At 37.2% G+C, this 72089-nt stretch overlaps 2 protein-coding genes across 3 annotated transcripts; both read right to left on the bottom strand.

The window, feature by feature from the left end:
- Positions 1-42820: 42820 nt before the first annotated feature.
- LOC129278492 (uncharacterized) lies at positions 42821-54820 on the bottom strand. Of its 2 annotated transcripts, XM_064110865.1 has the most exons (11): positions 54466-54820; positions 52916-53063; positions 51605-51835; positions 50759-50806; positions 49818-50029; positions 49160-49249; positions 48416-48601; positions 47788-47941; positions 47178-47276; positions 46400-46597; positions 42821-44348 (listed from the first exon to the last, which is right to left on the bottom strand). In XM_064110865.1, exons 2-11 carry the CDS (start codon positions 53055-53057, stop codon positions 43984-43986), a joined length of 1725 nt encoding a protein of 574 aa, XP_063966935.1. In that variant the 5' UTR covers positions 53058-53063; positions 54466-54820; the 3' UTR covers positions 42821-43983. The 2 variants fall into 2 exon arrangements, with proteins under 2 accessions (XP_063966935.1, XP_054770615.2); XM_054914640.2 differs by lacking the exon at positions 50759-50806 and having other exon boundaries at positions 54466-54564.
- Positions 54821-55704: 884 nt separating this feature from the next.
- Positions 55705-60703, bottom strand: LOC135156938 (folylpolyglutamate synthase, mitochondrial-like). The gene is made up of 5 exons (XM_064110946.1): positions 60628-60703; positions 59202-59300; positions 58039-58265; positions 57358-57427; positions 55705-56744 (listed from the first exon to the last, which is right to left on the bottom strand). Exons 1-5 carry the CDS (start codon positions 60701-60703, stop codon positions 56398-56400), a joined length of 819 nt encoding a protein of 272 aa, XP_063967016.1. The 3' UTR covers positions 55705-56397.
- Positions 60704-72089: the final 11386 nt, after the last annotated feature.

Raw genomic sequence — 72089 nt, 5'->3', positions numbered from 1 at the left:
GCGCGCGCGTGGGGGTGTGTGTGGACGTGGGTGTTTGTACGAGGGAGTGGTAAATATCATCATTTCAAAAATTAATAGGCCAAATTCCTCATAAATTATTCTTGGCAATTTAAAACAAAAAGAGAGCGATTTATACAATTAAACAAGACAAATTCCACACCCCTCAGTTGAAAATGTTCCTTTCTATTGAGGGAAGCACATATGAAAAGGAGTTACTTCGAGCAAATTTGGCAAAAAAAAGGTGGCACGCTCATCCACTGTATCGCCTGGATTCGTACCTAGTGGTACCAATCTAGGTTTATTCTAGTAGTATCACACACCCCTCCCTTCTGTTATCACCCCTACTTCCACCACACTTTGTACCCCTCGCTCTTAACATCAGCTCTTCAGCAAATACCTGGGGCGGAGGGTTGGTGCAGATCAGCCGAAAGTTCTACATGCCAATTGCAGGGGTTAAGATGAAAGTCATGTTTGTACAGCAATAATGCAGTCTCATTTACGAATTAAATACTCCAAAATGCAGTGGGCGGTTCCGTAGGGGCTTAGCCATGGTTGAAACAATTGCGGTATTAATTTTCCGCGTTTTTATGGAGTTGAATGTCCACATATAGGGTTAGAAAGCAGGATTAAAAATGCAAATATTGTTTAAGGAATAGGGCTGAGTTTGCTTTGGTTTCCAGGTGTCGTTCTGCAAACGTTGTGTCAAATTTTTCAAAGGATATTCTACCCTGGATGGAATTGAAAGAATGAAAGAGTGTGAAAGCATCATGTGTTTTATTATACCTGAATAAAAGAATGTTTACAGTATGCACAGTCGACATACTCTCATTGTGTATCTGAATTCATTATGAACCATTAAAGTCATAAAAATTAAATGCGTGTGGATGTTTCGAACGATTTACAGTATATCATTCAGATGTGTAGTAAAGTTGTATCATTTCGTTAATTTCATTCATGAGAATAAAGACGTGACTTTTATATTATCTTGCTCCTTTTCGAAATTCACCGGCATCGCCCCCGATTATAGGGATGACCGTGGCGTTGTAAAACTTTGTAGGTTTAACGCGTTTTGCCCTAAAATAATGTGTCTGAAATCCCTCTATTGTGATGCAGCCATGGAAAGCAAGGGATAATCTTTAATAGGGAAACAGATATGACTAGGCTTACTGTGCTAACGGTCACTAATGATCAGAAAGGTATTAAAACAATAAGGCATGCTGCTACGTCCAGAAGCAACGCGTTCGTTTTCTTTCTATCAATTTTTAATGAATTTAGCATCTTTAATATCATTATGTACATTTGTATATAAGCATCCTAAATAACGGCTTTCATTTTGTGTTTCGTGAAAAGACATTTTTTATGGTTTCATTCGAAATTTATCATCGTAACAGCCAGGCACTCTGCTTCTCAGACTGTCAACATGAAGGAAAGTTGTCAGATTCAACAACTTGTTGGATGACGAAAAACTCTCCAGAAGCACAATCGGCATCGTCGTTGTCATTAATGTCATCGTTATCATCTTCACCTATTTCATCATATCATCAATATCATGTCATCAAAGCCATATCGATCGTATCAATCATCATCGTCATCATCGTCGTCATCATCATCATCATCATCAACATCATCACCACAACCATCACCATGATGTGGATTTTCGTCTTCATCATCATTAAAGGTTCTTTCTCTCTTTCTCCCCCTTTCCTCTCATCCATTACCCCGAACTCTTATCAATGCCCCAGCTCCCCCTCTCTCTTTAATTAAAATGTGTTGTTCTCCTCATCACCACCACGGTAATCATCACGACTCTGGTGTCCCTCATAGAGCCAAGGTCACACCAGGCAGTAGTGAATGGACTTTGTTTCAAACCTCGGTCAACGGACTCAAACGTGACCGCGGCACAATCACACCAAGGAAGCCGACTTCAAACCGACCGTTGGTAGGTCACCGGTAATGGCGCAATAACTTTTGTCCGTTTGACGGCGATGTGGCTGATGTGACTGTGTCATTAGAGGCAACAATTTGTGTATCTTGGCACAAAACTCTTTACTGCTGATAACAAGTTAAGTATAATTTTACACATTATTTTGTTGATTTCATGGTGTTAGTTAAACACCCAGTGGTATGATCATAACACTCTTTGGTAGTAAGATATTTGCCAACTCCGTGGTGTAACTTCAGCACCTGAAGGTGTGGCCATTTACTAACACTCACTCGAGTGTCTTTAACACCTTTTAACACCTGAATTTTATGATACACATCCACTGAGTATATTCATAGTGTTCGCTTTACGCAGAACCTCGTCTCCATTCCAAACGGAGGACATTCTTGAGATCTCGCAACTTAAATCGAGGCTAAGAGTTGGCCCAAACGAATACACGTTATCTGCATAAACATGCATAAGAGCTTTTTTTTTTAAACAAACAAACCGCAAATCAAGTTATGAAAATCAATGTTTTAGCACAGTAATGCATCGATATCATCAATCATAAACGTTAAATATCGTAGGCGAATGGATGCCAGCATTTTTTTCTCTGTGATGCGAGGATGCGGTCACGCCCAATACCAGTTTTGCATGGCACTCTATAACTGCGACATTTGGATATAGCACGTTAAGCCATTTTTGCCGGCAACCAAAGCCGTTCTTATAGGCCTATTCTGATATCATAATAATAGTTATTATAAAGCATATCAATCAATCATTTCACGGGGATCATGGTGATGACGTTTGGAACAACACATAAACCATTTTACGAATATGTATTTTTATAAGATTTATAGATGTTTTCGCTCTTGGCCTGAATCTCGGACGCTCTCCAAAATAAATGCATCAGTACTGCCATCTATCCCAGCATCGATTGAGGAGGTAATACTTACAGGAAGGTGGTCGACTCGTTATGTAATCCAACCGAATGTTTCATATCCGGAAGAGATTTATAATTTCCAAATGGATGAAAATATATGCCATCTAACTCCTAGATTAAGAATCCAGTCATAAGGATACGTTGGGAGTGGGCCCTGGTTGAGGCGCAAGTCAGGTCGAAAATATTGGCCATTTCTGGGATTACTCTGACTTTTCTGGGAGTTTCGGTGCCAAAACATCCTACCTAGTCGGGTTTCAACAGCGACTTTAGTGTTGGAACTACCTGACTTCATCGCTATATGCAATTCATTTTTCCCCAACCGCGACTCAATGGTATTGTGTTTGAGTTGTATAGAACGGGGAAAGGGTTGCTTTTCAATATTTAAAAACAATATAATTCCTAGTCCCAAGGATAGCCTTGCTAGCATTCTTTTCTTTCCATGTGTATTGTGTTTCATATAGATTTTCACTCTCTATACAAAAGACATGAATAGATTGTATACAGACCCCAATTCTGTTTCGCACAATGCCTTCTATATCCACTTCACTCTCCCCTCCAAACATTGTGAAAATATTTTTCAATGGGCCGACGTTGAAATTGAAGAGAAAGAAAGGGAAAGAGAGTTGGAAAGCAGAAACAGACAGACATAGAGAGAGGGAGGGGGAAGAGAGAGGAGAGAGTGAGAAAAAGAAAGAGTGGGAATAATAGGTACAATAGGTTTGCTTCAGAAACACCACGACGAAAGCTTTCATTCTTTTTAATATCAAAACAGCTGTCATCGACACAAAAACCTTAACATGTTTCCGAGGAAATTTTCTTTTTGGCGAGTTGAAAAGCAATGCTCACAAGAGACATCAAATCTCGTAACGGCAGGTAGACTATTCTTGGCTCCTCGTATTCAACGAGCTGTCGGGGTTTGTCGAGATAAAAGCGCGGGAATAAAGAGAATATAATAAGATATTCCTTTCCCTTTCATCCATCATACTCACCTTTCTCTCTCCCTCCTCTCTTCCTCCTTATCTCCATCTCTCTACCCCTCTCCCTCACTCTCTCTGTCTCTGCACCCCTTTCACTTTCTCTAACTTACCTACTCATTTCGCTCCGAACCAATCTTTACATCACTTTTCCATATTGCATCGAAGCGTTTTCCCATAGCGCGTTGCCATGGAAACAGAAAGGGAGAGTATCTTTAATTCGCGCCAAATTAGATTTTTGGACACAAAAGCGCCATTGTGCCCAGATTTAGGCATTCGATTCCCCAAACTTATTCCCCTCTTCCTTAAACTGAGTCACCATCGTTTCCCCCTCTTTCATGTCTTTCTCCATGAGTCTATCATATTATTTCACATATCATCATAATCATCTTACTTTTTAAACATTTCAGTCTTTCTTCTTTTTTGTTTTATCACTTTTCCTTTCCCTTCTTTGTCACCTGCCTTTCTTAGTATCATAATAATATTTTTTCTTCGTCAGATTGTTTCCATTCTCTTAATACCGCTCCATTTTAACTAATCTTCATTTGATGCCTAATTCAATTTCTATAGCGCAATTGATTTTTTTACCATCTAATATTTTTCTACTTCTTAGTCATCTTTTCTCTCTAGCTGCTATTCACTGGAGAATCTGCAAATCAAAGATTGCCCCGGTGATTTGAATTTAAATTTTAATTCAATTATTCCAATATTCAGTTGCCATTATTGATCTGTTAATTGTGGCATTTGTTATTTACTCAATAACTGTGCTATATACTGTTGGATTTAAACAAATAAAATAGCTTCTACAGATTATCGTTATATCTGTCTCATCACTAATTCCTTTTCAGTAAAAGTTACACATACATACGTCATCTTGTAACTTCGTACGTTTCATTTTAACTAATCTTTACCCTTTTTGATAATAATGATAATGATAATAACAATAGTAATTTATTTATTTATTTATTAATTCATTGCAACCATGACAGTTGGATTATTGACAATGCATAGAAGTACAATTAAATACACAATTACATATGAAATAAATATTTAAAAACTAGAGAGAAATATGTAACAATATACACTGTACATTAATACCAAAACAAACAGGAAATAATCAGCATAAGAAGAAGAACGGAATATGAAGAATAAGCAGGGAATTAAAACAAGAATATCTATTAAAATTTGACAAAATACTCACATAAAACAGGGGGGGGGGGGGTAAACAACCTGAACCGCATTTTTTAATAAATGGTCAAACCAGATCATTCAGAAAAAAATAAGATAGTTAATAGGTAATTCGAATGGGAAGGAGGAAGAGATGGGGGAGAAAGTAATAAGGATTATGAGATAGAAAGAAAGGAAAGGAGAAGAAGAAAATAAAGAAGAAAAAGAAGATGAATATGAAGGAGAAGCAGAAGAAGAAGAAAAAGAAGAAGAGAAAAAACAAGAAGTTGAAAAAGCTCATATTGTAGCAAGGCTTACGTTTAATTATATAAATTGTCCTCAAATTATATATTTTTCAACATGGACTAGTATTATATATATTTTTATTCATTATTTTGTTATGTTTTATTTATTTTATAATGCAGGGTGGGCCTGTTCAGTTTTGAAAAAAAAACTGCTTTACCAAGGCGCCCTGCAGTTATCTAAACATCATTTAACATAAAAATAAGCATCATAAGCTTTACAAACAAAATAACATCATGAACTTCATCAAACACTATGCACAACATGAAACAACAAAAACATCGAGCGTGGATGAATATAGAAAGTATATATACATTACATGGATAAGAAGTACTGTTAAATGATACGAAATTAATGAAAATAAAAAACAAAATTTGTAGTTTATCCCAGACAATTTTGCTCTATTGAATTTGCTTTCTTTCCCCTCTCCCTTTCTTTTCATTATAGCAATTTATTGGTCTTTGAAACTCGTTCTGTTCTAATCTTTTCTTTCCATTGAAAGATAATGTCTTAGACTTTGATATGATTATGAACACGTTTTGCATGCTGGACCAAGATTTTGACATTGGAGTAAGTTTTTTTCTTCTCAAATTTATTCCCAAACACATGCGCTTTCGGCGCAAATTGCTGTCTGTAGCCGGGCTGAAACTCATCCTCGGATTATTTCTGCAAATGGAAGGAGTAATCACATAATTGAGTGATGTTCACCGGAGAAATATGACGATTCGGGCTCTCCATTCGAATTATCACGGGCGACAGCAAAGAAGCGTGGTTGCAGATGCACAAATTCCTTCCCTCATGTCAAATTAGTTCACAAGTTTCTTTCAAGATTTTCACGCAACTTTAAATATCATTCACATATATATGCTGCAGTCTTATTGTTAATTAAAATGAGATATCGATTTATTTATTTTTTATTAACAAAACTGAGCATGTTGAATAACTGAAATCTATTAGTGTGTGCATAAACGAGGTACACACCCTTAAACTATATGTTTAAAAGCTAACAATAATTTTCTCGCAAATTAATGATCGAGCATCTCAAGGAAGACAATATCATTTGTATTTGTTATATATTGCAACGTAACGGATCGAATTTATGCCACTGAATAGGCTTCTTCAATCAATAAACAAAAGGGGTTGTGGAAAACTTCCCTGTGGAACTCCACAGTCAGTCGGTGGGATAGGAGGCATATTTTATATTACTATAATGATATTAAGAGCATATATAACTTCTTCCAGGTGTTGTTAAGAGAAGGACTTATGTTGATTAATTAAGACTAATCGTCTTGTTTTTTTATAAATGTGTTGCGCGTATGATACCGTAAGATGTAAACAGTAAAGACCGGTACTGTTTAGAACACCTAAAATGCATTCAAAAGCAGTTCTATTTGCATCTACATATTATACGATGTACTGTATATGTGATTACATAAACATGGTTGTTTGCAGAATTTCTAAACCCATCGGCACTTTCTTCTGCACCCTTCCCTTCCTCTTCCTCATACCTCTCAACCCCCCCCCCCCCTCCGTCACACAATTTCCTCCCGTCAAAAATTGATTGTCATGGACACGACCTAACAAGATGTAATCTTTTTCGAAGTAAATTTCATCAGACACTTGATCCGTGTAACACCCGAGCAATACGGGTCGGATTACCCCGTTGCAATCGCACTAATGCGCAGGGAGGTCCAAACCCGATCGCATCAGCGGCATTCACTTGTAGATATTCGTTACAACGTTCCAGATTAACGGATGCTGTAGTCAATGAGTGCGAGAGCGCGAGTCGAGTGACTATGGTATCTTTAAAGGAGTCCGTCTTGCTCTTCCTTTATTAATCTATGCATAGCACGAAATCGGCTATGCTAATTTTGCACGGGGGCCGGGGCAGTGGCGGCCGCCCTTGAGATCTTTTCATGGCACTACGCAGATTTTTTTATCCCCTGGAGAGGTGGGGGGGGGGGGGGGGCAAGACGCATAACAGCTTTTGAAGAAACTCGAAAGAGAGGGAGCGAAGTGACCGAGCTTGTCATGGGGGCGCTTTGAATTTACAAAGTGGACTTACAGGATCTAGTGCACATTTTTGTAGAATTTTGTGAAAATTTTCAGTCAAAATGTAAATTTTCAAAACTTCTGGTGGGGGGGGGGGAACAACTTACCCCTGTCTCTCCGCTCATCACTAGTGTACCTACGGGGGGGCAGTCTGCCCCCCCTGACGAGCCCCAACCCATGCAAAGTACGTATCCCTGCCCCCCCCTGACGAGCTTGAAAGACCATTTTTGCCCCCCCCCCCCCCGGACGAGCTTGAAGACCTTTATTGCCCCCTGACAAGCCTGAAGACCTTTTTTTTTTTTTTTTTTTTTTGCTTGTCAATTTTTTGGGCGGACGGTTCTGCCCCCCCTGTGGAAAATCCTAGGTACGCCACTGCCGCTCATTATGGCAATGGATCTTTAAATTGGTGTAAGAAAATTGGGAAATGAGACAATGGGGTCTGGGTTGTTTAACTCTATAATAGCCTTATATGAAAAGAAAATTACGTAATGTTTAGATCGTCTTGCCCCCCCATCAATATATCCTGGCACCGCTCTATTTCAGAATCAATATTTCCTACTAAAATCGTTCGTGATTTAATCCGAATTTCGTGGCATTATTATAATGTGATTTTTTACAGAAGTAATTAAATTTGCAAGGGAAAAGTATGACCACTGAGTAGGGGAAGGCGGGGTAAGTTGTGACACTTTTTGCATTTTGCATGATAGAATTTATATGACTAATAATATTGTAGAAATAAGTACCTTGCCTTTAAATATGATTCTTTGGAAATCTTTTTCACCTATACACAACGTTCTACCCCCACACTGAAAGTCGTTGTGACCTTTGAAAAAACGATGTCAAGTGGCACAACTTGCCCCATCTGTGGGGTAAGTTGTGCCACCTACTGGGGTAAGTTGAGCCACAAAAACTATGTACAAAATGTATGCGGGAAGAACCAGCGTGTCAATTTTTTATTTAAAGTCTTTTCACTGGCTAATTCTCTATAAATACTAACATTCTCTAAAAGTAAAAGAACTGTCATGTGAATTTGCTCTTTTCTGCCTGCATTTCGATGACTTTTTAAGGTTTGATTGTTTTTTATTTACATTACCATAAGAATTACCATGGCTAAACTTGCCCCATGTTGGCTGGCTCAACTTACCCTAGTCCGAACTTAATGCGATAATTTCGCATCCACACAGTTCTTATGCATCCATCATGTAAAAGATTTCACACCATTTTTTACTTTTTTGGCTGAATTGTTTTTTTCCCTCTAAAAAAGTACTTTTGTTTCAAAGTTGAAAACAATGTGGTGGGGTTAAGGGTTATGCAATGGGTCATCAATACATGACACCGCCATAATGTCTGACTGATTCATTATTGGCCTGGGGGTGGTGGCTCAACTTGCCCATATGCTCAACTTACCCCGCCTTCCCCTACTACAAGGACCAAAATAATGTACTGCCGGAGAATCACGTTGCAGTTTTGATCTCTTATGTTCCCTTGATCTGCTGTCCTGAATCTTTTCTGAATCGATATGACTTTTAATCATAAATTAATCGTAATCAAATTAAAGAATACAACAAGCTTCATTGTTTTCAATATTTCTTTATCATACACAAATTAAGGAGATAAAGGAGAAGATCAAGTTTGACGGAGTGATAAAGACTTGATCTTATACACAGTGGCGGATCCACCTTTGTGAAGCAAAATTAAAATTTGTATTGTAAAAATGCCATTAAAACAGAAGTGTGCCCCCCCCCCTTTTGAAAGTGATGACCTTTTTTTTCTTTTTTTTTGCTTGTCAAATTTTTCCTCGAAAAAAGGGCCCCCCTTCCCTTTGGGAAATCCTGGATCCGCCCCTGTTATACAAACGTTTTCAAACATAATCTCTTCATCAAAACTGAATTCTCATCTTTTCCCACAATAGGCCTATATAGTATTCAGAAACGGGGCATGATTGTAATGTTATCCAACATGAGATAAATCATTGATACATCATTTTGCTATTAAAATAGTACATATACAAGCCCAGTCAAAGTTGAGACTGAAACTTAAGCTAACCTTCCTGATATGGAACAATCTTCGCGAAGAACAGATGATAACGCGAAACAAATTGTACTTGAGAAGTAATAAACTACTAAATTTCAAGTATCAAAAATTCAAATGCATGTAGAGTTTCGGTTATTTTCTTCTTTCTCCAAACTTTTGGTTCCTGACAGTTAGAACTACACGAAATAGAAAAGAAAAAAAAGTGATCAACGTAAATATTCCACTAGACTCAACGACGTTGTGGAATGTAACATTTATTGACTTTATGGTGGACTCGAAAAAACACACCCAGTGTATATGTGCAGCTTTAAGCAGGATACGTTCCGTTATTCTAATTTAAAGCAAAAACGGACGTTAAGAAATTGGTGACGACGTTTTGAGTGCCTTGACGGTGATCAAGTGAAGGTTCGCGTTACTAAATGACAAGAAAGTGTTTAATAATTTGTGTTAAAACTCCATTGCCTCTGGCTATTTCGGATATCCCTCGGGCGCACGCGTAACGTAGGAGCTTCAAATCCCTTGTGTGTAATTTCACTCATTGGCTTGAGTGGTAGGGCGCACGCACCACGCGAGCACAGCCCGCACGGGGCAGCTATATCTTATATCAACTGTTGTACTATATAAACATACATAACTAATAACAACTCTTTCCTGTATCATTTCTACCTGATTAAAGTACCGGGTTTAATTCTTTAATTTATCTCGTATAATTTTCTACCATTTTTCATTAAAGGCCAAAATAAGAAAGTTATGAAATTTAAATCTTCACTCATTTTTCACAAAATAGCTAAATGCACAATCGAGTCACATGCAAATGAGAGATTTGATGATGTCCCTCACTCATTATTTCTTTTGTTTTTTATAGTTTAAATTATACAATATTTCAATACTTTTACAGATTTGACAATAAGGACCACCTTGACTGAAACGTAAAGTGTTAAACAATGTTAATTCCACATGTTCAGGGAGAAGTAAAACTTTGCTTCGCAGGACAATGAGGAGAAAATTAGAATATTTCATATAATGAAATACAAAATAAATAGTGAGTGAGTGATGTCATCAGTTCTCTCATTTGCATACTAACCGGCATTTGCACTTAACTATTTTGTGAAATTAAGCAAAACTTCAAAATGTCATAACTCTCTAATTTTACATCTGATTTTGATGAAATTGTCAGTGTTATGCTTGGATTTTCATCTTTTTATTCAAATCAATATTTTGTTGGGATGGACTTGTCCTTAATTTAAATAAGAAGAATGAGGTGGTAGTTGGAAGAGCTCAATTTTGTCTTCATTCTCCCTAAATCAGCTTCTGTTCTTTCATTTTGAGACTGGTTCCCCCTTTTTTTGTCATTTCAAATACACAAATAAATCATGACGCGCTATCTACTGAAGATGTGGAACTCGTATGTAATTTTTTGAACGCTGATCCCGTGACTTGATGCCAAATGACTTGATTACGTCATTCGTGAGAGCTATTACTGCCTATTAATATACTTTTTAGCTGTACAGCGTCTACTTGCTAACTCTTTTCAATGCCCACAATACATTTTCTTTCTAAACAAAATTTGAATTCCCTCGGATTTTAATAAACAGTACTAAACATAATTCAGAAATAGGCCAACTATTAAATTTTGCAAAATGAAGAGCGTCTGATCAAACAGCACCGGTTACACAACTTTTTTTTACATTTTGATTCAAAATTAGTCATTCTTTGCTATCTACTGAAGATGTGAACCTAGTAAATAATATTTTTGAAGGTTTGTCACGTGACGTAATATCAGGGGACTTAACAACTTCACGCATGCGATTTCTTTTGTTTATAAATATACTTTCTACTTTCTGTTGTTGCACACATTATCAATTGCCCAACTGAATTTGAATTACTCAAATTTTATAGATGAATATTGATCAGAAATATTAAACGAATTTGGCAAAATCTAATTAAACAGCAAAAGTAGGTAATGACCATAGCAAAATGATTGCAATTTAGGTTGAATAAGTTTATTCATACAAAATTTGTAATGTTTGCCCGACATTGCAAGAGGAAGCTTTGTATGATCAAAGCAAAGTTTTATTCATCCATTGAAAAAATATCACACTCCTTAATCCGGAAAATGAAAATCATCTTGTTTTATCAGTAAGTGTAATGTTTCAGTTATGTCATTAAATTTCATACAAACATCTTTACGAAAACATTTTCTGATGTGGTATGAATTAATGTTTGTGAAACGTAGAGTAAATAGGATAAGTCATTTTAATTGAGATAATAGCTGCCCTGTGCTTATCAGCACCACAGGTCGATAGGAACCCTGGTGGATAGAGTGGGAAGCTAGCGATTATCCCTCCCGCTGCGCCGGGCTCGCTACCCTCTCGAGCTGGAGGATGGGTTACGAGGACAGCCAGTGCTTTGTGATTTCCCATGTGGCGAGTTCGATATGGGCCGAGTCCGCAGGCAACAGGAGGGTGATGTGTGAGTGAGTTAGGATACGTGTAGTTATACACACTGACGAAACTGAGAGAGAAGTTTACTTCTATAAGTACTTATAGATTAATGAAATTTGATTTTAAAAATGATATTTACAAAAGACGGTTACCTGCTAAATGATAATAATATTATGTAACATTAACATTTTTTAAGGGCATCACTCTGATGCAGAACTTGTAATATAATAGGTTACGTTGAATTCCTTTTGAAATATAGAGGGAGAAGGGGAGGGAGGGAGAGAGGGGAAGGAGAGAGAAAGAGGGAGAGGGGTGGTGGACCTTTGAAAAAACAAAGTCATAAACACTTTGTAAGGGGAAAACAGTGTCATGGATAACGCTATAGGCTTACATAAGCCTAATTACAAAGGTGCAAAATATGTTCGAATATTGGACACATTTCAAAAGGCTTAAATATTTGGAAGGTTTGTTATGAATGAAATGATACACTGTCTATTTCTTCGACTTTGAAGAGGCCTATAAAGATTTCACATTCTTAAAATATTCTACTCAAATTGAGATAGATAGGCCCTACATATAAGAGGCACACTTTAATGATTTCTTTAAAAAGTATCATGTCGTTTAAATGAACAAAAAACTATTCATTTGACAACACTTTTCTTAAAAAAGGAAGCTAAAATATATAAGGTGATTTTAGGTATCTCTTAAAATTATTACTTTTATATTGAAGGCTGAAAATCTTGTTGATCGATACAATTCATTAAATTTTTAGTAAAATAAATGGAATAAAAGTTTAAGTACTTTCTGAAATTAGCGACTAAGGTTCAATGGTACTCTTTTCCCTTTGCCGCTGCCATAGAAACGGAGTACACACGCTCCTCCAAGTGGTTTTGGTGAGCAACATCGAACATTACCGAGGGATGTCCCGGGTGGACTGGGCGAGAAAACAACGCGGTGGGCGGGTAGACACCTGACAGCGGCGCATAGAAATGAACGATTCTTGATAGAAAAGCCAATGTGGTTTGGGAGGCTTTCAGTGGTAGGGGAAAGGGTTGTGAAGTGCATCGATTCGGGAGGGGAATAAAGAACCAGTTCCGAAGTAAAAGAGTTGATTGATGAAGACGAAGACGTGACATGCAGAGAGGAAAAGTTTTCCAGAAAGAAAAAGATGAGAATAGATGAAAGATAGAATAAGAATAAGGTCAGAGATGGATGAGAACATGTCAAATGATAAGAGAAACAAAACGAGAACAACGATTAGAGTGAGAGGGAGAGGGTGTGAAAGACTGACTAAGAGAGATGGTGAGATGGGGTGAATGATAGATATAGAGAGGGGGTGCGCGAGATTTGTCAGGCGCCATAATTATCCTTGCGACAATAAGAATTCTCCCACACTGTAAAAACTGTTGTGTTAAAACTGACACCAGTTGGTGTTAATAGAGAACAACCAATGGTGTTGTAATAACACCTATAGGTGTTTAACTAACATAGCCAATTTAACACCGGTGTAAAATAAATGGTGTGGGCCTCCATGTACACAGGTTAACACCACAGTTTTTGCTTTGCAGAAAAGAGAGAAAGAGATAACAAGAGTATATCGAAAAGGAAATATGAAAGAAAGTGAAAAAAAAAATGCACAATGCAATTAAGGCCGAATCTAAATAACAAACATGTAGTAATTCGGTGGGGATATAAAGTAATAAACGATTAAAATTTATATTATCAATGTATTGATATTCTTGCATATTCAAATGAAATAGGACTTTTATGATGAGAAATAAGAGTCATATTGACAACCCCACTAAGAAAAATAGAAATAAATATATAAATAAATCAATCAAACTGACAGAAGACAATGACTCGAGTTTTACTGTCAAGACTTTCATCCTAGAGGTACACAGGATATACACATTCTGGGCCAACAGGTCATGTTATTTACAATATCAAGGGCTTATGCAATATTTCCGAAAGACATTAAAATGCTAGGCAGCATACAACGACAACTTCATGAGGTAGTGATGGATGCAGTACAGCCCATCTCATTATGGTAATGTATGGATAATGCGATTATAAGTGAGTTTGTGAGATGTGCATAAGTAGATCAGGATATTTTTTGATGCGAAGTAGATTTGGCAAGACCGAGTCGTGTGCGATTTGAGAAATTTAAGAGAGTTTAAAGAAAATAAGAAAGGAAGGATGTTGAAGAAGGGTAGATTGGGAAAATAGATAGGGTACAGGAAAGAAAAAGAAAATAAATAGATAGATTAAATATAAAAAGAGAAAATTCCTTGAATAATGATATTAGAAGAAGTGTTTGAAGAGCGAAAAAAAAGAAGATTTTTAGATAATACGAGATCTATTGAATCGTCCATAATCAATTACAATCGATAAAAAAAAATATGTCATTTTTTGTAGATGTACAATTTATAACTATGATAACTCATCAATAGTAGTTAATTGGCAATTTCTAAAAAAGATTATCTTCACGATCGTACCCCCAAACCCAGGTCATTCAAAATTGTTACTTCATTAGGCTACTGAATGCTATAGTGTGAACAAAGAACCAATGGTGTACCGGACAACCCTCGCCAGGAAGGGCAAACAAGTTTTTTAAAGCAAAAAAGGGGCACTCTGCCCCCCCCCCGCCGTGGTACTCGAGTACGCTGGACAACAGTAAATATCATTAACGATGACAAGCGGTGAATGCATAAAAAAATATAGGAAGTATATTCATGTATAAAAAAGACTATATCATATTGAAAGTTATGTCGAAATCATTGGACATAGAACAAATAATTATGAGCCGATATTTTTCCAAGAACTGTTTTAATCCTGCTCACCTAAATTGTCTGAAAAAAAACACAATAAAATTATCTTATTATATGTTTTAGTTGACAAGTAGCTATGGGATAAAATAAGAAAGCAAAGTACCGGTATATAGAATACTGATTTTTATCTCGGTCATGAATACATAATTAGACCCAAGAGAGTTATAAAGGGGAAATATATACAAGAGTGAGAGAGAGAGAGAGAGAGGGAGACAGAGAGGGGGAGACACAGATAGAGGAAAAGAGGATAAATAAAAAAGGAAGATCCATATTTCGGTTTTGAATAATTTAATCGGATGAGCAAAAGGTTCCAACGTATACCGATGTATATAATCGTTAACGAGGAAGAACAAGAGAAATACCGAGCGAAAAGGGATAATCTCTTTCCATGGTCATAGCTGAAAAATGTAGAGCTAAAATTTTAATATAAAGGGGGACATCAAGTAGAGAAAGAGATAAGAGAAGAAGAAGCGAGAGAGAGAGAGAGAAGAAAAAACGAGACGAAGGGAGAGACGAGGAAGAAACGCAGCGAAGAAATCAGAAATCCTTCGAACGCAATATCATATCATAATGTGTGTTTTTTGTTATGAATATAATTAGCCATTCCCCCGACGCCGATATTCGTACGACATCAGAAACCATATAGCACTGCGTGTGTTTTTCCCAATCCGACCAGTATCGCTTATTTATAATTCATTGTTTTGGAGGGGTTTTAACGTCCTGGTAGTACAGTGGTGCCCATTAAGAGATTAGAGCGCAGTCAGTATAGGAGGCGAAAAGCAAAGATGAAAGAACAGAAAATGAGAAGGATTTTTTTGTATCCCGCGAGTTATGACCATGAAGACGAAGAGCGCTACTTCAGTACATCAATGGAGTGGATATTTTAACATGGAGTTTGTACATGTTGTACGCAAATAGATAGATAGATACATACATATGTATATATATATATATATATATATATATATATATATATATATATATATATATATATATATATATATATATATATATATATATATATATATACACACATAACGATATGTTTAACGTCGCAAATTTGGAATTCAAAATAAACTGTTGGAACTAAGTACAATGCATTACAACTTTTTGCCTCATTTATATATATACATATATATAAATATATATATGTGTGTAAGCAGTGTAAACGCAAACATTGTAATTATCCGGTGAATAAGACGGAGAAATGACAAAATTTTGACTTCAATAAATCATTATTGGCAGATACATGTAAATACAATTACAGTCACCACTATTTCATTAAACATTAATCTCTCTTTAGGATGAAAATCGTCATTGCCTGTCTTGTAGCAACAATGAAGGAAAACTTGTCATTGTTTTATATACATTAAAAATATCAAACAACAGTTTTGGTATACAAAAACAAAACAATATATGTGCGTATAGGACAAGGGAGAAAACTTTAGACTATTTGAGAACTAAAAGCCGTTTTTAATAATCAGACTATTTGAGAACTAAAAGCCGTTTTTAATAATCAAGTTATAAAAGAACGCCTGCCACCTCGAATCTTCCTTCTGTTTTATTTTCACTGATTCACTAAAAACAAAAATCATTCCTTTCCTTTTATTTCATCTTTCTCATTCTTATCTTGCTCGTACTTGTTTTCACAAAGGACTCCACTTCTTCAGGCCCTCCCTCTCCCTCACCTATTGCCTGTTCTTTATATCTCTTTTCTCTCACTCTGTTTAACTAATTCTTTCACCCCCTCCATTCACATCTTCCTTTTCTATTTTACCTCCCATTCCCTCTGTGTATCCTCCTTTCTTTTCCATCACTCTATCAAGTCTCGTCAAGGTCTTTCTTCTCTCTGAAATCCAGAAACCTTCCCCTGTCCATGCAGGACTGTGTCCTAATGAAACATACAAGCTGAATTGGTGCCCTTGTATTCCCACCGTTCTTGGGGCTCATCCTCCAAACTTTTTACAACATCCATCTCGTTGAATCTTGCCAAAGCACCGCATTTCCTCCTCTCTTCTCTTACACTCCTTCGTGCTGTTTGCCGCTGCCCCATTTTTTCCCCATTTCAACTTTATTATTGTGTTACTATCTTCCTTTCCGACACACGAGGAAACATCCACCCACACCCGCACTGTACATAGATCAACACGTCAAGCATTTCCATTCATACTTTACACATGAACACGCATATCAACGCTCATACCTTTTCACACGAGGAAACCCCTACTCACACCACACTGTACACGAACACACACACACACACGTACACACCTTCTTTCATGTGGAACATCCACACACACCTACCCACAATACACACACCCACAAAACATCTACACCCACATTTTACACATAAACACACGTATCAACACTGAGCCTCATACCTTTGCGCACGAGGAAACCCCTACTCACACCCACACTGTACACGAAAACACACACACCCACCTGTACACATTCTTTCATGCGGAACATCCACACTTTCGCACACATCTACGCACACTTCTTATTCCATTGGAAAACACCCACTCACACCTACACTACACATCTTCTGTCACGAGGACACACACACACACACATACCAACACTGCACGCACAAATCAACGCACACGTCTTCCTTTACGAGGAATTGCTTACTCACACCCACACTGTACACACGCACATCAACGCACACATCTTCCTTCACGAGGAATCACCCACTCACACCCATACTGTACACACGCACATCAATGCACACATCTACCTTCACGAGGGAGCACCCACCAACACTGTACACACATCTTTTTCTCAGCTTTTCAACTTCTTAAGCGATGCCTGACCCTTCTAACCTATCATTACGGAGAAGTAAAACGTATCTTCTTGCTCGGTATTTCCCCCCAACAGACCCCCGCCCTCTTCTATGCCTGCATTCGTTTTAACACAATACCTTCACCTCGGCCTATATATTTCATCCAAGAGCAGCAAAATAAAATATTAATATAATCCACATCTTAAAGGTTAATCCTACAGAAAATATGAACTCACAAATCAATACCACGAGTCAATGCACGAACGAGAAAAAGATGAAAAAAGGTCAGTTAAAAGCGTGCCTTCGTTTGTTGTGCTCTTTATATCTATTGCATTGCTCTCTTTATTCATGGTATAAATGCGCAATTCGGAGAGGCACAATTTCAAGAATGTATGAATAGCCGCATGTATGAATACAAGAATGTATGAATTTGCTGTTCTCCTGTTGTTGTCGATCTACATTCCCTAAGTCATGTATTTATGTTAAGTAAACTGAGTGATCAACAGCTTTGCAAATCAAGAAATTTATTACCTAAACAAAATTAGAATACAAAACAACGGCACATACATAACTTTGCCTGAATTGAATTCAAATTGGATCATTTTTAATAACAGTTTGAGGAATAAAATAATTGTGTCATTATAATAATAATATAAACTGGGAAGATAAGGACATTCTAAAAACAGTTTTGTATGCATTTTTAGTTCACGTTTTATCACTTTTGTTCATATTATCATATTTCATACACTCTCTAACCTTTAACCCTCCCCTAACATGTCAAGGAGAATATATGCATTTCTCCTTATATCTCATAAAGGAAATAATATTTATTTTCAATTTCTGACTTGAAGCAAAAGGAAAAGGAGAAAAGGAAACGTAATGAAAAGGAAAGGGTGAACTATGCTTTTATCTTTTAATATCAAGGTAAAATCGTTCATAAGTTTTTTCTTTCTATTTTTTAAAAGGTCAAATGATTTCCCCGCTCGCTTGATTCGCTCACAGCTTATTGAGAGATTTTGCCCCATACGCAATGTTTTGCCCCTAAAATTAGTTAGCCCATTATGCAACTGGCTATATGCTTCTCCTCATTCTCTAACATGTCTAAAACACCTTCTTTCCCTTTCTCCTCCTCCTCCTTCTTCTTCTTCTTCTTCCCCTTTTTTTCTTCCTCTCCTCCTCCTTCCTCTTCTTCTTCTTCGTCTTCTTTTTATTCTTCTTTTTCTTCTAGTTCAAGAAAATCAATCGTCCGATACCCTGTCTCCGCCCTTCCTTTCCTACCGACCTTTTCCCCAACCTTCAACTCCCTCATCTTCAATTCTGAGATGCTTTTCGTAATCCTTTCTTATTTCATATTCTAAACATTATTCATCTAGGCTTTCTATTCACCCATTCAACGATAAAGCGGGGATTGAAATTCATTAAAAGCAAACTCCCATGCAATACCACTTCACCTATTCTTGTTCTTCTTAGAAAAGCCTCCTCTCTTAGAAACATCAATTCAGCAACATTGAGATAATACTTAGAACCTTTTCATTATGCGAGATATAAGAATCATAATAGTTGCCGTATTAGTGCCCGCTCGTTGCATCTTAACCATACCCTCATACTATTCCTCCTCACTCCAAAAACCTACCTCGAATAGTAGCTAAATATCCTCGCTTCAGCTGTTTCATTAAGAAGCTAACGATTTCCCGACTAGTGCATGCCATGCTACCTGACGATTTCATTACAAAGAGAAGGAAAATTTCAGAAAATACTAAAGAAATATTGAAAAACATAGTTTCGCCTTCTCCACCAAGCTTGGGAAGGCATCTTTATTGCCGTTGCCATAGCAACCGAAGCGTGTACATCCTGTTGGTAATGGACGGAAAGGAGGCAGTGAAAGAAAAATCCAATAGGAAATAAAGAGATGAATAAAACTCAAACACGACTGCTGTCACAGATATCATAAAATATTATAGTTGACTAGAAGAGGGAAAACTGGCATCTCGGAGTGAATATTTTTCGAAGCATTTATCATAATACTGAGATCGATGACTTCTCTCATCCACCAGGGCCGAGGTCACATAAAAAACTGTGATTTTTTTGTTCGGAGTCGATGTGAAATAATGTTAAAAATGGAGAAAAGAAAATGTCGATAATCTTGAATTCTAGGAACGGAATGGATAGGCATTCTGAGAGTTCAAGTACCACAACTTAATTATTCTGTATTGTTATCTATTACAATGTAATAAACGGGTTAGTGTAGCGCAGAATGTAAACTAAATATGAAAGCATTTCTTTATGATTGTATTAGCCATCAATCAAATCACGGTTAAATACCAACTTTATTTAGAAACAAAATCAAATACTTCAAGTTTAGTGCAAGGAGAAGGTATAATTTGTTTCAAGGATTATTCCCACATATACTAGGAGTTTTCGATACGAATATAATAAATAGCGTATTTAATCCTAAAAGAGTGATTCACTTCCTTGTAGAGTGTTTTTCATTATTTTTAATTTGGATTTGATCTGGTGCATGACATTGTCCCATTTAAGATCATCGAAAGGTGATTTTGTTTCTAATGTAGGTATGTTCACACTTACGAGAAGGGATCCAAAATCACATTCTCCGAGTGTAACAATGGGATCTCCTTTTCTGGTGCAACTTTGCAGCCTAATACACTTTTGCATCTTTAATTAATGGTACAGTGTTGGCTGTCACTTGCACCCTTTTCTTAATGCAGAGAGTCGCATCTTTTTAGGATGAAAACTTGTATTTCTGGGTTAAACAGGAACAAAAACGTGCTTTTTGCGCCTTTATCAATCATTGTCAATCTTAGTGCGCAAGATTGTACCCTAAAACATGAAAAGATGCTTTCAATGTTACATTTAGGGTGCAAACTTGAAATTGTTTTCTTAGTGTGTTCGTTTAGTGTATAAATATATAATCTATCATTTTAAATTATGAAATATATTATCTCCCGATTTCTTGATAGCTAGGGGATCTAGCGAAGCCGCGAAACGCTAAGCGGTTAACCGCCCTCGTGCTGAAAAAGCACAGAGCGAGTGGCGCGAAAAACCACCATCTTCACCCGATAGCAAATTAACTGGTTCTATCAAGGGGATTGTATCGTCTGCAACTATTGAAATGTGAAGTTGGGGTTCTTTGGGGTTCTTTGAAAAAGACATATTGAAATATAAAATTAATCTGATAATGGAATTAAATGAATGTAAAAAGAAAATTTTAATGGTGACGTTTTAGCTCTATGAAGTTCATGTTGGAGTCCATTTTCTTTTTGGAACATCCTATCTCTATGGAAAATAAATATGCGTTATTAAAAAATTATGCTTTATTCATAGTGTTATACCGTCAAATATAAATGAATTTTTCAAATATTTAATTATTCATGAATTTATGGAAAAGCATGACAACCAATGTTTCTCGATGACGTGCTTACCCTATTTAGAAAAGTGCGTTATATTATTTTTTTTTAAAGTTTTACAAGTTGCAGTTTTATCAGAATTTCAAGTACAGTTATCGTCTATATTTTGACATTTTATCTATAAATATTACAAAAAATCGATGCAAGACCGTCAATCCTGTAGATAGCCTACCATGGACCTACCATTGGCCTAGCATTCCTGTTTTTTTTTCATTGAAAAATGTATTTTTTGTTTTATTGCCACTACCCCTTCAAACTCCCTCCCTTTTAATTATTTATATTTCAATTTGATAATTGTCTATATTGTAATGTCATAATATTATCAAATTTTGTATATACTTCAAATGTGATTATACGCCATTATGTCAGTTGTATCATGATTGTAAATATAAAATTGAAATTGAAAGTGGAAAATAAAACAATTGAATTAAATTGAAAAAAAAACCCTGCTGTACATATCATGCATATTGGCATTTCCACAAGAATGGCCAATAAACAAGCCAGAGATTTGATTGATTTTTAATGGTATTAGGGATATCATTGAACAGCAAGTATTTTTTCTTCTTTCCTCTTCTGTTTTACTATCATTTGACTAAAAATTGGAGGGGCAGTCTCTCCCCTTTAGCGTCACCCGACTTTCTTCACAATGATGTGTATGTGATAACTATAGTATAGCACTGTAATGAAATATTCATCAGTGCCTCTATATACTTGCAACTAAGTCACATTTACCGTGGTTGCCACAATACCTTTTTCTTTCTTCAAATTATTAATTTAACACTTCATTTCAATATTCATGTATTTAGGTCTATATTCACAATTCGTCAAACATTTTCTTACACTCATTTGATCATCGTTTTCTGACAGTTATGTCGTTGGGTGAAATGTAACATTACTGAATGCAATTACAGAACTAGTAACAATTTTCAGCTGTCGCTCACTGCTAATGTATTCCTATCATATTCATTATATAAAAAAAGAAATAGTGTTTGATATCAAATTAATTATAATTGACTGACATGTTTCTTCCTAACATGGATTCTTTAACATTTTGTCGGCGAGAGAAACATGAGAAATTATGGAAATAATTTTGTCGGCTCTGCATTGCTACTATCTTGTAAATACTTGCAATGTCATATACAAGGTATAAATATCATCATACATTGCGCTTCAGGATATCATTATCGCTAGCATTACTGTTATCTTTACCATCATTACCATCATCTTAATCATCTTCATCATCTTCATCATCTTCATCATCATCATCTTCATCATCATCATCATCTTCATCATCATCATCATCATCATCATCATCATCTTCATCACCATCATCATCATTGTCAGCATCATCACCATCATCATCACAATCATCCTCATCATTATCATCATCATCATCATCATCACCATCATCATCACCATCATCATCATAATCACCATCTTCATTATCGTCATCATAATCATCATCATCATCATCATCATCACCATCATCATCACCATCATCATCTTCATCATCATCACCATTATCATCATCATCATCACCACCATCATCATCACCATCATCATCATCATTATCATCATCATCATCACCATCATTATCATCATCATCATCATCATCATCATCATCACCATCATCATCATCATCATCACCATCTTCATTATCGTCATCATATAATCACCATCATCATCATCATCATCATCACCACCTTTATCATCACCATAATCACCATCAGTTACATCTAAAAACACTTTGTTGATGACGGGAGGGTAAAATGAGTACAAGCTCTGAAGTTTACGTGAATTCATCCACGCGGTGCAGCACAAGCAAAATCCTAATAAATAGGAAAGAATAACGTAGTTAGGCCGTCCATGGTTTTGGAAACATAAGTGGTAAATGACATTAACAGGGGAAAAAATACTTCATCTCATCTCCCGACCCTGCACCGAAAACATAATGGAAGACCTCGATTCGTCTCTCTTCTTATATATCTTATTATCTTGTCCTTCAATTCTTTTAATTATGTTTATGGGGGAAATCGGTGCAGGGTGTGAAAATGGCGGATCTTCCGACCGGCAAAGTTGGGTTGCGGCAATGAGCGGTAGCTAAGGGAGGTGATAACGGGTCGCCGGCCGGGTGGCGGTCAGGTGTTGATGCGGAGTGACTTGCAGGTGGATTGCGCGTTAAAACGAGCAATTTTTTGGCTTGTCGCTTTCGCCCGGTGAAGAAAAATGCTTTGATCCCACCATTTTGCCGTTGTTGTTCACAGTTATTGTTGTTTTTGTGTTCATAGTTATTCACATTTTATTGGGGACAACCTTGAAACATTAACATCGTACGATATAAGTCATATTCAACTTACGTTGTTCATGACATGTTTTTCTCCAACACGTTCCATTTTATTCATGTTTTTTTAACGTTATTAGTATGGTCGGTGTACATGCGTTGCTAAAGCCCCTTTCACAATTGACGTGCGACCTGTTTACGACCGCCTGCAACAGTTTTTTCTTGTTGTTGCACGATCGATCTCTTGGTGTCTTGCGAGCACTCTCAGTGGTTGTAGACGAACGCACGAATTTGAGGTGGTCGGAGGTGGTCGTGACTGGTCGCATCTGAATTTGAACATGTTCAAAATCCAAACGCGATCAAATACGATTGATTTACTCGCATCAGGTCGTACCATCGGTCGGGCGATCATCGTGTGAGTGTTGTTCAACGTTGTACGACTTGGTGCGAGAGGTGACACAACTACGTATAGTCGCATTTAGTCGACTGGAGGTCGTACAACACTTGCACATGCGCTAGATACCTACAGAGACCAGTCTTGCGACTGGTTGCGATAATATAAGACTGTTGCAAGACCGATCGAAATTACGGCTTACAACATTCCACTACCGTTGCATTCGCATGTATGCGACCGTACAGCCCCTTTCACAATTGACATCCGACCAGTTTACGACCGCCTGCAACAGTTTTTTCCTGCTGTTGCACGATCGATCTCTTGGTGACTTGCGAGCACTCGCAGTCGTTGTAGACGGTCGCACGAACTCAAGGTGGTCGTGACTGGTCACATCTGAACTTTGAACATGTTCAAAATCCGAACGCGATCAAATACGACCGATTCACTCGCATCAGCTCGTATCCGGGGTCGTACCATCGGTCGGGCGATCATCGTGGGAGTGTTGTTCAACGTTGCACGACTTGGTGCGATATGTGGCACAACTAAGTAGTCGCATTTACTCGACTGGAGGTCGTACAACACTTGCACATATGCTAGCGACCTACATGTACAGAGACCTGTCTTGCGACTGGGTGCGATAATATGATGGGCCATAAGACTGTTGCAAGACCGATCGCAACGGCTTACAACATTGCACTACCGTTGTGTGCGACCGTTCCCCTCGCAATCCCTCGTGCAACACTCGCATGTGATCGCACGAGCACAATAGGATCATAAGCGACTTACTCGTGCAACGGGTTTTACTGGTTGTTTTTGTTGTACGACAGCTGTTGCAACTGTGAAAGCCTCTGTGCGATATTATGAGATGACTGGCGATTGATGCCTGTTGCAGCCTGTCGCACGACCAAAAGGTCGCAAGTGGTCGTACGTCAATTGTGAAAGGGGCTTTAGTAAGTCGAAGGTCGTCCAACTTCCTTCATTTAGACCTCAGAATAAAATCCGTATAAAAATGAAAAAAGTTTTCGCAGAGAAAGATGCCAACAAGAAGTACGGCTATATTCCGCCTTGAATAGGCCTATTGATGTTCAAGTTCAAGTTTCAAGTTCAAGTTTGGTTATTTCACTTCCACTCAACTCAATTAAACAACATAGGATATGATTACACAAAATATAAAATGATAACCACTTACAAATCAACACAAATGAATATACAACGTGAGCAATATGACCATTCAAAAGAAATTTAAAAAATGTTTACGGTAAACACTAAATAATATGATAATCAACTGCATTTATGACATTTTCGATTTTTTTTTGCAAGGTTACTTTTATTTATCCTTTTTTTTTAATATATGAAATAGGAGTTGATGAAACCACTAAAAACATGGCTTGTTGAGTGTGGATCCTTCAAATTCACGTTCTAGGTAAATAAAATAAAAAGGGCATTTCAAATAATACGATGGCACCTGCCCGTTGCTTCTGATTGTGTGTTTACAATATTTTGATATTGTATGTGTCTTCACAAAAGTTGTTGTGTATTTTTTAGTCTTTAATTAATCGGGTATAGGTATATTGTCAATAAATAATACCCAGAATTTCATTCGCCAAGGTCATTATGTTCATCAGGTTCATTGATTTATATTTATCATTGATTCAAAGTGATAATCAATACATCTTCACTGTTCTGTTTACATGTTTCTCTTTGTTTTGTTTACTTTGAGACGACGGGTACTTCTTATTCTGACACAGCTTTGCCATTATGATAATCAGCATCGAATCAGGTTCATGATACGAATAGTAATATTTGCCCTCAAACATTCCCTCAACTGGTCCCGAAATCATCTGCACTTTGTGCTCAGGAAACGTGTAAAACAAGACCACAAATCTCAGAGAGATTTGTCACTTATCATTATGAGGTTTCAACTTCCAAACCAACCGAATGCCTGACTTTTATTCTCCAATTAATGTTATTATCCATTTTCAATCACAACGGGCTAACATTAGCATGAAGCCGGAGCGACCCTTCTCAAAATAATTACATTATGTATGGTATTCCTCAACAAATAAAGCGGAAAAGAAAAACTCTAATCCATACGTTAGGGCCCCCACTCCAGCCATTACCGTAATTAACAACAATAGTACATCTCGCATTGGAAAGATGTACATTTCATGAGTAGCGGAAAAGTATTAATCGCTCGTGCATGGATGGGAATCCAAGTGACATTCATTTGGAATGCAGAAAAATTCATTGCAGAATTCGAGGATCATTACATACCGGCGCGCGCTCTCGCGATAATTTTCTTTTTCATTTGAGCACGACGCGAAGCTCGACTTTCAATCGAATAAATGTGCTCGGTTCGGGAGAGTGAGGTGGCCTAAGAGTGGTTCTTACATGTCTTAGGATAAGCTGATTGTTGCGCATGAAAGCATTTAATGTGAGTGTAGTTCATGTTCTTGGGAAGGATTTTATGGATTAGGAAGGGTGGTGGTCGTGATGGTGGTGGTAGCGGTTGTTTGGGGACCGGTTGCGCGCCGCATGGGGTTCAGCAGGCCACCCTTAGTCCGGGCGACAGGGTGGGATGAAAGTACGAGGAACGTCAATCTAACAAAATGTATTAAACATTAGGAAGAACAACATCAACAGCAACAATAACATTTCAATGAATTTTATTTTACTGAATATAAATATTCAGTAAAAACGAGTATAATAGGCCTACCAAAGCATTCGTCCTTTCATAACAATTTTAGTATCAATCAAGAGAGATTATCAATTCATGTTAATCTGAGGGCGTTTCCTCCTATATCACCAAATTTTGTCATTGTAATGGGAAACCATGGAAAAAAATCATTACAATTATCACCCATAATATTTTATGTGTTCATACAAATATTTCATTTCGAATAACCTATTCAGACATGTCAGATGTAACTATAGACCGTCGCGCGACTGACAGAACACTCTTAAAAATGTTGGGTAACATACCTGTCCACACTTGTACAATTGGTTAAAACTTTATCGAATTCTGAGTAGTTTTAAACCAATAATGTGTGCTTTGGGTGAAAACTACATAGTATTGGCTAAAAACTACCCAGAGCTGGCTAGATATTTTTTAAAACAAATTGTTGTGTAGACAGTATGTGTTGCCCAACATAAGAGTGAAGGGCGTTAAAGTGCGCAAGCCCTGGAAGAAGTTTTTCAGTAAATCGTCTCAAAGCGAATGCTTGTGCCCTTTTACAACGCATGATTGTGTCATTATTACGTCATTGTAGGCAATACAGTTATACCAAACGAAAGAGCTATCTAAACTCTATCATACAGCACTGAAAAAAAATATCGGTAGAAAATCGTGCTAACGCCCTTCTGCCAGCCTTCGAGCTAACGCACTTCTGCAGTTCTGCCAGCCGTGCGACGTTTAGCTACTACATACAAGTCATGAGTGATGAGATAGTGACAAAATACATTTTATGAAAAGCAAAATGAGCGAAAACAAAAGTTGTATCTACGCGAGAATGACATAGCAAATCTTTTTTAAGACCAAATTTACAGGAATGGGCCTGCAATTTCTGATTTTCATAGACTTTGGTAAGTGAACACGTGAGTGGAATGCACCCAGATGCATTTAGATTTTGGACTCTAAAACCATTTAACCGAGCTGTTCCACTGATTGCGTGCAGAAAACGCAAGATAGAAGTTACTGCGAAAACCAACTCCACCACTCTTTTCAAACTTCTTTGCCCGCCTGCTTCTCACTCCTTCGCTCGACTTTTATTTACACATCGTGACATGCCAAATCGATATCGGGAATTTTCTCGAGAAATATACCACGTTTTTCAAAGCCTCCATCGCCGAGTTCCCACTCTGTCGATAGAAACATGACTTAATTATCATTAAACGATGTCAAATTAAAGTAAAATAGCCCAGTTTTCAACGTCAAGGTTATCCAGCCCAACTCTGAAAGGAGGCGGCACGTGCAGCTCCAATCGGCTGCACGATTCTTGCTTAATATATTAAAATACGCGGCAAAATCACGAACTAAAATTAAAAGGGCGGGACGTCATTCATTTCTCCTGTGAAAATGTGAAGAGACAAGAAAGAAATACAAGTATGTCTATACATAAATATATATTGCTCTTCCTCATCCATCTTTTCTTCTCGTGTTTTTAATCAGATTTGGCCTCGAATTTCTAGCATTTTTTGTCGGAAATTGCGGTTTCCCGTAAACATGAGCCAGTATCGCAAGCAAAACTTGGTCGCTATATCGTCTGCGAGGCACCAAGCGCGGTCCGGAGCGAGCTTCGTTCTCCTAACTTTCCTCCCATTTGCTCCCTGACTTTTTCCCTCTTCTCAATTTTGAAGACGACGGCGAAGCAAAATGAGAGAGGAAGACGAAAATTGGAGAAGAATAAGATGCTCTATTTGATGTACATGTCGCTGGGAGTTAAATTAGTTGTTGAGATTGAATATGAGGTATTGTGTGGCTGACTATAATTGCAGTTTGCACGTCGCATCGACGAGGTAGCCCCGTACGAAACCCTTCTTGCAATTTGCACGACATGGTAATTATACGCGGCAACCTCGCTATGGATGAAATAAGGGTGTGATGGCAAAAAGGGGGAAGGAAAAGAGGGGAAGGGGTAAATTGGTTGGCGTCTTTTCATGAGAATCTTCCCCACCAGTTCTGATCAAAACGGTTCTCGTTCATTTAAAATTCCTTTATTGCATTAAATCATAGCAGGGCACAGGTACCAATGTAAATTACATTGATTTCTTTAAAGAGAGAGAATGTATTTATAAAATGTATTGGAGGGCTGTTTCAAAATGAGTCAAATGATTTCATATTCAATTAATATAATGGAGAATTTATTCTTTTACACGACCAAGATGTAAAGTTGAACAACAATTTATGTTTTCTTGTTAACGTATTATGTCTTTATAAAGGATGAATGGAAAATTAAAAAAGACAGATGCAAATAAATGAATTAAGAAAGAAAGAAACAAACAAACAAAAAAGAAGAAAGGAAAAATTAAAGAGGAAAATAAAGCCATAAAGACAGAGCTAGATATTTAAAGCAAAACAACAAAGTAACATTACAAATAAATAAAGAAATAGAGAAAAAAGATAAAAAGAGAACAAAAAAGAAACAAGCAAATACGGAAGGAGGAAAGAGAAAGAAAAGAAGACCAAATGATAACACCAACACTTAACAATAACAATTATTACTACTGTTTCCTCAGGTGAGAGCTCGACACAGTGAACTCCAAACAAGGGTCAAAATGTTGTCAACTTTGCGTCAATATTGCGGCAACATCGCAACATCATGAACATTGCACACATTATTAATGTGCTAAAATATACCCACTTTTATTGGTCATACAGTCATATCCAAAATAGCTAAAATACAGAGTTTATTCTACCTTTTCATTGTTTAAGAGTCACATTTGAGTTCACTTTGTCTAGTTTGGGATTGAAATGCGCTCTCATTTCAGTTCATCGGTTTTTCTGTCTGAGTTAGCTGCATAATAGTCAATTCACTCCCATTTAAAATCACTCGCCATGCTCGTTGTCGAAGTTTGACTCAGACTGACACGAATCGTAGTTGGTTCCTCGCCATGCTTAATCAAATTGATCCGGTAATCAGAGTCACCTTAACCACGCTAAATGAACAGATTTGACTCCGGGCTAATGCAAACATATTTGGCAAATCTGCACACAAAATAAGATTGTGGGTTTATTTCAAAGTAACGTGTCCTCATGAAAATGATGTCTTTTCGAGCAAGAGCGAACTGAGCAACTGCTAATTGGAGTCTTTCATTGAATGTGTGTGAAAAATAGATAGTCTTGGAATATACCCTTGGAGATAACTATATTAATGATACAGATCTTAAATAAGCCTATCCCAGCATGTAAAGGAAAACTAAAATGTTTTGAAGGGAAAAGTACTTGTTTAGCTTCGTGGTAACATGCTCATTTTCGTGTGAATATATTGAGTATAGTATATCAGTGTGTTATTCAATTGGGCCTATATTACAAGACTACGCTGCTCAGAATGTTGCATTATGGGTCAAGAACCTGCATCGTAGTTGACCACTTGAGGGTGTACTTTGCAAGGTTGCTGGTTCGTATTGGCTTTAAGTTCTAGACGAGTCACGTTGCCATGACCCTTTAAAGAATGCAAAGTAAATTGGTGGAATAATATTTCAATAAAAACGATTTGATCAGATCTCCCGAACTCCCGGATACACACCCTATAGTCATTTTTAAGAGATCCGTTATAGGACCCGAAGAGCTAGTCAAATTACTCCACTAGTCATTTTGATAAGAACATTGAAAGTAATATAATGTATTGATGATAATTATAATTTGAATAATAATGATATAGGTTTTCTTCTTGTGATCTCGAATTCTCAACGTTATGACTAGTATATGTCCGATGCTTCTCAGACTTAGTAATGTTGTTTAGTGTTTACATAATTATGGATAAACGGACATCCAACCATATCCAATCATTCATGCACAGTAAATTAATCAAAATCTTAATGATGAACATCTTCTCCGACATAATATCACGCCATATACCATTCGTTATTATGTTGCTTTTGAAGGGGAAAAAATATTCAAAATACAATAACAACAGCGAAGAAACATATTTCGACATTGAAAAAAAAAATCACCTTTCTGATTGAGATGAATCCATTTATATATCCCTTCTTTTCATTTTAGTTGTTTCGATTGACAGAGTGTGTGGTTCTTCAAGTAGCCTTATAAAACAGTGTGAAATAAATTACCGTGTCATTTCTTGAGTTTCTTTATCGTATTTTAGCAGTTATAGGAAAGATCGATTTTGTAGCTATTGATTAAAATTACGAAAAGCGAAAAGTATAAAACGATAAACGAATAAACGTCAAAGCTGACTAATATATCGAATATACTGTTATACTGGTATTGCTGTGTGAAAAGTGTGCGGGGTATATTATTAATGTCGATAGAGGGGGCTATTCTGGGCGTTGTGGCGTGCGCCTGTAATCCAAGCTGTGGGGAAGTTACAAATTGATGCAGAACACAAAATACTCCTGACCAGAGTTTCCTTGAAAATGTATTTAATCAATTTTTTTTTCAGTGAATAGGTGAATTATCTTGATATTTTGCGTGAAATTACAAGTTGAAAAGTCAGATGAATGTCCTTAAAAAGATATTCGTCTATCAACAAGAGATGGCGATATTGAAAATCAATGGCCTTAGTGCCTTAAATAAATACAACACAGAGAGAAAATTCCCACTAAAATCATAATAATGCATAAATTAAAATTCATTGGATATTTTAGACCGTCACAGAGTAGGTAATTGCTTTCTGCACATGAGCAGGTAATTTTTAGTTGAGATAAACCTTCTTGTTGGTTTTCTTGGTCAAAGACATAAGCGTTTTTGATTGGATGATTATTCATACAAATTCCTCTTCAAACTATCTTTTCATCAAATCCTGTGATGAGCAACAAAGTGTTCAAAATACAAGTAGTTGGTATTTGACAGTAGCTAATATTTTAGCATGATCTTTGCCTTGTCTTTCTTGTGGACAATGCAATAGATGATTTCCAAACTTGATCCTGAGGTATATTTTCTGCTCACCAATTCTAAACCTTGTATTTCTTTCGTTTTTGAATACCACAGAGTGCTATGTCGGGATACCTTACGTAACATCTATATTTGAAAAGTGTTAGTACTTATCCTCATGAAAAAAAATATGGGAAAGGCAATCTGAGAAAAGTAATATTGAGCTAATTACGAATGGGCTTATTTTCATTTTACTTCTTTATCATTATTCCATAAGATGATTACCGTGGCTTGTCTTCAGAGACCTGGGTGTGGTATTTCCACGATCCTTGTCCTATCGCCTTACTCATCTTGTCTACCCAAGTTTCATTATCAAATATCTGTTTGGTACATTTTCGTCATCTCTTTAATCTCTGCTTGAAACCTTTAAAGCAAAATTACATGTACTTAATCGAAATTTAACTCTATTTCTTGACTAAGCTCTGTGTAAAGATGGCTAAAAAAGAGACAATTATCCTAATGATAATATTTCAATTTAAACAAGATAAAAAAATACCATTAGAGAGCACTATTCTAATTTTCTGTCTTCACATCGACGTGAAAACATGGTCATTTAATTTCTAGTATTACGTATCAATAAATCTATAGTAAAACTAGGGTGATCATTCGTCCTCCCAAAAATAAATCTAGATAATGAATATAATAGAATATAATAAAATAGAAATAATTTAGAAAGAAAGAAAAAGAGAAAGAAAGGAAGGAAGGAAGGAAGGAAGGAAGGAAGGAAGGAAAAAGAAAGAAGAAAGAAATAAGAAGAAAGAAAGAAAGAAAGAAAAAAGGAAGGAAGGAAGGAAGGAAGGAAGGAAGGAAGGAAGGAAGGAAGGAAGGAAGGAAGGAAGGAAGGGAAAATAAAGAAGAAAGAAATAAGACAGGAAGGAAGAAAGAAAGAAAGTAAGAAAGAAAGAAAGAAAAAAAGAAAAAAAAATAGAAAAAAGGAAGGAAGGAAGGTAGGAAGAAGAAAGAAACAAACAAAAAAAGAAAGGAAGAATTAAAGAAAGAAAGAAAGAAAGAAAAAATAAAAAAGAAAGGAAGGGAGGGAGGAAGCAAGGAAGCAAGCAAGAAGCAAGAAAGAAACAAAAAAAAGAAAGAAAGAAAGAATTAAAGAAAGAAAGAAATAAAGGTTTGGAGCAGGGTTCTATATTCTGTTTGATCATAATTTATTCACCTATCTATTGATGCATTCAATCAATTTGTTAATCAGTTAGTATATCTTTATATATTTTGTATTTTAAGTTAAGATGAAACTAATCAAAATAATTAACGAGAGTTTCTAGGATATTGTTCAGACCCACTCAGGAATAAGAAATGAACCAACAAAGATAAATACAATAATTTCACATTTGTATGTTCTTAGAAAGTGAGTCCAATCAATATCAAGAAGAATTTCTGGCTCCAGGCAGCTATTAAAATACTGATGCTCTGACCGAGACCTCGCATTTCGTACAAGAAGAAAAAAGATTTGTTGGAATCATTGGGCGCTATCATCTGTCTCAGTGTGGAAAAATTAATGTACTCTTTTGAACTATCTAAAAGAGCGCCATCTCAGGCAAGTAATTTATCTCCTACCCTCGTCATTTTGCTTTATATTTTCTCACCAGCTCGCGTCTCCCTCTTTCATGTCTTTGGGTGGTGATACACATACGTCGAAAGTGGACTGAGGACGGCGTCGGAGGCGGCTCGATTTATGTGTCACACCCCCCTTTGACTGACGCCGGCTCGGACTGAGTCCACCTCTGGATATGGTTTGAGGCCGGCCTCACTCTTGCTTCCGTCCTTCAATTGGCATGTGTAACACCCCAAGTGGACTCATGCTGGTTTGACCACTAAACTAGAAATGACACCTATAATGAATCGTGCATGAACAATAAAAATGTTTATATGAAAAGCCAGGTGACTCGTATCACGTGAAGGGCGACGTGAAACCGGCTTAAGCGCATACACACAATAACTGCAGGCCTCGGACCACGTGTATCAGTGGGCACAATGATCTCGAGGCGGTTTCAAATTGCAGGCGTAAAGGCGGCTCTAAAGCCGGCGTCGGGACCGGCTTCAAACCAGACGCATGTGTATCAGGGGCCTTTGTCACGATTTTGTTGCGTTTTCTTAGAAATCTAAAGAATATAACAATTATCTCAATGTTAAAGGAAGCAGGCTGAACGAATGAAGTCAGAGGGTGAACAAGTTTAAATACAACTTGTAAGAAAAGGTAATTAATTAATATTATCAATATTATGTCATTATTCTACGCTTAAATCTGCTTCATAAATGATCTTGTTTACGAGGGTCAGTCCGTCATGATGGCGAGAAAGAAAGAATGTACCCCCTCCCACTCCCCTCCACCAGCGATGCGCGCAAGTAAATGTGATCTTTTATCTAATTTCAAGTAAAATAAAATTAAGAGTAAATGCCCCACCCCTCCGCTTTCACTGGATATGGCAAGAATGGTATTGAGATAATGTCATGATAATATTGCCCCCTTCACATCACACTTCCCTCATAAGAGCACTGGCGTATAGATGGGGGCTTGGGGGCCTTGCTCCCATCCTCATAATTTCCAAGACAAAAAAAAAAGAAAAGGAGGAAAGGGACAAATAAAAGAAAATAGGACAAAATATAATATTGTTTGCTCAAAATCATGTCAAAATCTTTCACAAAATTAGATTTTCATTTGTAAAAAAGCCGAAATTTTTCTCGCAGGCTTCGGTCACCGTCCGAGTAAAAACATCAAAATTTATCAATACTCTAGTATTTTTCTGTTTACTGCCTATCTCACTTGCACTATTCATATTATGGTGGCCCTGAAGGGACATCGCAAATAGACCAAATCGCGAATATTCACGACGAAATTCACGACGTCGCAAATTTCGTCGTCAATTTGAATATTCATGACGTCGTGAATTTGTTTTGCTTGCCTGGGCGGTATGCGGATTGAAACCAATTCGACGGTCTGCTGCTAATTCCTCCACTCACAACAGGGTCTACATTCATTTAGTCTAATGCAATTCTGGTCATTAACTTTTCGCCTAACAACCATATGGTCCAATAACCATTTGGTCAAGTCATCACTTCGTCTAATCACCAGTTCGTCTATGACCATTTCGTCTCATAACTCGTTGGTCTAATATCAATTTTATTTTCCTTAATTTCGCCCAATTAACACTTAGTTCAATTAGACCAAATGGCATATGGAATAAATGGCAATTGGACCAACTTGGTTATTAGACAAAATGGCAGTTAGACCATGTGCATAGTGGACGAACTGATTGTAGACCAAAATGATAGCAGACGAGTTGGCATTAGACCAATTGAAAATAAACCATTGAAACGACAGAACGATGTCCACTGCTATCCATATGCATAGGCGGATCCAGGGGGGAGGGGGGCCGAGGGGCCCGCCCCCCCCCCCCTATTGGCGGAGCAAAAAAAAGGAAAAAAGGGAAGAAATAAAAAAAGGAGGGAAAAGAGAGGAGAAAAAAAAAATAAAAGGAGGAAGACGAGTTAAAAAAATAAGATGAGGGGAAGACATGGAAATAAAAAGAATCTTTCATGTCACTATATACAATTTTCGCTCGAGTTTCGCGCTCGCATTGCCTGTTCCAGGGGCGGATCCAGCCTTCGCCAATAGGGGGGGGGGGCCGGAATTATTTTTCAGCCATATTTTCCCCGATCGGCCGCTCGAAGATGATTTTTGGTTTCTGTGAAGGGGTAGTCTTCTTAGCTTTATTCTTATAAATCAACATAAATATATAATATCATAATCCTTATTTATAAAATGTGAGCGCGAAGTGCGAGCTAAATTTTTTGGAAATCTTATGTATTTTTTCCTAAAATTTGAACATTCTGGGCAATGTTTGTTTTCCTAAAAAAGATGTGTATGCAAATAAATAATTACTACGAACGCGAAGTGAAGTGCGAGCAGAAATAAACTGGTGGAAAAGGTACCTGTTAAAGACTGCATGCAGTTAGTCATGAAGACGTTATATATTTTATAAATCAAATAATGCGGGCGCGATGCGCGAGCTCAATTTTTTGACATTTTTACCTAAAAATTGAAATTCTAAGGACTTTTTGTAACTTAAAAAGAATAGTTATATAATAAACAATTGATGCGAGCGCGGAGCGCAAGCTGAAAAATTTTGACATTTCTACATAAAGAATGGACAATTTGAATCAATTTTTGTAATCGTGAACAGGATAGCTATATAACTAAAGAATTGATGCGAGGGCGAAGCGCGAGCCGAAAAAATCGAGATTTAGCCCTAAATACGGGACAGTCTATTCGTGTTTTGTAAATTTTGAAAAGAATGAGTAATTCCTACATTAATGATGCGAGCACAAAGCGCGAGCAGAAAATTGTTTATATTGTGATCTGAAACTGGATAATGATTTAAATAGAGAACAAGTTGAATATCTGAATAAACATGCGCGCGCGTGTTTCATATTTAGACCTAGAATCTAGGCATTCTAAATACATCTTTTATCATGAAAATCAAAGCGAGCGCCAAGCGCGAGCTTATTCCGATCTGAAAAAAGAGTCAATTTCAGCTCTATATTTCAAGCACTTTGTAAGAAAATTGTAAGGTGGATATGGATCGCACAGAGCTGATTTTTTTCATTATAATTATTTTGAGTTTTGACATAGGACCGGTACATCCTTAAGACATGTAGGACATGTCATCAAATGAAAATGATGACTGTCTTCCTATTCCTCTTGCTAAGCGCGAGATGAAACAAAAGGGACAATTCAATTATTAAATTAATATCTTATTCATTAATGCCTAATGAGGGCGCGAAGTCTGATGATATAATGGTCTGAAAACTGGACATTTCAAGCATTTTTGTAATTATAAATAGGATGCATCAGTTAATATATTTTAACAATTAATGCGAGCGCAAATTGCGAGCCTAAATCTTTGTATACATTGTCATGAAAAGGGGATTGTATAATCAATATTGAGACATACAATCAAAATGCGAGCGTGCAGCGCTAGCTGATACGTTTTGACAATTAGACCTGAAAAGGGATATTTTGAAAACTTTATGGAATACACAAAAATAAAAGGTACCTGATAAATCGAAATTTGCGAGCGCGCAGCGCGAGCGGAAAATGTTAATATTTAGACCATAAAACTGTCATATTTACAGAGCACTTTTTAAAAATCAATTTGTAAATCACGCAAAATAATGAAAGTTTGATTTTCGAGATGAAATATGTTTTGTATACTGACTTCCAAACTTGATATTTAAACTCCATATTGAACAAGATATGAAAATCACCTAACAGGCAATGTGAGTGCGAAGCGCGAGCGAAAATTTTATATAGTGACATGAAATATTATTTTTATTTCCATGTCCTCCCCTCATCTTACTTTATTCACTCGTCTTCTCCTCTTTTTTTTTCTACTCTCTATTCCCTCCTTTTTTTTCTTTCTTTCCTTTTTTCCTTTTTTTTGTTGCTCCGCCAATGGGGGGGGGGGGGGGGGGGGTGGGCCCCTCGGCCCCCCTCCCCCCTGGATCCACCTATGCATATGGATAGCAGTTGACATCGTTCTGTCGTATCAATGGTTTATTTTCAATTGGTCTAATGCCAACTCGTCTGCTATCATTTGGTCTACCATCAGTTCGTCCACTATCCACATGGTCTAACTGCCATTTCGTCTAATAACCAAGTTGGTCCAATTGCCATTTATTCCATATGCCATTTGGTCTAATTGAACTAAGTGTTAATTGGGCGAAAGTAAGAAAAATAAAATTGATATTAGACCAACTAGTTATGAGACGAACTGGTGATTATAGACGAAGTGATGACTGGACCAAATGGTTATTGGACCATATGGTTGTTAGGCGAAAAGTTAATGGACAGAATTGCATTAGACTAAATGACTGTAGACCCTGTTGCGAGTGGAGGAATTAGCAGCAGACGAATTGGTTTCAACCCACATACCGCCCATGCAAGCAAAACAAATTCACAACGAAATTGGCGACGAAATTCACGATGTCGTGAATTTCGTCGTAAATATTTAAATTGGCGACGTCGTGAATTTCGTAGTGAATAATTGGCGACGATATTCACGATGTCGTGAATTTCGTCGCCAATTTTGTCGTGAATATTCAAATTGACGACGAAATTGGCGACGTCGTGAATTTCGTTGCCAATTTCGTCGTTGATATTCGCGATTTGGTCTATTTGCGATGTCCCTTCAGGGCCACCATACTATTTCAATACAGGTTTCTAACAATACATGCTCCCCAGTATCAGAGCTTTAAAATGTTTAGGTGGCCTAGTCTTTCGCATGAATTCTTTCTACATCTCTATCCCTCTCTTTCAACTTCCCGCTATCTTATCTTCATCTGGCGCATTCTCCCTCACTCACCCCCCCCTCTCTCTCTCTCTCTCCCGGCCCCATTTCTTTTTCTAGGGTGGTATTTTCTCCATGTCCTTATATATTTTCTAAATCGACAGAAACAAACCTTTCACATTATCTGATGTTATCTTCCAACTATACTCTTGTCATACCCCTTAAATATTCACCCCAATCCGCCCCCCCCCCTCGTCTGGGGAACTACTGAATATGTATGTAGGCAGCGTGTTATACATGAAATAATACACTTTTTATTGGTGAATGTAGAGAGAACCGAATATCATGTGCCTTTTATTCTCCCGGAAATTAAGCCTGGAGAGTGATATTTTCAGGTGCAGAAGGAACAATAGTCCCATTAATAATGATTTGTGTACCGAACGCCACGCGACACAATAGCCACCGTGAGAGAGCATTATTCACCCACCACCAAAGCAGTAGCATACAACCGACTGCAAAGCCAATGAAATATTCAACGCTTTGAGACACTTAATATAGTTCACGCCACAATAAATGAAACTGTAATAAACACAGAATAATGCAAGATTTATACTAGGTATGATGCTAATGGTTAGGTAAATGTACTGATCGCCGATTCGGCATAAAATTCAGGAAATCCCCAGGCAATGATGATATTAACATAAAATTGGAACAAAACAACCCCAAAACATAGGGGTTCTGCTTCATGCCGACCCTCGTCGAATAAAAGAAGAAATATTTATTTCGGAGAACAGAAAATTAGTATGATAGGGAAAAAATTTACAGGAAAAAAATTATGTACAAGGCCGATCCCCAAATTATCCCCATTGCTATAAGAATACGAACATGACGAAAGGATTTGACAAGGCAGCGAACAATAAAAACTATAAGTTGAATGTCAACAAAAAAATGCCTCTTTCCCAACCATCACGTTTCGAATGAAATTAGAAATTATGATCAAATCAATTCGCTAAGATCACATCACATTAGGGAGCATAGGGAATAGCTTAATGTTATTTTTATCTTAAGCAGTCACGGTCATAATCCCAGAATTGGGGGCGCCCCCTTCCCGGAATAAAAAAAGAAAAAAATATTTTCCTTTTTTATTTGGAAATTGCACAACAACGTATAATTCTACATCCCAGTTGCTAGTACCCGAAGGGTGGGTAGTGTTGCGTCGGAACCCCAAAATTCCTCCAAGGTCACCCCCCCCCCCCCCCCCGTTTTGCCGTAAGGGTGCGTTGGGACTTTTTCACACGTAATATTGAAGTTGAAAAAAAACATTTTTGAAATTCGTCATTCTGATTAGTTTCACCGAGTTTTAAATTGATATTTAATCTCAAAACGCCCATATTAAAGTCGCTATCGTCAGGATCGGTTTATTACCACTTGGTCTACTGCCTTTTGGTCCAATAGACAATTGGTCTAACAATATCAGTCGGTCTCATAACCAGTTGGTCTAGTCATCATTTCGTTCATTTACTATTTTGTCAAATTGTTACTTTGGTTTAATTACTATTTGGTCTCGTCTTAAGCCTTTAGGTCTGTTATTATTTGGTCTAATGCCCATTTTGTCTACTATCATTTGGTCTAGTTGCCATTTCGTCTACTCATCAAATACTGCTTTGGTCTATCATCAGTGATGGTCTTACTGCCATTTTGTCTAATAAAATGGTGAGAAATATTTTCTAAATACCAATGTGGTGTATACATATCATTAGGTGTTTGGTCTATTTCCCAGTTTGTTAAACCTCAGTTGGCGTATAATTATGTCGTCTTCAACCATTAAGTATAATAACCACTTGGTCTAATAATCACCATGGCCTGTAGTAACGTGAAGAGATAGGCCTTCAATCAATTTTGACGATCAATTGTAATTCTTTAGTACATGGTTTATCATAGATATACGATTGATATTAATCGTTAAACTGGCTGTATTTTTGTATGAGAGGCCGCTGGTCTTATAACCATTTGGTCTCATCGTTGTTTTTTCTACACTAACAAACTGCGCTCCTTTTGTGTTTGCCTCTTTCCTACGACAACTGACTGCCCTCTGACCACTGTATTGAGCGAGAAACAGATTCTCATAAACGTGATTGTAGGATGCGGGTAAAGTTTAGGGTCCCTCGCCCCCCCCCCCCATGTCCTGTCTTTACGTTTAACAATAGAACAAATGGATATTAGACTAAATAAATATTATAGCAAATGAACGTTAGACCAAACGGTTATTTAGACAACCTGAGAATTAGCCCAAATGATTATCCCAGAAGGCATTCATGTTATCTAGAAATTGATTAGGAATTCATGAAAAGGATACGTATCGGCGTAATGCGAGTACGAAGCGCGAGATGATTTTTTATATACTGTATATATCCTCACCTAAAAAGGGATATTTTAATGATTGTTTTAACAAAAATTAATGAAGAGGATTTGTATTTCTCTTATCAAATCAGCCCGTGATGAAAGCTTTGACAATTAAACCAGAAATATATGAAGACCTATTTCAGAACTGTTGGTAAGAATTAATGAATTGTAACTTTGAAAAATGCAAACCCGCAAGTAGAGATGGAAAGGTATGACTTGCGTTTGAAAATAAAATATTTAAGGACTGTTTGTTAGAATTCTTGAAGAGAATAAGTATATCGCTAATCAAAAGTTGGCACAAATTTAAGATTTCATTTTCTAAAAGTGTTGGAAACTCTCATGGTAATGGTATTAATCACCTTCAGTGGTATTCCCTTTCTGCGCCTATATTCCTTTGACTTTTCTCTTATTTGTTTTGCACCCCTGAAAGTGGCGCCCGGGGCACGTGCCCCCTTGCCCCACCCGCCCCCATGCAGATACGCCACTGCTTTAAAGCATATCCAGTGAAGTGGTGGTGGTAATTTTTTTACCTGATTGCTAAGAAAGCATGAATGCTTGTAAGCAAGCAATCAGAGGACCGACGGCTTAAGGTCCTCTCCGAAGGACCTGGTACTGAGGATTAATGCTTTGGGCCATTCTGGGAAAAGCGCAGTATATAAATAATAATAATAATAATAATAATAATGATAATGCCTTACCAAAGGGCACTAGCGCACCAAGTGGGAATCGAACCCAGGTCACCGGAATACGAATCCCCGCTCTACCGACTGAGCCTTCTTAGCTAAAAACTCACACACAATTCATTTACGTTTGACCCCATTGAGTTCAACTCTCATCTTTCGCACACAGACACCAGCAATCATCTTCGATTCATGCTCCCCCTCCCGCCCCTGACCCAGTTCTGCCAAGGGTGACAAGGATGCACCCATACTACTCCCTTCGTGACCGCACCCATGATTTGACAGGCATCCACTTACCTCCTAAACTTTAAGCGGGTGCAATACCAGGGTACTTCATCAGCGAGCATGATCCGAAATATATATGATCCACGGAGCACGGAGCTGGCAATGTTTTTTTTTTCATTTTCATCTGAAGACCAAACGATTTCAGACCCGCATCACCACGGAAAGTTAACATCATTTACGATGCTTGTGAAAAAAAAAATTATGTTTCCAATTCCAATGTTTTCAGCAAAAAAAGAGATATTGCCAAAGAGTTAAGTTAAGATACCTCGAAAGGCTGGGGAGTGGAGTTTTTCACGTTCGTCACAGTTTGCACGGTTCGTGTAGAGAAACGCCGCACCGAAGGGTGGCAAATAGAATGACTAGCATTGCTATCATTGCATTGCTCTACGCGAGCCGCTGCGTGTATGCACAGACCTCTCCTAATAATGATATGCCTTCGTTTTCACTCCGAAGTAAAGAATCAAGCAAACAAATATTTATTATCATGGCAAGCGCCAGCGTTTTTGTTCGTCAAAAGGCCAATTCAACATAACGTTATTATCACCAGGCCTGATAAAACATCAGAGCGATAGAAAGAATAGAAAAGAAACGAAAGGGGAGGATATGAGAGAGAAAAAATAAGAGAAAGGCCGACCAGCTTTGACTAGCAGGGACTTTCAATAGATCCCGTGGAAATAAAAGATTGATTCGTTTTGCATACAGAGTTGGACAATGTCATATTCATTGCCAATGGAAACTGAAAGACAGTGTAAAGAAGAATAGGGTATTCGTAAATTCATGAAGGAGATGATATTGCAGAGGGCACATGATTTTAGTTAGGAAAGAAGAGAGAGAAATAGGAGGAAGAGAGACAGAAAAAGAGAGGTGGAGAAAGAAAAAAAGGAGGGGCCGAATCAGGAGAACAAAACAAAAAAGAAAGAAAGAGAAGTAGAATAATAAAAAAATAAAAATATAGAAATCGCAGACAGAGATTTAAAGATAAAGAGAAAAAGTGAGAGAGAGAGGAGTAAAAATAAAATAATAAATACATTGAATAAAAAAAAAGAAACAAATGATTGGGTGATATACACAGACGAACATCAAACGAGAGAACGAGACAGATTATGGAAGCAAGGTGTTTACCTTTTTGCGTAAATAAATTATATAAAAAAAGGAGAATGAAAAGTGCATAGAACCACTTTTGGAATAAAAGTGCATTCGGAAATAAGTCACCAGTTACAGAGAGGGACGAGGAAACGCCATTGAAAGAGGTAGGAGGAAGGGGGGGGGGGTATCATAAAAGAAAAATGAAATAGAGTCCGTTACTCATTTGTTCACTATTGTTACTCAACAGATGTTTCTCCCAGTCTCATGAAAAGCGACTGAGTTTCCTTTCTGATATATTTTCATTTCAAAAGGCTGAATATCGATGAATAGCGCGCATGTCGAAAGCAGAGGAATGAAAGTATCAATTCATTGGGACACGATGAAAAGAAGGCTACGCGTTTACTTCCTCCACCATAGTATGTGGCTTTTTTACCACATACGGAAGCATAAAGCGCATTATATTATTCAAGAGGCATCAGAAACATGTATCATCGCTTTTGTGTGTGAAATTGAATAGAGTGACTGTGACTAAACCACTTTTACCCGGGAGACGACCTTTAACATGTTTAATGTAGGCTACTGTTTTTATTAAGCAATATATCTTTTTATTTTGTTGCGACTTTTTCAATATCTAATGTAAGAATTTGTAAATCGATACTTGATCCACAGCAGAATCAGAAATCAATTTATTACTCAATAATCTGAATATACTGTAAAAAAAAAAAAAAAGCAAGGATTCTGTCCTTTCATATGCCTACCGATTTCGAGTAATAATTGCAAATTGTCCCAAACATGCGCACACAATTGAGCACCAACTTGCAATGAATTGCCTCGTACAAAACAAAACGAAAAAGGAAGGAAAGTTACATTGAAAGAAATATACCCAAAACAACAAACAGGCCCGATGAGATGAAGTGCATTTTTTAATTTAATGACTGGATACAGAAAGATAAGTTGTGATACACCTTTACCAACAGTGGCGTACCGTGGGTCACGGCATTTGGGGGGCTGAATTTTTTTTTAATTTAGACCTAAAAGAGGACATTATAAGCAAAGTTTTGTAATCATGATACGTAGGCCTACCTCTCTCACAAAACAAACAATGCGAGAGCGAAGCGCGAGCTGACATTTATTGTATAGACTTACCCCCCAAAAAATACATTTTAAGGACAATTTTTTAGGAATTCATGAAGAGCGTACATAATATCTCACCATGGTCATCTAATGCAAGGCGCTTGCTGATTTTGTTAGAATTACGCCTAACCCATGAAACACTTTTTGTAGTCATTTTAATCATGAACATGATACATATCTGACTCATCAAATATTGAGAAAGCAAAGCGCGAGCTGACAATTTTTTTAATTCAGACCTTAAGAAGGCTTTATTTGTAGGAATTCATTAAGACCATAGTTACGTATTTCACTAACCAAATGATGCGATCATGATACACATCTCACTAATCAAATATTGAATATTGATATAATAAACAATAATTTCTTCTTCCCCCACTACGTTTCTCTTTCTTTTCTCCCCCCTTTTTTGCCAGCCGATTGGGGGAGGGGGGGGGGGTTACGTAGTTACGCCACTGTTTATCAATATTGCACATCTAATTATGTATGATCCTGTTGATGGTTTTGCGTTAACATTAGTTCATATTGATATTCGATCAATTTCTTAAAACCCCTTAATTTTCGCTCCAGCATGACGCATGACAGATTTAAGAACATAGCAAATTGTCAAATGCCCCTCATAACAAATAAAAACAACGAAGACTTTGTCGAAAAGTGGTAAATCAAAACAGCAGTTTCGTTCTGGACTCCTTGCAAACGACATAATTCGCAATTTTTCGTCAGCTCCCAAACGAAGGACGAAACTGCTGTTCCGGTTCACCAATTTTCGACAAAGACCTACCAGCGGTTCTTTGTCATTTTACGGGCATTGTTAATACATTTACAGTGTTCCTGAATCAATCCCGTTGCGGTTGCGTAAACTTTCTATTGTAGGCCCATGGTCACCATGTTGTCTCCCAAGCCAATGGTGCACTCCCATAGTCCGATGTCAATACTTCCGTGTTAGTCCATCTCACCGGTGTAGTAGTAGCAGTAGTGTATCTTATGATCGCTGTCCTCACCGGTGTTATAAGGTGTACTTCCACCAACGTAGTCCCTAAGCACCACGCGATCGTCCTCGCCGTCCCACCGGAAGAACTCCTCGTTAACACTCATCCCAAACACCTGTTGGCAAGTCGAAGCTTTCTGGTAAAGGAAGAAGTTGTCGTCGGTCGGGAGGAAGACTTCGGTCGAGGCTGAACCGTCTTCACGACAGCAGAAGTACATCAGGGTGTCGCGATCGTACTCGCCCTCGGGGAGCTCACCTGTAGCTCGGTTGGAATTGAGGACGTCGCTGTCATCCCAGAGGACCCAGCCTTCGTCAAATCCTGTCGAATAAAAGTTACTGAATGCCAAGGTACTGAGATCGAATTTTCACATTTTTAAATGAAAAGTTAAGTTTCTAACCGAGCCTACCAGCATTACATACGCCATAATTCTTCAAAAGCTGCATGACCTAGTCCTTATTCTCTAAGAAGATAATGCTCTTTTCTTAGCGTAATACTAGTACTAGCACTGTCGTAAATCCGTGTTGATGGGTGGGGGGGATGACTGAAATATTTTGGAATTTTTTTGCAATCATGTTTTTAGATATGAAAGGAATTGTCATTGATATGTCCACAGTGGCGTACCGTGGGTCGCGGCATTGAGGGGGCACCAGCAAAATTTTTAAATCACTGAGTGAGTGCGCTAGTGAGCGCGCGAAGCGCGCTCAGTTGCCAGTTATACTAACCTAATAGAGACATTTTAAGGACAATGTCATTAAACGGATATGTATCTCACTGATCAAATAATGCGAGCGCGAAGCGCGAGTTGAAATTTGTTTATATTCACACCTAAAAAGGGACATTATAATCAAATTTGTGTAATTATGATAGGTACATGTCTCGCTAAACAATGCGGGCGCGAAGCGCGAGCTGAAAATTTTTGATATTCAGATCAGAAGGGACATTTTAAGGACTGATTTGGGGAATTCATGAAGAGCAGACATATCTCACCAATCCACTAATGCGAACGTAATCACGGACAGGAAATGTTTCATATATACGAAGACCTTAACATGGGGCAATCACTTTTTGAGACATGAAAAAGAAGCATATATGTCACGACATAAAACAATGATAACTCAAGTGCTAGGAAATATATTTGGTTTGTATTGACTCGAAAACGGGATGTTTTAGTACAACATGATTATATATCTCGTTAAACAGACAGTGCGAGCACCAGGAACAATGAAGACGTAGGCCCTGGGCAAATCATAAAGTTATGATAAAAATGTTTCTTATGTAATGTAACATAACATAATTATAATATAATATTATAATGCATAATATTTTCTTCTTTCACTGTGTTTCACTTCCTTTCTCCCTCTTTTCTCCTTTTTCCCGTTTTTTTTTTGGTCAGCCGATGGGGGGGGGGGGGGTGCTCCCCATGTCCCCCGTAGTTACGCCACTGTATGTCCATATGGCAAATACCCCTCCAATATTATTATCTTTTTTACCCCATGATGGTTTAATGGTTTTATTAGAGATTACATTCATATTTTTTTGACATTCCATCTTAATCCCTTCCAAAGACCCTAACATTGATGAATTGGAAGAAACGGGGGTTTCTCTTCAATGTTATAATAAGGACATAAGTATTTCGTTTGGAAATGGTGAACTGGCTCTTTATTTGCATTTTATGATTCAATAATATTGTTTTATTTGTTAAGCGGTATTTTAGGAAGAATTTTCACCAATAAAACAATTATCTCTTGTGATTTTTTTCATTTCTTTCGTAAAAAGTGGGGGGGGGGATGTTTGTACAGGCCATCCCCCCCTCCTCGAAAAGTGGGGGGATATATCCCCCCTATCCCCCCCGGGATTTACGCCAGTGAGTACTAGTTATATACAAATCCAAGAGAACTGAAGTCCCTCCTGCGAGAACACATTGGCTATCCTCCTCCAATAACCACGCCTACTTAGCCAAACCACCTTTCCATTCAAATGAACAGTTTATGTAACAGGTCAAGCTTGCCTGTCATGTGTCATCAAACTGTGTGACAATTTTTCAAGCCATACTTCTCCAACACCTTCTCCGTAAGAACTTGAAAATAAGCCAACTCTTTTCAAGTGAGTAAGCAACCATGGCAAGAGCTTTCACCGGAGGGCCCTCGGCACTCTTCTTCAGTCTTCAGGATGCAGCATTATTCCAGAGGCCTCTCCCAAACATGAAGAACCCCAAGGTAAAAAAAAACCTCTTACCTGAGAGGCACCCGGCACTTTTCTCCGGGACGCAATATCCATGGTACCCCGCCCTGCTGATGCCACTCTCAAATACACACAACCCCATTCTAAATTCCCATTAAGCTAATCATGATCATGGAAAGTACTCTCACCTGAGGGACACTCGGTGCCCTTCTTCAGGATGCAGTATTCTCCCTGAGGCCACTCCCAGTCGTAGTCATCCTCTGCAGGTACGGTCTTGGAACAGAAGTTCTGCTCGACGTTGTAGAAGTGGTAAGGACCCTGCAGATGGCATGGGTCGGACCAGTAGTTGTTGGGTAAGTACTTCTCGGTGTCCTGGAAGCGTGAGCCTGTAACCAAGGTCATATCAAAGGGAACCACGGACAGAGGCATTCAGCTTAAAACGTTGATAGGCATAGCTACGACTGATATAAATTCTATTAGTTGTTGTTTCATCGTTCTCCTGATTTGCAAACTGGTTCCGGAATATTCTGGCAAAACTTAGCCTTTCGGATTGTGCATTAACAGTTGTTTGATTAATAGTTCACCTAGTTCCCGGAGAGGTTTTCAGCAACCGTTAAAGGCCATATAGGAAAAACAATGATGAATCATTTTTTATCAAGATCTGATAACAAAATAAGTCAAAGATTACAGGATTGTTATTTGATCTCGATTCTCAAGGAATAAATAGCAGTCGTAATTGGTCATTGTATTTATTGAGAAGATCCCGTAATTTGGGACCCCGTTCTACACAGGTTTGCGATGGACTGCAAATATCAATGGTTCCTGGTTAGTATCTTGAACAAAATTTTAATCTCTATGCAAAAATGATCTTGATTAGACATTGCTATATTTCAATACCTGCAAACTTTATGATTCGGACTCCGAATGCGACGAAGATCAAATATATTTTAAGATAAGTATCATTACCTGTTCTCCAGTAGAAATGTGCGACGGGGCATCCAACCTTAGGCATGGGAAGGGTGTAGGTACCATAGGGCCACGTCAGGGGAACCTGTATCACAGGGTCTGAAATATTGAAGGATGTTTTAGTACTATGTCATTGGCAATGGTATTAGATTTAGAGATTAACTCTCTAACCACTGAATTATGTATTCCCCTATATCAAGACCACCCTGTTCCAGTGGGCAAAGGGTTAACCCGTTGATTACCTAATTCAGGTGGCGCCAAATTCGTTTTGTCTGCAGGCGCAATCATTGATCGATTAAGCTCTGATAAAAAGTGGGTCCTCACACAAGACTAGCACAATTACAACGTGCTGTTTCAGGGCATTCAATACAAAGTCTTTGTAGGCTGCGCATTCGCACCCCTTTATCACGTTTATAACCCGAGTAAAGGGTTTGCACAGCAGACTAAGCTTTGTTGGTGTGACTATTGAATTTGATAATCTGACACGATGAAATAATTTGACAATGAAGCTGATTGTAAAAGTTATGTTTATCTAACGATACCTACTGTAAAAATTATACATTACTATGACAGAGATAGTAAATTGTAATAGAATTGATGAATTTATCACCCTTTGCCATTTGAGCGTTGTTCCAACCGGCGAACTGTTCCAGTGCACGTCTGATGTTATTGCGTACCCCCGTCATCCGGGTTTTGAAAGTGACGTCACAAAGTCCATCTGTTACGTATTCATCCAACAGCTGCCAAAAGACATCTGTAAAGATCTGTGAGGATAGTAAAAAAAAAGTATGGCAACCGGGTGCATTGATTTCCAAACGTCAAGTTCTGCATTAAGCATGTTACCAACTGTGATGGCAACCTTTTCAATCCTTTGCATATTCAATTGTCAAAATAATTGTCCTGAAAATCATTTGAAAGAAGCCATCTCATACCCCAACCATTCCGACAGGATTATAAGCCATTTGAAGCTAGCATCTCGTAAATCATTTATATATGAAAATGGGAATTAATTGATATCAGAGGAGTTTTATTGTATTTGAACCCTATCCCCAGTAAAATCTATACCAGCCAAAAGAGAGAGAATAAATAAATAAAATAGATAACCAAAAGTCCAAATAATAAGAAATAAATAAATGAATATATGAAAATGAACATTGAGTAGATTATGAATAATTTTTAAAACCTAGATTTGAAATCTTATCCGTCGAATTTGAAATATTTTAAAGTCAAAATCTTACCTCTTGAATGCCTATGACCTTGACACGGATTGGTTCCAGTCGGTCATGTCCTCCGATGTGGAGCGTCTCCGAGTGCTCTCCGAAGAAATCCGAGCTATCGAACTTTGACGAGATGGCATCTATGTCTACAACCACAGAACTGGAATATCCCTCGTAACCACCGCCAGACTTTAGCGCTTCCGGATACTACGTGTAGAAATTTATTCATATTCAATCATACATACAGTGCGTCCCAGAATAAAGAAAATTACATTATAATTACATTACCACAAAATTAAGATTTCGTATTTATTTTTATATTTTGCTGTGCTATGAAAGTATGAAATTATCAATGTTTAGGGAATAGTTAAGGGGATGTTTTCCGTGCTCAATCGTTCCTGAAAAAAAGAAAGACGCGGATCTGTTCAAGTCGGTTCCATGACATTTTGTTCCGGCGACAATTGCTCCGCTCTTAATTCCACACACTAATTGAAAGACAAACTTTAACCCTGGGTTTAACACTATACCCTACCCTAAAGCTAACCCTGAACCTAACATAAAACCATATCGCAACCCTAACCTTACATCTCAGACGAAATTAAGCCCGGAGAAATTGTCACAGGAGCAAAAGTCGTGTCGCCGTTCGGATCACGCAAGGGTTTTAGAAGAAAAAAAACGCTCCGGAACAGAATGATAGGTGTTCACAAATATCCAAGACTAACTGATTGAGGCTTAGCCAAATTTTATCTACAAATCATTGTTTACCTTTTTACTAATGTGCTTTACAAAGTCGGCGTCAGATGACCTGAATCGCTTAATAAACTTCGTACCGACCTCAACTTCAACGACCACACCCTGTAATGAACAAAAGAACAAAAACAAAACATACATAATCGATAAAGACACGGGGGCCACTTCGTCATCAATTATTGTCCGACAAGTTGGCATATCTGACAGCTATCCTTGATTTCGATTGGCTGAGAAGCACTGTTACTATGGTAACTGTCCTTTCATGAAATGCAACCCTGTAATTCAAAGGTAAACTTTATAAAACGATGTGACAAGAGACAACAGACACGTGTAAGGCGCAACACATTTTTGCAGTCTCCGCGGAACTGGCGGGGGCTGGGCTTCAGCCCCTTCTCACCTTTTTTCATCACCGTGTACAAAAGCGTAACAAATTACCATTTCCGCGGCCCCTGGACCTTGGGTACCTGGGATGATTATTTCCAGCAAACTCCAAAAGTGCAGTAAACATGTGACATGACCAAAAAAAAAAAACACACACACACACACACACACAAAACATGCCTTGACTCGGCCAATTAAGTCCCGATCGACTTTTGGCTCTAAATTCGATTGTTGACCTAACAATCACATAACTCCTTATTCAGAAAAAAGAATGTGAGAATGATTGACTCACAGTTCCCCATTTATCCAAGAATGACCTGTAATCCGCCATTTTGGAATAGGCTGGTAGTGCGCACGCGTCGATGACAAACGATCTTGAAAGAGGAAATCTGTCAGCTTCAGCCAGCTCGTTCTTGTATCGTGCCTCGCCAAGGCTGCAAACGGATTCTTCTCCGTAGTAAACGAAGTTCTTTTTCTCGCCGCTCTCTCGAATAGATTGATAGTCTTCAAAATGAAACGAAGAAAAGAAAATAGGAATGACAAAGAATTTCGATTTAGGGTTTGGGGTGGAGAAGACCTATCAAAAAGGCATTATTTTACTATCAATTAAATAATATTGGCATTATAGAGTGACACAATCCAGACCTCTCTTTGTAATACTCTATATCTTCTATATTACTCTCTAGTTTCTTACCTTTTCTCCTTTCCCTCCCTTATCGACTACTTGAAATATCATAAGGGACTGGTCGCCTCCTACCTCCAAGACCTGGGCCCCGTCTTACAAAGAGTTACGATTGATCCAATCAATCGTAAATCTATGGAAATCTATCAGTATCATAATTTTTTCCACAGGAAATTTGCAAAATGTCCTTTGTAAGCAAAGGAGAACACACCTAATTGTCAAGTAATCAATGAATTTATGGATATACATTCATATGTAGAGACATTTTTTGAGCAAACATGCATTTCATATGTTGACATTGCTGGCTTTCCATAATTGCGATTGATCAGATCAATCACAACTCTTTGTAAGATGGTGCCCTGGTGTCCCCGGCATTGGTCATTGAGGCCCCTACCGTCAAAAATGATGCTGCATATTCATTTATATTCATTACACTTTCATAAATATTCAGTTACAGGAATTGACCAACAGGATGCTGATATTGCGGACGGTAAGTTTAAAGTGCGTTTTCAATGAAATAGAAAGAAGTAGAAGATTCGAAAGATACTTACATTCGCTCTTTGAAAACTGGAAACCGGCGAACAACTTTCTGAGCTCATCTGTTTATATTGACATAAATATGATAAAAATGAATAACTTAATTTAAAACCGTTTGTTTGGGAAAGCTTGTTAAACGTCAATCATGATTTTACTCTAAAAAACATTATACTAGTTTAATATCTTATGAAGATTTCAAATTGTTGAAGGCTTGGATATGATCAGATAATGAACGAATTCTATAAAATAACATATCCTCTGCGAGGTAGAAACTATTAAATTGATCTTTCCATGATGGAACATTTATTGCAGAAAGTATGTTTGCTCTTTGAAGTTTCATGAATAGCTCAATAAATGGCTCAATAACAATTTCTTCTATTAAGCGCTCAATAAATTTCACATAAACAATTGCATTGTTCAAACTGGTAAGAACTGTCATTTTTTTCAATTTTTTGGACTCCAGTCCAAGAAAGGGGACTGGGGATCGAAGCAATGTTTAAGAGTGGTTAAGTTAAAACTCTTATTATGCTTAAGGAAGGATTAATATTCCAGTGTTTCAACAGTTTAAGAAGTCAATCGAACCTGTTCCAATATTAAGTTTCCTAAGACTTTGAGAATCGTCTCCATATTTGATATTTATTTTCTTTCATTTCAGGCATATCGATCTAAATAGAATCACAAATGAGTGGATTGTTTTTATCTCTAAATCAATCGGTATCAAAACATAGTGTTCACTAGGCCTATATGCACGAATCCGACTACTATTAATAAATTGTATTTTGTTATGCATAAATGAAGCTCTCAGTTGGAAACTACCATACAAATTAGCTCCATGCAAGACCTTACTGGTCGAGTCTTACCGTCAAGCTCAACATCTTTCTCCTGCTTTTCCTGGTATGTTCTTGTATTGTGGAACACGTGACTGTCCTGTGTGCAGCTGTCACGTGGTGTAACAGTCACCTGATCAGGTATCTGATATCGGCCGTCCAATGAGAGCTCACCGTTGCCATACGTCATGTCTAGAATCCGCCTCGTCATCAACAGTCCTGGGTCGACTTCACCGTTTGTGACGTCACCGCCATCCGGGTTGCCTTTTGTAAAATGTATATGTAGACATGTCAGGATGCCGAGTCATAACAAAAATTAATGACTAGCTTGAAAGAAATGGTTTGAAATATTGCTCGGTATAATGTGATATCGTAACGATAGTGCCTCCAAGAACCTGAAAATTTTTAACCAATCAGGAGAGATGGCCGACATAGTTATGCTGAAAGCCTGTAATAATGTGTCATTTAATTAACTGAGGGAATTGCCAAACCCACCCCCATAAACACATCAACTTAATGAAAGAGAATGACCAGTTATTTTTTTAAACAAGATTATGAGCAATATACCTTTAAAGGGGAATTCAACGCAAATGAAAACTTGTTTTTATAAGGAAAAGAAAAATCGGACAAGTTGATAGGTGAAAGTTTGAACAATATTGGACAAACAACAAGAAAGTTATGAATTTTTAAAAGTTGTAAATATTGGTAATCACAATACCCATGGAGACTTCAAATTGGCCGCATATGGGATGTCATAGTGATGTAAGGCAAGGACTACTCTTTCATGTACTCCAATACATATTATGGCTAAAATGTCATTTTTCCTAAAAGTTTTATTCAAATTATATTTTTCTTTCATGAGGACATAAAACAATATACTACCTGGGTTATATTTAGATTACTGCCCCAGGGGAATGGGTACTTAGGAGAAAACCACAAATCTCTGATAATAAAGTACATGGCCTATGGGAAAGTTGTCCTTGCCCCTTGTCATAATTTACTTCCCCAGTTGCCAATTTGAAATCTACATAGTATTAGTGATCTCAATTTTAAAACAGCTATAACTTTCTTAATGCTTGTCCGATTTCTTTCAAACTTTCACCATTCTGTTTAATTTATCTTTCTCCTTCCCAACACAACATTTTATGGCCAAGGCTGGATTCCCCTTTAAGATACCTTAAAAAGAGCAGACATGTCATTGTACCCCCATCTCCCCCCTTTCTCCATCCCTTCCCTTTTCTTACTCGCTCTTTCTACCAATCCCCCTTGTTTGTATGTCTCCCCCTGTCTCCATCATCTCTCTCTCTCTCTCATTTCTCCCTATCCATGTCTTCATCACTTTACCTGAGAGTATGTTATAGCCAACACCAAGAAAGTTGACAATGCTAGGAGACGAATTGAGGCTCACATCATCAATAGGAAGCGATGACGTCACAATGAAGAAGCATGCTGCCAAACTGGCAAACAATGAGCCAGGCGTTGCCATGGATATCTAGAGGTATATCATTTGAAAAAACTGCAGTTTTATTCAGAGTAATTAATTTGTTATTGAAATGTTGGTTATTTATGGAATATAGGACAGACTAAGACAATAAAAACGAAGACAATCAATAGCTTCGCTTCACTCACATAGTGATGTTATATAATTATCATTTTGTATTGAGGCGTAATATCGTCGTATGTTTGCGTTATAGTTATACAGTTACTTGCAGGCAAAATGAGGGGGGGGGGTTAGTATATTAGGCCCATTATTTTTAAGGGCTTACAAGTTACAGACTATGCTTTAGTGTGCCTCTCAAATATCACAATATTTACATGTAAATCTAAATTTTCTTGAATTTATATAATATGATTGAAAGGGAATAATCATTCTCAAAATTTTTCATTATTTGCTACGCAACTGTAAATTCTTACTTACCGTCGCATTTTCTAAAAGAAATGAATGACAATGAAACTTGGACATCAATCAATTCATGTTTCCGCTTTGAAAAGAATATGAAATACATTTTAGTTATTTTCTTAAATATTCACCCTTGGCCTTTGCACTCTGCAATGGCAACAGGTGTACTGAAGGCGCTTATCTTTCTAGAAGCCAAACCGCGAGTTACATTGACTTTGTTGATGATTTTAATCCGTTTATACTGATTAGACCCTCTCAGTTACTAAGGTCATTTTGATCAAACAAATGACGTTTATCGAACTAAATTACAAGTTATGGGGATTATTTTTTCTTTTGCCAATGACGGTATTATACAGAGCTATTATTTATGATTAGTTGTCAATTGATATGTATGTTTTGTCAATTCCAATTTCGAGATATTTTTTTGTGTGTGTCCGGATGCACTACCTCATTTGATCAAGCTGATATAAGGAAAGAAGTCTTTTTATCATTAATTTTTAAGTTCAGACACATGTTCTAATCACTCTGGCTCTGTTGTAAGGAATGGTCTTGATAAGGCACGTGTTCGAAACAATGATGTCCTTTGGCGCTTCCCTTTAATGATGACGATGTGGAGGATGAGGACAACGAATTGGTGACAAAAATGGTGATGAGGTTCATGGTGATGACACTGATGGTGGTTGATGGTGGTGGTGGTGGTGGGGGGATGGTGATGTTGAAGATAATGATGATGTAGTTGATGATGATGATGTCAATAATGGTGATGTTTATAGCGATGATGATATTTTTTGTTACGATGATGTATGTGGTACTGATGATGTTTTTAATGGTGGTGATGATGATGATTACGATGATGATTTGGTGGTGTTTATGATGATGATGCCGATGGGGATGATGGTCGTAATAATTATTTTTATCATTCGCTTGAATTATTATTGCCCATCTCCCGAAAGAATACAGATTCTAACAAAATTAGATAATAAAATTTACTTACCAAAAATAAAAGCGAATGAAATAATGCGTGCTATGACTATCCAGAGTACTTCACTACTGCAGATAAATGCAACGAATGACTCGCTTCATCATGCTATATTAAGGATATTATCTGGCCTTCCTTTTATCTGTTATTAACGGATTAAATTCATTCTTCTTCGAAATTTACATCCGGATTAAGAAATAAGCCGTATAAGATAAAAATGTGCAACCTTAGTTCTTATGAATTTTCTGCCACAATCGCACTCCAGACCGACCAAGGTCCAATATGTCCAATGTTACATTGGTCGGATTGGAGTCAGTTTTGTTGGAGTGACGGGAGAATTCCTTTTTGTTCAGTTCTCTGTCTCACACACACACACACACACTCACACACCTATACACACCCACCAACACACCCTCACCCATCGCTCCGTCACGCACTCCCAAAGACACCCTTCCAAGCACACCCACAACCACCCCCACCCCCACACATACACTTGTAATTTGAAAATCGGGGACTCATTTATCATTACATGTAATTGTCAAAGTGGGGACGTGTGTGTGTGTGTGTGTGTGTGTGGCCTCATACTTCCAAAATTTGAATATACTCCACGAACCGGACTTATTTTCAGACAAAACGTGGGCATGATTCGACAACCGGACGACAACAGGACGCTTCCAACCCCTACATACACAACACGAGTTTAATTGACCGAGAGGTATCTTTTTTTTTAAAATATATATAGAAATCATGCGTTTACTATATAAGACAGTTCGAAATGAGATGAATCATGGATATCTGGACCGGGGACGTCCCCAGTTGATGGATAAAATGTAAAAAGACTGGTCGCAAGAATTAACTAATTACAAAATCGCATTTAGACACACACATACCTACATATATAATGATATTAATGAACATAGAATGGCGCATCAATCAAAGTTCGTTTATTCTTTCTTTAATGATTATTGTCAAAAGTAATTTATAATTTCAAACTTTCTAATTAGAAACTAGAATAATAATTCTTTAGAAAGAAAATGTAAGAGTTTGAGAAATAAACAATGCTTGGCATTTCAAATACAGCATTAAAACGTCAATATGATATAGGATGTTTTTTAATCTATTTTTATTTTAGTTGATTTGTTTTGACTTAATTTTATTTTACCAGTTCGTTTACATTTAATTTAATTTCATTTTTATTCTCTTTTATTTAATTTCCAGCAAGACACATGAGCAATATAGTCAATACAACATCAATTATCAATGAAATATTCAGTTACATTATTCAATGTAAATAATAATGCAAATGATCAATACAAGATAATGTAAAGTACAATAATGTAAGAGTGAGAAACGCGAAATACGGAACACTAATACCTGCAGATTCCCAAGATAAATAAAGTTATGATTCAACTCCAATAAGATGCAGTTCAACATAATGGATCAAATATTGTACAAAAAATAATCGCATATTCAGTTTCTGTATCAAAACGGCAAATATAACCAAACGGAAAATTGGTAGTAATAAATAGATAATGGAGCAAGATGTAAAGATGATAAAGTATATTATCTTGCCAAGTCTCATTATAAAAAAGTGACATGTCGACATACCAAGTCGACATAAAAAAAGATGTCGTCAAGGCGATTCACGTTACCGTTATTATATACCGACGTATCTCGCCATGTCGACATATTATATAGCGTTATAAGTCGACCTGGCAATATATCGTATCTCGTCAAGTTGCTGGCACTTTAAAATCCAAAAACTTTTACCCGATATAGAAATTTCATCTTTATTACATTTTAGATTAAATAGTTGATGTTTACTGCATGTTTATATGTAACTTGTTTTGTACAGGCACTGTGTCTCGAAAGAAATTGTTAAAATGAAAAAGGAATATGAAGAAAAAAGTACCTCTGATTGAGGTAAGAAAAAAAAATCCAACACAGTCACACTCTGTTCTTAGAGTCAAGGACAGCCTCAGGTTGGAATATTTTGATGATGCTACCAACTATAGGAATACATCCAGTCACGAGCACCTGGATGTGGTTCCCGCCATTGAAATGATCGTCTGACTTCGGCGCCAACGATTCCAGACGCGGAGGAGTATCGTCTATGCCGCCCACAAGCCACTGAAGAGCCGTTGACGTCGACGGGAATTCCTTGACGATAGGCGTCTCCTTATTGGTCGGAGCTCTCGATGCACGAACATTCTCAAACATCGTTCGAGTTTGGTGAGAGGAGAGAAGCTCCTCTTTCGGCGTGCGTTGGTATGCCGGGTTGTAAAAGCGCGTGGCTAATATGGGAAATATATAGAAAGAAGAGTACAGTTAATTAAAACTTGTTTAAAAAATAAGAATGAAAAAAAAAGATTTTGCATTGAATATTGATTATTACAAAAGAGTTCATTTATTGTTTTCTTTGTCGAGCACACTTTGGATGATCAGTGCGTTGCAACAAATGATGCGAATTACGATGTGCATAGTTGGGAATGGTTCTCGAAAGACAATCTTCGTTTGTTCCTAGAAGCACACTTTCTCTGAAATATCTTTAAACAGAAATTCTGAGATTTAGGTCTTAGAGGGTTGTGATGATCAGTAATACTCTGTTATATCACTAAATATAAATATTTGCATGGACTAAAGAATGTCTAACTAGCTCTCGGCAATTTCCTGATGTTTTGGGGATTTCCTGGAGGACAAGACGAGACGCCACTCTCCCATACAAAGACCCACTGTACAATTTAGAAATTAGACTTTACTATGTCTGTGCATGAATGAATAGAAGGGCGAAACGTTAAAGGAGAAAAGATTCCAGGTCATATGGGCTACTGACACACACAAAAAAGAACGAAAATTGAAAGAAAAAAATCACGATATGTTATTAAATCAAATCATCACAGTACTCACAATGTGCTTCGTCCAGTTCTCCATATTTTGTCCAACTTGGAGAAAACAGAGCTGCGTCAAAATCAATTCCCTGTGAACATAGGAGACATAAAGCGGCATCATGAGTTCTTATCAAACTTATCGTTCTTTGTTGTTAGACTTAATTGCTATAATGTAAAGACATACTTTTGATATTAACATTTAATCGTATCTGTTTGGCAAATGGTATGGCTTGGGTTAGTGGTTAAGCTTGTATGTCACAGGGCCCACATTTGGAATAGATGAAAACTAGTCTTTCCGAAATGAGATGTAGATGAACGGCAAACAGACTAAGTCGTAACTAAGCCACAAGGTTAGTAGATGCACTGGTTGTAGACAAGATTGGAAGAGACCACGTTCGACGAAACCCAAACGGGCAGACAAATTGGGTATAGACCTAGCGGTGGCCATGCACCTGTTCAAAGGCCCCAACGCTGCTGCCCCCCTTACACCTATTTAAAAAGATCGTAGGTAGGACTTCAGGCTGAAGGTAATTACGTCATGAATGTATCAACCGTGTATACGATGTATATAAATATGAAATATATTTGATTGATTTAACGTGATATGAATTTGAAATGAAAAAAAAACAACGTTTCTTTCAGTTCGTACAATTTCAGCATGGTCTTTTTTCCGAAAACAACGATCAAAGTGTATCATTACCAACAGCTGAGTAAGAATCTCAGGTGAATGTTGTTTGGGCCTCATGGAAAACATAAGGACACGGGTTACACGGCCATCGATTCCTTCCCTCTCAGTGCCAGCTTTAGACAAGAACCACTTCGCACAGGAAGCCATGCTTCTGACCGTGTGAGCAACATCACAGTAGAGCGTGATCCGATTACCTCGGATGATATGGCATCTACCGCTTAAGGAGCATTGATTGAGAGCTGTATAAGTGCGAAAACACAATCATATTTCATTTCAATTTGTTGATTTTCATGACAATGAAATAACTGTAGCAAAATCACAATAAGTTGTTTGGCAAATAGCAAGAATAGAGAGAAATTATAAAATGTTGGGATTGAAGATTGCAGCCAATCACATTCAAGGAAATCCCCCCCCCCCAAAAAAAAAAGTACGTAAAAGTAAAATTTCCCTATAAATGTATATTTTCAAACCATAACCCAGTATCCGGTGGTTCCCATATACTGTAATGGACACTGTGCTTTAGTGCGCACTTTATAACCTTATACAGCATAGGTATATATCACAATGGCCATTTCCGTACTGAATTTGAAAATATTATATCAGATGACTACAGAGGCAATAACGGTCTTTCTTGTTCTTTCTTGTTCTTTTTTTTTTGCATTTTGGCTCAACCTAACTTTGATCAATAACAATGATTGACAGGGGGTTGACGTGGCCGAGTGGTCTAAGGCGCCTGACTATACATGGAAAGTCCGAGGATCGATCCCCGGCCGCGGCACCTCTGCCCGTAAACAAGGCATTTAACTGGCAATGCTCTTTTATCATGCATTCAAATAAATGGAATTGCTATACGCGTTCTTGGTAGCTAGGTGTTCACACCCAGATTTAGGATGTACTCATCGAAATTCATATTTCTGCGAAGTTATATTCAGAATAAAAAATGAATTGACTCATTGACTTTAATTATTCATCAATGTTTCTCATTCTCATACGTGGACTTTCCAAGATACATGTAATGTGATCAATGCGCTCCTGAAGAACATTTCCTTATATGTCAATAGCGAGAGGTGCCGAATAAGATTAAGAAACATATCAACATACCAAGAAAAAGAAATACCGCCCCCTCGCGCCAAAAATATATGTTGTAGAAAATCAGAGGAGTTACTATTCCTAACCTTTCTTGAACTGGTCAGGTAAGCTGAAAGGCCTTGCGAAAGGTATGTCTAGTATTGCACCTCCGATATCCTCAATGGATATCTTTGACTGCTTAGTAGCTAGATAAAAAAACAACAGATGGCATAATAAACAGACAAATGGACAAAATACAAAAATTTATTCCAATGTTACAAGCAAAATACGCAAATTGTTGGTTTTATGGTTACTAGTAGACCGGCCAAAACGATTTTTTTACACTTTGGATGGCAAAATTTGTTAATGCTTGCTAATGCTTGGCATCCCAGCTAAAAGTCTTGCAAAAATACCCAGAAATAGCGTACGGCCGGAAGCCAAGCGCATTTTTGCGTGAAAGTGTCATTTTTAGCGTAAAATCTGGAGGAATGTCGAAAATCACGCATTTTGATATTTTGACGGAATATGTTAACATTTTTTATTATCTTTGATAGCGATTCTTTTTATTTTTTTTTTTTTAAATATAAGTCTCATAAATAAACATTTCAAATTTGAATATTACACACACATATATGGCACAATGAAACATAAAACAGCGATTTCCTCAAAATAAAAGTTTTTGAAAACTATCAATAGTTTGAATTTTTTTACACAACTTAAATTCTTCGATTTAAATTCTTTTATCCATCGAATGTATAGTAAATGTCCTAATGCCACAAATATCAAAAGAATTTTCAAATAAGATGGAAGATATCTCATTTCATGTTATCCGAAAGGAGACAATGTGTATTTTACAATGTGCGCATTTTGAATGAAAACTTGAACATACCGTACACACAAAAAACAGAAACTTGCATGTGTTAGTAATCGTACTCAAATGTCAAAATAATTTTGACACTATAGCGACATACTTTGATGAGTACTTTCACTCAATGAAGGTACTTTGAAAACTCATCTTGTCGAGTATATTTCATTTGACACTATAGTGACACATCAAGTGAGTAAATTTGAATAACTCAATCTAATGAGTAACTTAACCCAGTGTAATGAGTATGTTTAAAGTATATTTACTGACTTTTTGAGTATGTGAGCATATTACACACTTGATTAGTTTTAGCGATAATCTGACGATTAACTGCGCTGAGAAAATGAGTAGTATATGACTCTTGTATGTGAGTTTTGGGGTGTTGAGATCATGCATCCAAGTAATTTTACTCGGATCTCGCGTTAATTGCTTGCGCGCACACGTGATACCGGCCAAATGTGCAGAGCATGAAGACTTTTCTGGGAAGTTCTACATGTCTTTTTATTTATTTTCCCCCTTTTCTTCTATAATTACTTTTCTTGACAATAATAGCTTAGACCTACATGTATGGGGCAAACATAAATGCTATTTATGGTGACAACAGGGTGCATTGATCTACATTCTCATCCATCCGAGGCTCACGCCTCTCGGTTTGGGTAACCACACACCAGCCTGTTGTTGCGCCGCTACCCCGGGGCCAGAAGGGAGTGAAGGCCAGTGTGCCGCTACGATTGCTGGAGTCATTTATGAGGAGGGCAAATAAGTGACATCGTCCATGATTACATAAATCATAAATCATGGACGATGTCACTTATTTGCCCTCCTCATAAATGACTCCAGCAATCGTAGCGGCACACTGGCCTTCACTCCCTTCTGGCCCCGGGGTAGCGGCGCAACAACAGGCTGGTGTGTGGTTACCCAAACCGAGAGGCGTGAGCCTCGGATGGATGAGAATGTAGATCAATGCACCCTGTTGTCACCATAAATAGCATTTATGTTTGCCCCATACATGTAGGTCTAAGCTATTATTGTCAAGAAAAGTAATTATAGAAGAAAAGGGGGAAAATAAATAAAAAGACATGTAGAACTTACCAGAAAAGTCTTCATGCTCTGCACATTTGGCCGGTATCACGTGTGCGCGCAAGCAATTAACGCGAGATCCGAGTAAAATTACTTGGATGCATGATCTCAACACCCCAAAACTCACATACAAGAGTCATATACTACTCATTTTCTCAGCGCAGTTAATCGTCAGATTATCGCTTTACCTGGCTGTGAGTTTTTTCACCCGTTCTGCTATCATACCTTACAAACTTGAAGAAAAACTCATTTGTACGGATTGTTTTACATACTTTCACTGACAGGGATACTCAAGAAAAGTAGTTAATAAGTAATGTCCTTGAAAAAAAGATCAGGTGTAACAGAAACCCAGATTCTCGAGTAAAAACACATACGTTACGAATTTTTGCACTTAATTCTTTATGTAAAAAACAATTTTACTCATGGAAAATAGTTCTCGTTTTTTGTGTGTACATTATGTACATAATTACATGTGTAAGTACATAGTTTTTATACTCTCGATAGCAAAATTTACTATTTCTTGGCATCCCAGCTTAAAGCAAATACTAACCAATAGCGCCATCTCGAGTCCTCAACTATTCATACCTGGCCAGTTTCCTGACCAATAAAGCTAGTGTAGTCTAGTAATATATACCCACTTGAATTATAACATGCTAATTAAATACTCAATACATTTATACCGCAGTAGTTATAGTAGAACAATTACCCTTCCTCTCAAAACATTTTAGTTTCTCTATACAAATACAATTATAGTTCAATTTATTATCTGTTGTATTAGTAGATATCTGAAAACGTATATTTTAAGACTATGCATCTATAACACACAGTTAATGAGAGACCACACACAGTTCACTTCCTCCTTTAAAGTCTTGCGGAAATACTGAAGAATAAAGTCCGGGTGGATGCTAAGTGAACTTTTGCGTGAAAATGTAATTTTTAGCGTAAAATCTGAAAGAATGTCGAAAATCATGCATTTTGATATTCTGACGGAATATGTTAAAGTTTGACTACCTGTGATATGCGATCATTCTTAATTGTGGTTTCAAATTATAAGTATACATTTCAAATTAAAATATTACACACACATAATGGAACTATAAAACATAAAATCGTCATTTTAATACTCAAAATAAAAGTTTGTGAAAACTATCAATAATTCGAATTTATTTTACAACTTAAATTCTTCGATTTAAATTCATTTATCTATTGAATATACAAGTAAGATGAAAGATATATCATGGTACGCTATCCGAAAGTGGACATGCATAATTTATCGGGTGGGCATTTTGAAGGTAAAATTGAATATACCGTACATTATAAACACAATTGCATGTATAAGTACATACTTAAAACGAGTTACAAAATTTCTGGCCGCAACTGCCCCTGCCCCCCCCCCCGGGCCCTGGGATCGATATTTTGACTGGGGGTGCTGATGTAAATATGACAAGCAGAGGTTAAAGTTTATATCTTTTAAAATGCTGTTTAACTATTACCAATGCTGTAAACACTTGACACCGATCATACGCCGGGCTGAAAATAGTTAACTCTATATGTAAATAAAAAAGTAAAAAATAAAACTTCACTGCGCAAAAATGTGGCATAATCTGATAATAACAAAGTTATTGATTTTTTTAAAATTAGCATTGTGAAAACAGTTATACGTATGCCGTCATATAGAAGGGCTCATGATATTATGTTCCTACCTGTAATGAAAGCTGCTTTGAAGATAATTTTGTATATTTAATTTTTCTGAAAAGCCATCAAATGATTTAATGTGTTAAAACTGAAGAATTTCATTGGGTCTGAGGGTCAGACTACTTGAGTGAGCACACACACATTTTCCTATGTATTTACACTGTGCATGTATAGTATATGTGCTATGTATGCCTTGTCTGAGTTTTTTTATTAATAGCGCCATCTCTTGGTCAACTGAGGTAATGTGATATTGGAATCAGTTCTGGAGATTCTGTTTGAAATTTTGAATCAACATAAATCTAAAGCATCCTACATGGGATTGCCCTATATAAGAAGATTTTTTGAGGTAAAGAGGTCAGTAGAAACATTGATTTATGTATTTAAGAAATATGAATATTATAATGCAATAAAAGTTGATTCTAATTTGGTTTGATTGACATGACAGGCTAAATGCATTAATGTATGGCTGCGTTTATGCGACATCAAGCCAGAATCATGATTTGAATCATGATTCAAAACACAAACATGAATCACAATATCACAGAATCAGCGTTTAGACGACCTTCATTCCAATGCTGTTTCTCCTCAGATTCGGGCCAATCCAGTGCGCATCACTAGTGCGCAGTTTGACAGAGGAAGTTTTTCGCACGTGTTTCGGCTCTCAAAAATTATTTTGCTTCCATCAGAATTCAGTCTATACCTCATTTTGTTTACTTCTATCATAAAGGGTCCATATGCTTCTATTCATCTTGTTAGTTTATCCAAAATGGTGTTCGGAAGTGAATTTCAGCGTAGATCCAATTTGATATTGATACTGTATACTCAACAACAACTGAGATCATTGTCTGTCCAGTTAATTCATTTACTAGAACTTGAAGTTGAAGACATGACCAAAAAATGAAAAGTAGTGGACGATGCGATGACCAACACAGAACTTGAACATGACAAGAAATGAATTCATAGTACATAGTCATGTACATATATAGAGCGCCTTGAGCTTGGCAAGAGTCAAACCGAAAGTAGCCCGACACAACAGTGAGGTCATATAATCATGATTGTAATCACGATATCGTTTATTCGAACATTTTCGTACGTGATTCTGCAGAAACGTCTTTCCAAACGCCCCTTTTTTCGTGTTTCATGTTTGTGATTCTAATCATGATTATATTCAATTTCGACTAAACGCAATCGTGATTCTGCAGAATCATGATTTGAATCATGATTCAAATCATGATTCTAGGGTAAAAAAGTGGCGGATAAACGCACCCATACAGAAAGTATGTTTGTCAATTGCATATCTCTTGGAAAGCACACTTTTTTCAAACACCTGATAATGCTATAGTTTATTAATTCTAATTGATGATGTCTAAGAGACAATTTTATGTTAGTATTAAGTACATGAATTTCACAGGTGTAATTTAATGTTGATTGCTGAAGTTGTTTAGTTGTATACAATTTAGTGAGAAGCTTTTCAGTGCTAAATATATTAATGTATCTTGAAACTGGATTGTGATTTACATTCAGGTCAAATGATTAATTTATCATAATGGTCAAAGTCATAAATGATGTAAAGGTTTATTGCTCTTGTACTTATGACTTTCCTATCATTTTGTTTCTACCAACAGTTTTCACGGAATTTGCTTCATGTCAATATAGAGAAAATACACAGAAGAAAATGAATGAAGAATTAAAAGGATGACATGAAACTTTATTTTCCTGTTGAGACCTTTGTTTTTTATTTTTGAACTCTCAAACAAGTCTTCAGCTACACTACCTACTTTTTCTGTTACATGAAATTGAATTTATTTGAAGTTTTCATACAATAGCCAATAGGGAGGAGCGGAAAATAACTTTCTCTATCATTATTTCCATCCGTAATCATGATAAAGGATAGATTATGTGAGCGCGAGCTGAGAAATTTTGATATTCCGATCTGAAAAGGGGGAAATTTAGCAGGAAAAAAGATCACACCTTTTTAATGATGCGAGCTCGAAGTGCATGCTATCTGAAACTGTTTGATATTCCGACCTAGGACTATTCGTAGGAATTCATGAAAAAGATATATATCTCATTAATTAATTGGCCTAATGAGAGTGCGATCTTTGAATATTTGTTCAGGCGTGAAAATGGGACATTTTACATGTTTTAAGCACCTTTTGTAATCCTGAACAGGGTGCGCGTGTTAATGAATATTTTTAACTATTAATGCGCGCGCGAAACGCGAGTCGAAATTTGTTATAAACTAATATGAAAAGGAGATTTTAAGTAGTTTTTTGAATGAATATAAAAGTATACATAAAATGCAAGCACGCAGAGCTATGAGTTTTGACAATTACACCTGAAAAGGAATTGTTCCAATGGTTGACAGAACCTAGCTGCTACACCAAATAAATTGGCCTATAGTCGTGTAAGTAAAATTTTCAACCCACTGCAAGAGAGAAGTTCATATAAGTATAAACAGACAAAGTGGATTATAATCACCTTCACATTTTCTTTACAGACATTTCCAAAATAGTTGAGACAGAAATAGCCGGTTTCCGGCGTATCATTACATTTTAACCATTAAAAAATATATAACCTAAAGTGTCTAGCGAATTAATTTATACGTTTTCATTGCAGATGACCATTAAGAATTTGCTATTTTGACGGCCATCTTTGAATTTTTATGGAAAAATAACTTTTTTAAACAAAATACCATGTATATTGTCAATATACATTACTTGATATTGCTCTAAAATGATACCAGTGTGCATGTGACAAGAGATTTCTCTTGTCACAGGCACACTACCGAATTGCTTCTTGGACTTTATTTGTTGGAATATCAATGCCTTGCTCTACCGTGTATACTGAAATTACTTAATTGCAATTCTCAATCTGGGGAAAACTGACTCTTTGCTCTGATTGTAAGCTCAGACACCAATGATGATATAATGTTTCGCTATGAACTTTTGAATTTTGGGTGCATTGTACTGTTAATATTTATAAAACGTGTATTTAATTGAATTGGTTTTCACAATGATCTAGGACTTTGTTTACAACCACTTTCTGTTCATCAGATTTTGAGTGTTGTCAATCATGAGCATACGGCCACAACAATAATTATTTGTTTATGTTTTTTTTTTCAAAAACAGTAATGTTAAAACGACACCGCCGGTTTTAAAGAGGATGATCATAACATGGAGTAGCTCCATGATCATACCAAGTATTGTACACTACAGCGTGTCCCACAAACATGTTAATGGCACTTTAACTGAGTATAATGTGAAATTACTAAATCCTATTGTATATAATTTATGTAATCATAAATTAGCATATTTTCATACAACTGGCTTGAATTTCATGCGATATTATTCATTAAACAAAGAGAGATGGGCCTTCTTTCAGATTTCATGAGAAAACCTCTCAGTCCAAGTTTCGTTATTGCGTTGAATAAAGTACGCGCCCAATCACGTCTTCATTCATTATTTATCTATTTCCTTTTCTTAGATTTTCGGCCCACAACTTGCGGGCCGATACTTAAATTTAAAAGGAAAATGAAGGTTTAAGAAGATTGGCATGACATCTTTAATCAAACGTGATTAATCAAACATGAAATTGACTTTAAACCAATGGGATGCACGGTTAGTGACTTGCGGTTGATTTTTTAGTTGTTTTTAAAGGCAACACTTTCTGCAACAGGCCCCTGGACTAGCATTATGCAATCGAGAACATTCTGTTAAAATATTCGATCCGAATAAAGAAATATCTAATAAGTCACTGGTTCTTGAGCTCAGAATCTTTCATTGAGCTGATGGTGCCTATTGTGCTGATTGTGCCCTCAGAGTCCCTATAGAGGATTAGAGAACGAGAGAAAAAAAATACACGGGGGTTGGGCAGGGCCCTGGGAACGATATTTTAACCGGGGGTGCTGATGTAAATTTGACAAGCAAAAAAAAAAAACTTTCACTAAAAAATGAAGGTCATTTGGTCCTGAGAAAGGGGGGCACTTTTGTGTTACATTTATTAATTTATATTAGAATCCCAGGGGGTGCTGCAAATGAAGAATAATACACGCAGCACCCCCAGTCCAATCTTGGGGGTGCTTCAGCACCCCCGCTTCCCAGGACCATGCCCCCCTCCCTTCGCTGACTAAGTGATGTGTCATGTGTAGTGCCCGAAAGGATTACATGGGGCTGAAAATATCCCGTTTTCAAAATAATCGGTTCCAAAGATATTCTGTACTATATTAGAGTTTTTTTCTATTTTAGTTTAGCGAGATAGGCACCCTACTCAGGATTACAAAAAGATGCCGAATAAATTTTCCACCCGAGCTTCGCTCTGGCATTTTTTATTTTACAAATGAGATAAACAGCTTGCTATCTGTTAAAAGACATGCTATTGTCAGGTTAGAAAATGCAAAGTGTTTTGCTTGCCCCTCGCGCTCGCATTGTTTAGGTTAATACGCATCAAGTTAATTATTAAACAAATGTGATAGCATATCCAATTTTTAGCTCTCAGTCTCTCCCAATTTTAGCTCGCGCTTCACGCTGACATTTTTGTTTAGTGAGATATATATCCCTTTCTGCCATGAAAGACATGTTTAAAATGCTCCGTTTTTAATTCGAAATTTTCAACTTACGGTTCGCGCTCGCATCAATCGTTTAATTAGATACTGATAATGTTCATGATTTGGTGGTGATTTTTTTTTACCTCATTTAAGCATGAATGCTTGTAAGCAAGCAACCAGAGGGCCGACGGCTTAAGGTCCTCTCCGAGTGTTCTTTAATGTGGATTTAAATGCCTTACCAAAGGGCACAAGCGCACCAAGTGGGACTCGAAGCCAGGTCACCGGAATCCCCTCTCTACCGATTGAGCTATCGCGCCTTAGAATGTTTCCTTTCTGAAAAAAAGGCAGCTCGCGCTTGTACTGTTTTTTTTTAATAGATACATAGTGTTCTTTATTTCAAAACGTCATTAAATTGTCCAGTTTACAGATTGGAATATAAAAACAAAATCAGAACGCGTTAAAATGGACGAATTTGAGATGCGGAACACAAACATTCTATACTATTGATAGTTTTCACAAACTTATATTTTGAGTAAATCACGATTTTGTGTTCCATATAGCCATATATGTGTGTGTAATATTCCAATTTAAAATGTATATTTATTAGACTTTTAATTTTAATTAACCCCAAATAAGAATGATCGCATATCAAAATAAAAAAATGTAATAAAAAACTTTAACATATTCCGTCAAAATATAAAAATACGTGATTTTCGAAATTCTTTCAGATTTTACGCGAAAATGATACTTTCACACAAAAGTGCACTTAGCATCTGCCCGTACGTTATTCCTCAGTATTTCCACAAGACTTTAAGCTGGGTTGCTAAAAAATGACAAATTTTGCTATCCAAACTTCCAAAGTATAAAAACTCTTAGTATGTACTTTATACATGGAATTATGTACATAATGTACGGTATGTTCAATTTTTAATTCAAAATACGCACCTGGTAAAATATACATTAACCCTTTTCGGATAACATAAAATGAGATATCTTCCATCTTAATTGAAAATTCTTGTAATATTTGTAACATTAGGACATTTACTATACATTCAATTGGTAAACGCATTTAAATCGAAGAATTTAAATTGTGTAAAAAACGTCAAACTATTGATAGTTTTCACAAACTTTTATTTTGAGGAAATCGCGGTTTTATGTTTCACTGCGCCATATATGTGTGTGTAATATTCAAATTTGAAATGTATATTTATCAGACTTGTAATTTGAAAATTCAAATAAAAAGGATCGCATATCAAATGTAATCAAAAATTTTAACCTATTCCGTCAAAATATAAAAATGCGTGATTTTCGGCATTCTTTCAGATTTCACGCTAAAATGACACTTTCACGCAAAAGTGCGCTTGGCATCCGGTCGTACGCTATTCCTGGGTATTTTAGCAAGACTTTTAGCTGGGATGCCAAGCATTAACAAATTTTGCCGTCGAATCCTTATCTAGAGCCCTTTTTGACGTTTGGCCGGTCTACTATACTTTCTCTTTAAAGGGGGAGTGCACTGTATGTGGTCTCTCATTGTCTGTGTGTTATAAATACATAGTCTTAAAATATACGTTTTCAGATAGATACTTATCCTACAGACAATAAATTGACCTATAATTGTATTTATATAGAAAAACTAAAATGTTTTGAAAGGAAAAGTAATTGTTTTGCTACTTGGTAACATAATTATTGCGGTATAAAATGTATTAAGTAGTTAATTAGCATGTTATTATTCAAGTGGGTCTATATTACTAGACTACACTAGCATTATGGGTCAGGAAACTGGCCCGGTATGAGTAGCTGAGGACTCGAGATGGCGCTACTGGTTCGTATCTGCTTTAGGTAGTTCAACTTATGGGCCAATTTCAACAGATTTAAACTTAACAGATTTGTCGAGACTATCTCTACAACCTTATATGACATTTCTCTTAGTTGGCGTGGAATAATAGGGATATTCTTCTCTTCCAAGATGTTATTGAGATGGTTAATAATATTGTTTACAAACAACATTATATTTGTGAATACAGATGAGACGCTGAAATGACTTCATGATTGTTATGGATTTTTTTGTCTATTTTCATGTTTTGGTTTTTCGTTTTATTCATTTATATTCATTAATGGCATAACAATGTATTAAAGAAATTTTGTTCTTTTGTGCAGAAAAAACATGCGTAACTTCTGAACCACGTACCCGGGCTACGAGTGTCGAAATTTAGTGCTCTCAAAAACAGCACGAAACCTCAAATATAAAACGTCATCAAAATTTCCCGTTGAGAATGTTTCTTGTAACAATAATTATTGCGAAAAATGTAGGGTGTCTGGAAAACGAAGACCGAAGACCGAAGACCGGGGACTCATATCACACTCGTGTGAAAGCGTTTGTAGTTCACGCCCGAAGTGTGTACAAAGCAGTGCAAAGTGTGTACAAAACACGTGCGCGGGTTAGAATGGACTTTGGACCTTGCCCCGACACATGTTCTCCCATTGACAATGCACGGGTCCCCGGTCTTCGATCTTCGTTTTCCAAACCCGTTGTTGGGTGTCTGGAAAACGAAGACCGAAGACCGGGGATCGCATTCGTTTAGCTAAGATACCACTTATAAATGTCATTATGAAGGCCTCTATTATTCAGCTCAAATTCAAGAATATTCTGATCTAGAATACATTAATGTCATTAATTGGCTGATAATGAAGTCATGTTAATTGCTTGTGTCAATAATTAGTATAGTTAGACCAGTTGAAGCGGGATAGGTCTCCCAGTTTACACCACTATTCCACTGAGACAAGTAACAAACTCCAGTAATCAATCAGACCAGTTTCAAATTTCCAGTTAAAGGTTAACTCTAGACCAGTAATTTCAGACCAGTTTAATTCTTAACTGGTCCAGTAAAGTGAACTCGACCAGTTAGACCAGTATGCCGATTTTCCATTTTCCAGAATTACATTCTGTGAACTGGTTTTTCCTTCTTAATTGGCTGACATTAATTTGCAATTTTACTATACCATTGGCATAACGCATGTCCCCGGTCTTCGGTCTTCGTTTTCCAAACCTGTTGTTGGGTGTCTGGAAAACGAAGACAGAAGACCGGGGATCGCGTCAATTCGTCTAGCTAAGATAGGCCTATAATATTCAGCACCAGTTCAAGAATATTCTGATCTTGGATACGTCATCAGCTATGATTGGCTGCGGATAAGTTATGGTTATTTGTGTGAATATCATTATCAGCTAGGGCATGATATTAAGGATAACGTACATATTTCACCCACGGAATTCAGCCATTGCAATTCTGAAAAAAGTCATAAAACTGAAAACTTGCATACAATACACCTCATACTGCGCAATCACGTACAAGCAGACTCAACTCAACTGGCGTTTGCAGTGCAACTATATTTTACTACCATTGACATTACGCATGTCCCCGGTCTTCGGTCTTCGTTTTCCAAACCTGTTGTTGGGTGTCTGGAAAACGAAGACAGAAGACCGGGGATTGCGTATTCGTCTAGCTAAGATAGGCCTATAATATTCAGCACCAGTTCAAGAATATTCTGATCTTGGATACGTCATCAGCTATGATTGGCTGCGGATAAGTTATGGTTATTTCTGTGAATATCGTTATCAGCTAGGGCATGATTAATAAGGATAGATAACAATTATAATGTACATATTTCACCCACGGAATTCAGCCATTGCAATTCTGAAAACTGTCATGAAACTGAAAACTTGCATACAATACACCCCATACTGCGCAATCACGTACAAGCAGACTCAACTCAACTGGCGTTTGCAACTATTTTACTACCATTGACATTACGCATGTCCCCGGTCTTCGGTCTTCGTTTTCCAAACCTGTTGTTGGGTGTCTGGAAAACGAAGACAGAAGACCGGGGATTGCGTATTCGTCTAGCTAAGATAGGCCTATAATATTCAGCACCAGTGCAAGGATATTCCGATCTTGGATACGTCATTAGCTAGCTATGATTGGCTGCGGATAAGTTATGGTTATTTGTGTGAATATCGTTATCAGCTAGGGCATGATTAATAAGGATAGACAATTATAATGTACATATTTCACCCACGGAATTCAGCCATTGCAATTCTGAAAACTGTCATAAAACTGAAAACTTGCATACAATACACCCCATACTGCGCAATCACGTACAAGCAGACTCAACTCAACTGGCGTTTGCAACTATTTTACTACCATTGACATTACGCATGTCCCCGGTCTTCGGTCTTCGTTTTCCAAACCTGTTGTTGGGTGTCTGGAAAACGAAGACAGAAGACCGGGGATTGCGTATTCGTCTAGCTAAGATAGGCCTATAATATTCAGCACCAGTGCAAGGATATTCCGATCTTGGATACGTCATTAGCTATGATTGGCTGCGGATAAGTTATGGTTATTTGTGTGAATATCGTTATCAGCTAGGGCATGATTAATAAGGATAGACAATTATAATGTACATATTTCACCCACGGAATTCAGCCATTGCAATTCTGAAAACTGTCATAAAACTGAAAACTTGCATACAATACACCCCATACTGCGCAATCACGTACAAGCAGACTCAACTCAACTGGCGTTTGCAACTATTTTACTACCATTGACATTACGCATGTCCCCGGTCTTCGGTCTTCGTTTTCCAAACCTGTTGTTGGGTGTCTGGAAAACGAAGACAGAAGACCGGGGATTGCGTATTCGTCTAGCTAAGATAGGCCTATAATATTCAGCACCAGTGCAAGAATATTCTGATCTTGGATACGTCATCAGCTATGATTGGCTGCGGATAAGTTATGGTTATTTCTGTGAATAT

Source organism: Lytechinus pictus, chromosome 16 (assembly GCF_037042905.1).
Source record: "Lytechinus pictus isolate F3 Inbred chromosome 16, Lp3.0, whole genome shotgun sequence".
Classification (NCBI taxonomy): domain Eukaryota; kingdom Metazoa; phylum Echinodermata; class Echinoidea; order Temnopleuroida; family Toxopneustidae; genus Lytechinus; species Lytechinus pictus.
This window is presented reverse-complemented; position numbering and strand designations above follow the sequence as displayed.

Bases quoted from the DNA above. Each gene is read 5' to 3' on its own strand.
- LOC135156938 (XM_064110946.1), bottom strand. From the start codon at position 60,703: ATGACTCCAGCAATCGTAGCGGCACACTGGCCTTCACTCCCTTCTGGC. The intron at 58,266-59,201 runs GTTAGGAATAGT...GCACTTATACAG, and splicing joins ACCTGACCAGTTCAAGAAAG to CTCTCAATCAATGCTCCTTA. The intron at 56,745-57,357 runs GTGAGTACTGTG...TTCCCATATTAG, and splicing joins AGAACTGGACGAAGCACATT to CCACGCGCTTTTACAACCCG.
- LOC129278492 (XM_064110865.1), bottom strand. From the start codon at position 53,057: ATGGCAACGCCTGGCTCATTGTTTGCCAGTTTGGCAGCATGCTTCTTC. The intron at 50,030-50,758 runs GTAAGTATCTTT...TTCATTTTGAAG, and splicing joins CCAGTTTTCAAAGAGCGAAT to ACTATCAATCTATTCGAGAG. The intron at 47,942-48,415 runs GTAAGATTTTGA...CTATCCTCACAG, and splicing joins AGGTCATAGGCATTCAAGAG to ATCTTTACAGATGTCTTTTG.